The following is a 72,089-nucleotide window of genomic DNA, read 5'->3' as shown; positions in this document are numbered from 1 at the left end:
ACTTGCAGTGTGGCTGAGAGCACGGTGCCCACTCGGTGGTCGTGGGAAAGCCTTTAGCTGCTTCGGCGGGGGTTTGCCGTGCTGCTGCTCCGGTTGAACAAGAGGGACCGTGCGGTGACTGTTCTTGCTGTAAGGAAATCTCACACCGCTGCTGCTTCAAGTGATGCATGTTTTACCAATAGCAGAGATTTCTTGGCTGCTCCCAGTGTTATACACGTTTTACAAATCTCTTAATCAGATGTGAAGCGACCCTCATCGGGGTCACTATCACTAGAGGATGTTACATTTTCCTTTTTTGAGAAAAAGCACACCAGCCAGCTTCCAATACTGATGATTCATACCAGAGTTAAATTAGCTTCCATCTTTCCTTCCCAGAGCATCACTCTTCTGAACAAACTCAGTCACTGTGATTTGCAATAAATCTCCAGATAGGAAACTACAGAAAACAAGGTGTATGTAGGAGAAGATATCCACCAATCACAAGAGCTCTTAGTGCACGTCTGTTAGTGGTGCGCTGCATTTGCCACTTGAAATCACCGTGCATCCTAAGTAATGTGGAAGGAAGCATAAGGTTCGTGATTTCAAAGAACATTTATACTGTGATCTTGGGATTCTGATAGTGGAGATCGGTGCCTACTTGAAGCTTGACTACAAGAGCTAAGCATGGCATGTGTATATTGCTACACAACAGAACAATTTTATGAGGCATGGGATTAGCTTATCTAATAGCAGAAATCTCAGGCGAAAGGTTGCTACATGACTTAGGGGCTGATTACAATGGCTGGGTCTCCCCGCCATCATAACCAACTTTACCATCCACCATATTATGATGGCAGGCGGACGTTTGGCGGTTGTAAAGACCAAACCGCCACACATCCGATGGGCTCCTTGAGCCCGCCGGTGTGGCGGAGGGGCTCTTAGTCCCTACAATGCTGGAGGTACCTACCAGGCACTGCCGTAGGGATTAGGATGTCCCTTTCCGCCAGCCGTTTAAGGCGGGTTACCCGCCATGAAGAGCCTGGCGGGAAAGGACATTGGGGCCCATAGCAGGCCCCCCTTACCCCCTGGCCCTTGGTTGTGGGTGTTGGTTACATATGCCTGTACCGTGTGGCAGGCACGGCATGGGGTGCAGGGGTATGTAACACGTCCCATTTTTACATTGCGGAGGGTGCTGCAGCCAGCAGCACCCGCTGCAATGTAAAATATAAGCATTGCGACCACTGTAGTGGCGGTCGCATTGTAATGCCTACTATGGGACCGCCAACCCCATGTCGGTCAGTCCCAATCCCCAATACAGTAGCAGACGGACTAATCAGCCCCTTAGTATGTGGAATGGCAGGCGATGGGTGCAGGGCCTGCCATGCGGATAGACCCTGTGCCCAACCTCCTATTTTTTTTATTTTTGGCAGTGCTGTGGAAGGTAATGAGACAAATTATCGAGTTGTAAACATCGACTTGCACAAATATTGGGTCAAAAATATAGTGACATGGAAATATCGTCAGCAAGAATATCTTTGTCAAGAATTTCGATTTAAAGGTAAGTAATATCGATTTCTAAAATATTGAGGTTATTAATATTGATTACAATAATATAGTTGTTTATAATATCAATTTGTAGTTATTGTTATGTATTTTGGTATATATTTCAAATGTATATGATGTATTTTTTATGGTATAATTAATGTTTGTTTTTTAATGTATTTGTACATTGTCAGTAGTTATTAAATTTGATTTAATTAATTTGTTTTTTATTTTCAGTACCGTAGCGGATTGTGGGCTTATAGGGGTACAAGGTCAGTCAATCAATCAATCAATCAGGGTTGGTAAAGCACAACTACTCACCTGTGAGGGTCTCAAGGTGCAGGAGGTGAGGGGGCCAGCTCTGTTGAGGGCTCAGGTCATCAGAAGAGCCAGGTCTTGAGGTCCTTCCTGAAATGGGGCAGTGTGGAGGCTTGCCAGAGGTGGAGGGGGAGGTCGTTCCAGGCCTTGGCTCTGAGGTAGAGGAAGGGCTTACCTCCCATTCTGCTTTTGTAAATAAGTGGGACTGAGGCCGTAGCGAGGTCGGCTGATCGGAGGTGTCTTTTGGGTGGTTGGAAGGAGAGGCGGTTATTCAGGTATTTAGCTCCGGTGTTGTGAAGGGCCTTGTCTGCATGGTTGAGGAGTTTGAAGTTCATTCTTCTTTCGACTGGGAGCCAGTGTTGATCAGGGAGGTGTTGGGTAATGTGACTGTGACAGGGGACATCGCGGGTCAGTCTTGCTGTGGCGTTCTCGATGCTCTGGAGTTTGTGAAGGAGTTTCTTGTTGATTCTGGCGTAGAGGGCGTTGCCGTAGTCTTGTCTGCTGCTGATGAGAGCTTGTGTGACGGTTTTTCTGGTTTCGGATGGGATCCATCTGAGCATCTTTCGAGGCATGCGGAGGGTGTTGAAGCAGGTCGAGGATACTGCGTTGATCTAGCGGTTCATTGTGAGTCATGAGTCTAGTTTGGTGCCGAGCTTTCGTGCATTATCCGTCGGGGTGGGGCATTTCCAAGGGTGGGGGAAGGGGCATCCAGCAGTCGTCCCGTGTGGAGAATCAGGACTTCTGCTTTCTCGGAGTTGAGTTTCAGGCAGCTGTTCTTCATCCAGGTGGGGACGGCTTTCATCCCTTCTTGGGAGTTGGGAGGAGGGTGGGAAGTAATTTAATTATAATAAGTTAATGATTATTTTTGAATTATTATTATTTATTTAATTAATAATTAATTGTGTTAATAGTGTAATTGTTTTTATATTATCCCAAAAAATCATGTGTCGCTTGTGGGGTTTATAGGGGTTTAGGGTGGGAAGTATTTTATTGTAAAAAAATAATATTAATTATTTAATTGGTAATTAATTATGTTAATTGTGTAGGTATTTGTTTTAATTTTAGGTGTGGGTTGTGTGGTTTATAGGGGTACAGGGTGGGAAGTAAATTTAAATAATTAATATTTATTTATATTTTTAATAATGATTAATTAATTTATAATTAATGGTGTTAATTATGTAATCAATTTTTTATTCAGTTTTAGGGGTGTTTTGTATATTTTGTGGGGGTATATTGTGGAAAGTAAAATAAATTCATTTAAATAATAATTAATTTGTAATTATTGATAAATATTTTTTACATAAATATTTATGTTAATAGTGTAAATAATTAGTTTTTTTAAAGTTAAATTCTAGGTGCTGTTTGCAAGTTTTTTAGGGTTGTATGGTGGGAGGTAACCATAAGAAAATTCATGTTATAAACAACTTTTTTGTTAATAAATACATTTTAAATAAAAATAACTTTTTATATGACAATTATTTTTTGATTTAATTTTTAATAATGCTTGTAATAGGGACGTGGCCGAACGGCGGACCATGATGGCCACGTAGTTTCGGAGGTCCGCCGAGTCCCTGGAAACCAATGGCCACCCCGGAGTGCACACGCTGCTACACAACGCAGTGATGATGCGCCTGTGATCCGCATAGCTCCCGGTCCTAACTTTTGCAGCTGAACATACAAGATCGGACACGGCCGCTCCGGCGGGGTGCGCACTGAGGCCTGCCTGCATCAACGAGCCTCTGCCTCAATTTCAGCCCATACGCCAGCGCGAGTAGTGGGCGGGGTCTCTGGAACTTCGGCACGGCCGTGATCGGGCAGAGAAGTGCGGTAACGAAGTGTACACTGCTGATACGGTGCGCCCTACAGTTAGCGGGTATAGCGGGGACCGAGTTTTACCGCAATGCCCTGAAATTTTAGGAGATTGGCCCGTTTCTGTGTTCTGGCACCCGGACTCCAATGCTGTCTTACATCACAGCTTGACGTATTCCTGGCAGCCCAACTTGAACAGTGCCCACCCCTTAACTATTTTTGTTCCCTCCGCACCCCTCATCACTGTGGTGCCCAGCTTGCCCTCATCGTTTTGTTTGCTGTGACACAGAGACGTCTATTGTGCCCAGAGGTGCGACGGGCCACAGCATGTACGTTTCAGGCTAGTCTGGGGATGATCTTTCGCCCCATGAGGCCCAAACTGTGGTTGGATCCTGCTGAGGGGACAGTGGCGGCCAGGCGGAAACTGTTGACAATGGCCAGATAGCCACATTGAAAGACACCACGCATAAGGGAACTGAGAGATTTAACTGGTGTTTCACTACATTGAATAACATGTGACTTCTCAACGGATTGATCGCTGTTGTCCGAACCGTACAGGCCAGGCCCACTGCGTCACCTGCTTTGCTTTTACACCTTTCCCAGCATCCCCTTCCCAAGGCCATGGTTAAGGGAGATACGAAGCAATGGAAACTGCCTTTTAAAAAGGTCGGCGGTGGGACAGATACAACCACAACCACGATGGCGGAGGGGGGCGATCAGGCTACTGCTCCATGCAGACCCATGTGCAAGGCAGTGATGCACTCATGGCCGAACTTAAGGCAGGCTTTCGAGCCCTGGACACTCGCTTTGACGCCCTCGATAAATGGTTCGACAAGATCGGGGCCCATCTCGATCACCACGACAAGCGGCTTCAAACCGCGGAGGGCAGAATCTCAGCCCAGGCCACTAAACGGTTGGAGAGGATGGAAGGCCTATTGAAGAACATTGCCATAAAGAATGAAGATCTCGAAGCAAGGGGGAGACGTAATAACAGCCGCATTATGGGAGTGCCCGAGTCCACGAATACGGGTCGACCAGATGGGTTCGTTGAAGGCCTTCTTGTAGACATGTTTGGTCGGGAGTCTTTCACAGCTACCTTTGTTGTTGAGTGGGCACACAGAACCCTCGGCCCACGGCCTAACACCAGCTATTCACCCCGCCCCATTATGGCACGGCTTCTGAACTTCAAGGACAGAGACACTGCATTGCGGATGGCCCAGGAACAAGCATCATTGGACTGGCAGGTTTCCTCCATCTCCCTATATCCTGAATTCACTGCCATGGTTCAGGAGGCTCGCCCAAAGTTAGGGACAGTCAAGACTGCGCTGCGTAAGGCCGGACTCAGGTATGGAATGTTGTACCCTGCGTGACTGAAAGTGGACGCCGATGGCAGGCCGAGGATTTTTAAAACCCCAGCAGAGGCCCAGGACTTCCTCAAAAACCGGACTCACACTGGGCCGCCTAGGAAATTGCCCACTCCTGAACGTTCCCCATCGTTACCGAACACTGGCTCCAGTATGGAACTGTTTTCAGCGAGTTGAAGGCATTGGCATTGCAGCCAGTTGATAAGTATAGCGTGTTGTTGGCCTGTTTTCCCTTATTTCTTATATTCCAAGGTCGTTCAAGTGTTAGACTCCGGACTCTGGCAATATGAAGCTCACCTACAGTATAGTTTAGGTTTCCAGGAACAAGGTGAGGCGTTGCCTCTCCCCCTGTTGGTTCTCACTTTTTGCAATGTTTCTATTTGATAATTGTGATACTTGCTTTACGTTATCATGGGATGTTGGGATTTCCCCTAGACTTAGGAATAGGGGTTGGGTGGGGGAGGCGTTATTTTTTTTGGTCTATGGTATCATTTGTTCCTGACCCAACTTATTTACTATTGTGGTCCACGTGCTAGAGTTGACATTGACATGCATTTTGTAGTCCTGACTACTTGTGATGATGGCAGGTAGGTTGTCTACTGTGTCTGAAATCAACTGCATTACATGGAATGTACAGGGGTTGAACAATGCCAGGAAGGGGAAACATGTGTTGAATTATTTGCAGCGCCATAAGGCTGACATCGTTTTTTTACAGGAAACGCACTTGTCTCCAACCACACCTACGACATTTGCCACCAGCTGGGGGTACATCGCTACTTTTCGAATGATAGTACATATCCCAGGGGAACCGCAATACTTATACATACACGGCTGCCTTCCCAACTGATTCACACCCATACTGATAGAGCAGGTCGTTTTACTTTAGTGACAGGGAAACTTATGGGTTACTGCATCGCTTTCATGTGCATCTATGCGCCGCATATTGATGACCCTGATTTTTTTCCATTCACTGCATGCTTTGTTGCTTCCCTTAGGCGCGGATTACATATGCTAATGGGGAGATTTCAACCTTCTTCTGCAGCCTGAACTTGACAGTACGTCAGATTCCCCCGCCATGAAACCCCGCGCCTGTAGGGTGCTCGCTGATGTATGTGACTCCTTTGGTCTGGTGGACATATGGCGCATACGTTTTCCCGATGACTCTACTATACACACTATTCGGCTCCTTATGACACTTGGACACAACTGGATTTTTGGCTGATCTCACATGCAATGTCCCCCTGGTTTCGGTCACTGACCCATTCACCTAGGAAGTATTCCTAGGTGTCCTCCGGTCATTATGTGTAATTGTCTTCCTCGACCAGAAGGTTGTGGAAGACAGTGGAGGTTCCCTGGACAAGCTTTGAATGATGCAGTATTCTCTACTGAGATTCGGGGTTCCATTACGACTTACTTTGACTTAAATGTGGGCTCCGTCAGTACATGGGCGCCAGTATGGGCGTTCAAGGCGTGCATAAGGGGGGAATGTATAGCAAAACACTCTGGGGGCCTTAAATCATTGAGAAGCATGCTTGCTCGTATAGAGGACAGTTTAAAAGCCCTAGATGACGACAAACTCAAGCACCCAGACCCGGCTAAACAGGCCAGACGCTTGTTACTGCTGGCCGAGTTCAGGGAAGCAGCTGAAAGTGAAACAAACTTTTTAGGCAAATATGCCACCGCCAGGCGATACGGCGAAGGGGACAGGCCTGGACCAACACTCGCACAGCTATTGCGACCCTGCATGGGGAAAGCATACATTACATCCATCAGTGCCAATGACGAGCAGATACACACTGACATGACTGGGATTAGAGATGATTTCCATCGTTACTACACATATCTGTATACCACATGAGCAATGCACGATGACGAGGACTGTAAGTCCTATTTAAATGAGATTGCCATGGTTTGGTTGGAGGATTTTATGCAAAAGTTTTTAGCTGAGCCATTCTCTAGGGAAGAAATTATCAGCACCATAGATGCTTTAAATGGTAATATAGCTCCAGGGCTTGACAGCTTTACTGGCGCATTTTAAAAGCACTATAAAGATATACTTGCTCCCTATCTTCTCGAGGTCTATAATGAAGCCCTAGAAAATAAAATATTGCCTACTACACTGGCTGTAATTGTTTTGCTTCCCAAACCGGGCAAGGACCCATCTAGCTGCGGCCCCTATATGCCGCTATCTCTTTTGAACTTGGATTATAAAATCCTCGCCAAAATGATTACTTTGAGGCTGGCGTTGCTCTTAGATCATATCATTTCCCCACTGCAGTCTGGCTTAGTTCCACGTAGGTCCACTGCACTAAATTTGGGTACATTAGTTTCGGTGCTCTATAGAATCGCGCCGGAGGTACCGGCTGCTGCGGTCCTCCTTGATTCAGAAAAGGCATTTGACTCCTTAGAATGGCCTTTAATATGGGCCTTAATGAGGAAATTAGGCATCCCCAAAGGATTCATAGAACTCACGGTATTGCTTTACGCCTCCCCTACAGCACGACTCCGTCTGAATGGTACTTTTGTCCACCCCATTCATCCTCACACATGACACTAGGCAAGGCTGCCCCTTATCGCCGTAGCTTTTCATATTGGCGCTTGACCCTCTGGTATGCCACTTTCAGGAGAAACATCTCCAGAGAGGTATACAATTCAATACGGGTCCTCTGCTTATCTAGCTTTATGCAGATGACATAGTGTTATATGTCCGCCAGCCACAGAACAATTTGGATCCTCTCACTTGAAAAATTCTGGGGCAGATTTACAAGCCCCTTGCGCCACTTTTGTGTCACATTTCCCATGTTAAAAGTGACGCAAAAGTGGCGCAAGGGGCTTGTAAATCTGCCCCTCTGCGTTTTGGTGGATACTCGGGACTGGGTATTAACTGGAGTAAGTCCGAGCTTCTCCCTCTAACGACGGGCACCACTGAATGGTAATGTGAGTTCCCGCTGAAATGATGTCACGATTCAATCAGATATTTGGGTATCCAGATCCATAGAGAGGCAGACCAGATGGTGAGATTAAACTATGGTACTGTAACACACAATCTTGAGGCGCAGGTAGAACGTTGGATTAGACTCCCGCTTTCCATATCCGGCAGAATTTCACTCATAAAGATGATAGTTCTTCCGAAGTTTCTATACATGTTTCATAATATTCCTATTCTGCTCCCAGATAGTTTCTTTAAGACCCTGAAATCTCATCTTATCAGACTTGCTTGGGGTGGCAAAAGACCTCGGGTGCGATGGGAAACCATGACCCTGCCATACGAACGAGGAGGACTGGAGGCCCCAGACTTCAGAATTTATTACCTAGTAGCACAATGCAGCTTCTCCCATTCGTGGTACCATCCAGACGCTTGCATTCCCTACAGTAAACCTGAGTCAGACCTGACGCACCCGACTGCACTTCACGCCATTCTTCCCCAGGGATTTCCGCTAGACCCTAGAGACATACAGACTGTGTCCACCTCGAGCTGGGCGTGGCGCAAACTATTGCGAGTGACTGGATGCGGCTCCTTATACTCCTCCGAAATTCCCATAGCACACAACCTATGGCTCCCTATCACTCACATCCCAATCCATGATAAAGTTTAGTGACTTCTTCCCAAATGGACACATATTTGACAGTGTGGGGGAGAATCATGGAGCCGGACTGACTTTCATGGATCAGTTTATTTTCAGTAGGGTGCGTAGGGCTCTGCGTGCTACAATAGCAGAATATCCACTGGAACCTCAAGCCTTTGCACCATTATCCCTCTTAATCTCTAGTTTGGAAGGGACTCGACTGATCTCTAGGCTGTACAAGGCCAGCATGACTCTGATTCCGAGCCAGGACACTAAGACTCGTGCGGCATGTCAACGCGATCTTGGCCATCCTATTCTGGGTGACCAGTGGGGGTACTGTTGTTCGCAGATCTGAGACGTCTCTCTCAATAGTAGGCATAAATTAATTCATTTTAAATATTTCTCGAGAGCGTATATGACGCCACCTAAGCTGCATGCGATTGATTCAACCCGGCCTCCCAATTGCCGTAAGTGCGGCAGTCCCTATGCTGACTTTCCTCACTTGACATGGACTTGCCCCAAAATAGCGGAGTTCTGGACGGCCATTTTTTAACTCATATCCCGAATGACATTGTTGGTAATATACCCCTCTCCTGAGGTCGCCCTCCTAGGCTATGTTTATTATATGCCCAAGACACTACGTAAATTCATTGCGGTGGTGCTGCTTCTGGCTAAACGGGAGATAGCCTTAAAATGGGGTAGCAAACTGCTCCCGACCACCACTGCATGGCTTGCCAGTCTCACCTATTGCAACACTAACTGCGAATTATATGCCACATTGCTCCCTCCCAAGTCTCGTCCAAAAGATATATGGGTTCCGCTCAAGATATATTTACAGAGCCTGGAACATGTTGCTCCTAGCCAGACTCCCGATGGTTTAGTATCTACAGGCGTGGGTTGAAAGGTGTGGGCATTTTGACTTTATTGGGTATATGTTTCAGATACCCTCTTGAGCATTGTCTAGCCCGCTCTTTAGAGTACGGCGTCATAGGCAGAAATGAAAAGGTACTGGTCAGACATTATATAATTTCGTGTCACGTTGTAATATACTTTTCAAGAGTGTCATAGCACGTTGGTACTAACTGTGTCGAATCCTTAATGTGTTTGTGAAGGAACAAACTGTGGATATTGCATAGCTTTGTATATGGCTGAAAATGATAAATAAAGTATTCAAAAAATAAAAATTAAAAAAAATAAATAATGTTTGTCATTATTTATGAAGCTGGACTGGTAGTTGTGCAGGAGATGATGAGCATTAATGTGATTCTAGAGTTGAACATAAACTGCTTTTTCAATAATCTTGCTGATGATTGGTGGTTGAGTGAGGTGCCAGTAGTTGGCGAGGTTATCAGGTCTAGAGTAGGTTTCTATAGGAGAGGTGGTAAAGATGTACTTTCATACCACATTTCTTGTAATTCGATTTAGCCATTTTTCTGCAGAGGGAAGAAAAAAAATCCAATAGGAATTAACACAGGTAATGACACTTTTTTATTTTATTCTTCCTTTCCGCCTATGGTTACTCCCTGATGATATGTTAGTAATCCGGGAGTGGAAAAGGATTGACGGAGCCGTATCTAGAAGAGTTGCTTTGGCGCAGAGCAGAGTGCCTGATTTTTTGCTTGTGAGATTTACAAACTTCATAAACTTAGCTCAGAATGTTTCCGAGTTAATTCACGAATTTAAGAACAGAATCAGTCAAAAGCAGAGAGACAATCTATGCTCACTGTCTGCGACTTGTGTTGTCTATTCATGCATTAACTTGGGGAATTTCCAAATTAAATGTATGAATGTTATACACCTCGCGTGCATAAAATGCCAGCGCAGTTCTTCATGACTCTGCCATGCAATGAATATTCATGAGTCAAGTTTGCTCGTGTGTCCCTTACACTTACATTCTGATTTGGGGCAGCTCTTGAGGGCTTTCATTGCGGTGCTTGAGCTTAAAGAAAAACTACACAGTGGCCCACATTATAAGGGACACATTACACACAGAGACCTGTGCAAAGACCTGTTTGTGCAGCGTTTGGAATTGTAAAATAAGCAGATTTCATCATATCCTATAATTTTCAGGTGCGATTATGTCATCTCAGCAGGTCAAACCTGCTGAAATTTCCTCTCTGAAATATGCCCAGTAAATACAGCCACAAGCATTTTGATCCGGGAAGCTCCAAAATCTGCATGTTATTCCCCAGAAACTCGGAAGAGGTGCCATTTATAGCACCTGATAAACTCTAGCCCTGTGAAGGTAGAGTCCCCAAGCTTCGAGGCATTCGTAAAGAGGGCGAAGGTAGATGAGAAGGTATTGTGTCTGTCACACTTCATCAAAACCTCTCTGAAACCGAGAAAATCAATTTTGAATTTGATCCAAAAGTATATTTTTCTTAATATACATCCCCTGAGCAGGATTCATGCTTCCCCTCTTTTCAAAGGAAAGATGCTGAGCTGCACAAGAAGGAAGGAAGGATTTGGCCGGGCTCAACCTGGGATTTGCCAGCCTAAGCACACAGATGTTTCTCAGCTGGGTGCATTTCAGAACTCGGGATCTACGTGGCATCTGTCGCAGAGACCACATCGGACCTGCCCAAAACATCCTCTTCTGAAGGCTAAAGCAGGTATGTTTCCTTGAGAGTGAGAAAATGATGAAAGCAGGAGCGTCGCACTTTGGATAGCAACATACCCCTCTTACCACAATCCCTTCCTTATGTTTGTCGCATTCTTCATCAACTTTTCTTGTGTTTTTTTGTCCACTTGGCGAATTTGCCATTGAGTAATAAAGTAAAACAAAAGTTAAAAATACATATTTTATTACAGCCCTGGTTAAAAAAATTATCTCACATCACCAAAGCTGGATGAGCAGAGGTAACCAGGGGCCTAAGATGGAGCTGAGTTGGTAGTTTGGGGGAGTCAGCTGTAAGAGGACTGAGGGTAGGCAGGGCCCTCATTTAAATACAGTTTTTGGTATTGGTTCATACTATCCGTCGGTCACTTTTGTTAGGAGCATTTGCACTGTTGATCTTTTGAGGGGCCCGGTGATTGTTTTGTACCACTTACCACAGTGATTGATCTCACTTGCACATTTGCAGAGCATTCTACAGTCATATTGTGGCTGTTTAGTATATTAGATTCCTAACGAGTTGTAAGTCAGAACAGGGCAGGAGAGCTGGGTCCATCCCAGATTTTCAAAATACCCCATGAGTATGTAATTACATTTAATTTAGGGGCATATTAGCAAGGACTTGCGATAATTATCGCAAAGCGCGCCTAGCACTGTTTTTTTTATCGCTGGATTTTATCGCAGAGATAACACGTTATCATCAGTGTGTGTGTGTGTGTGTGTGTGTGTGTGTGTGCGTGTGCGCACCATCCTTCTTGGGTATGCCATAGACTTCTGGGTCAGTTTTTTGTAAAGAAGAGCTCAGTTATTTCCTCACATCGATCTTTTTTCTGGATTTGAATGCACGCAGGTTCTTTTCTCAAAATGAAAGTTTTCACTAGTATAAGGGTTTTCTTGAGGGACGTTGAGAGGCTGTATACAGAATTCTCTCTCGCACGGATTTTCAAGGACAGCCTACTTACAGGTTGTCCAGAACATGTTCTACTATTTCATCAGCCCAGAATTCCTGTTACCTGACCTACCACATCTCAGAGCTAGTTCCAGAAAAGCTGTAAGGCGGCGGCGCTGTGCCACCATCATTGTTATTGCAGCATGGTCCATCTAAGGAGGCTTGGTTAACCAGTGTAATTGTCTAAGGATTTTTTGTCCGTTTTTTGATTTTTCAAAACACCTCCAAACAACTCTTCTCTATGTTAGCAGCGTGTTCAGGCTGATCCTGAGTAGGGATAGTACAGATCCGAGTACAAATATTTGCAGATAAAGAGCCAGAGTTGGAGTTTGGTGGAGGGGTTATTCCATCAAAAACATGACAGATATCACGTCTGCCATATTACAAGTGCATTATATCGATGCAGTGCTTAATTTGTGAAACAATAAGTGCAGGTGCCCACAGGCAGCACTATCAAAGATCGGGGTGTCGAATGCCAAGATTGCATGATTGTGATTCCACCTGGGGCCTCTTTAATGCATCACCGGACACTCCCTGTCACTTTATCTCACTAGTACAGCTTCCTTTTCATCCCTGCTTTCTCTTGTTGTCATTGTTTTTAGTCTTTCTGTTGCTCTTTCTTTCCATCTTATGTGTTTCTCTCTCTCTCTTGCTCTAGTACAAAGATTGTTGAGAAAAATAAGTGCTGATCCCCCAAAAAGTGCCAGTGAGTCCCATCTGTAACCGTCAACTCAAATTAAGCACTGGTTGGATGGGATATCCATCACGTTTGTCGTGGAGTAACCTGTCCGCTGAACTTTGAATCAAACCCATAGTCTTCAAAACAACAGTTAACATGTGCATCACTGCTTCTCAATTAAATGCCATCGATATTGATAGGCACTACTCCAAACATCTACATCTGAGGTCCAGAGTACAACAAGCAGGGCAATTACTAGGTGAGACAATCTCACACTTATTAACATCAATACCACTGGGCGATTCCACATTTCCCACAAGCAAATATTCATTGGGTTTGTATCTCATGGGATCCATACTGATGGTGCAGAATTTTCACATCTGATCATTTGCATGCAGAATTACCAGGTATAAAAATTCTACCCAACGTATCACTGATATTGGGGCGATTCTGCACCTCCCACAAAGGATTAGACACTGAGGGGCATATTGATCAAATGTTCATGTAACGCAACGGAGCAAGACACCTTGCTGCCCTGCGTGGAACGGAGAGGGCGGGAATGCACCATATTTATCATTAAACTGTGCATTCCTGCTCTCTGCCTGCACTGGCGTGCAAACGGCTGCCTAGTGCCAACGCAGGCACTCTTGCACCATGGTGCAAAGGTGTCCGAGTTGTAGGTAGGATTGTTTTTGTGCAGGAAGGAGCACCTTCCTGCACAAAAACAATCCTCAGAGACATTTTCCTTTTTCTAAGTGTTCAGCAGAATACAGCACAATTAGAAAGAGGAGACAGCAAGGAGGAATAAAACTATTTTTCCTTCTTGCACCTCTGGAGGGGAGGCATACAGTGCTGCACATTTCCAGATCTACCAGCATTGGTAAATCTGAGAATGTGTCAGAATGAATAAGTAAATGCATGGGAACACACACACTCCACCCATGGCACACCTCTTTGCCACAGAGTAATGCAAAGCAGTGAGTTCAAGACTAAATGTAAATGTGGGTGTACTTGTAAAGCGCACTGCGACTTCATGGAGTATCCTGGCGCTGAAGACCGCTGCGGAACCCGTCCTGGTTTTCCCTGTGAGATGGTCCCTTTCTCGGTATCTCCAAGGTGAAACCAGGCATCCCCGGCGTCTGTGGGGGCCCGTTGTAGAGATGAGGCAAGCTTAATGCCCAGAGTTGCCGAGTGTGTTCCTGGTTAGAGTAGGTACCGAGGCGAGAATTATCGAGTCCGTTTTTGACTAACCTATTTTCAAAGTAACACCCTTTCTATCTTGGTTTCGAGACACTCCTCTGGGGGTGATTCATTTGGTAATAAATTAAAATAACATAACATTTGCACTGCCTTGTGTTACTCGAGATTTAAAAAAAAAACACACAATGTGGCCTCGCCTGGCTTTCCAAATCTCATTTAGGTTTTGCGTCAGACTTGTGTCCCCTTTCGTGGTGCAAGGAGTAGGCAAAACATTGATAAACATTGACCAGGGTTCGAACGCCACTATATCAATACTGCTGAGCGTTGAATTTTTCGCACCTGATAATTTTGTATATGTCGGTCCCTTTTGTGATAATTCTGCACCCAACAATACAGCAAATGTGTGGGAAACCATAATTCATGTATTTATTAAATGGATCTTCCACACGTTGTCTGGATGTACGGAAATTCCAATCTGATCATGGAACACAACCTCAAAGCTGCCAAACAACAGACTGTTCCTGGGCAGAATATTTCAGACCCACTAAGGGGCAGACATTCTGTAGATCTGCAGTCCAGGAGCAGTAGCAGATGGCATCTGTTGCCATTCTCCCCCTGCGGTTGCCATCTGAGACCCCTCTGCTGCAAAGTTTGGCACATTGGCCTTTGACAGGTAGAGGAAAATCCCATTGTCTTAGAGCATAGATACTCTCAAACGTTTTCCGGGGGAGCGGGGGCGAAAAGTGTGGTCTGTGATTGGCCCGAGAGCCGCATTGATGGTAGCAGGATGGGAGTGGGGATTTGTGGCTGGTTAAATGTTGCAGAATACTTCATTACAATATTTTACTTAAGTTCAGTTAGCTTGTAGATAAAAGCTGCTCTATTATTTAACGTCTTGCTGAATGTTCGTGCTCACTGAAGTAAACAGCAGCCCAGTGCCGAATGTGAAGGTCAGGAGGCCGCAGGCACCCCCCGGGCAGTACTTTGAGTATCACTGTCTTACAATGTACTGAAGGTACAAGAGAAGAGGTGGTGAAAGTGGAGCCATGACTCAAGGGACACTTTATGATCATAACCAGCTCCTATGATCATGCAGAGGTGTTGATTTATTGGGTTTATGTAACCAATCAAGTCATTTGACTCAATCAGGTTCTAAAAGTCCATGCCACTTTCCCAAAGATAAGCGGGGGAGCGCTGGCAGGTTTGAGAAAGTGAATTGGGACCCCCTAACAAAAAGCGGTTCTTGTTAAACACTCTGGATAACAGCAAGACTAGAAGAATCATTTGGAAATCATTCAAAAGAATGTATCATTTTATCTTACTGAAATGGTGAAATTGGCAAAGATGATTTAGAAGGTTATGCAGATTCAGAACTTAATTTGTGCTGGTAACAAATATTGTTGGGAACTGGGCAGTGGTTGAAGTAGGTGAGATCTGCAGGGCACGGTGTGTCCTTACTTCTTCAATTCAATAGATTCAGTTCCCCTACTTTTTTATTGTAAACATGCGTCTCAGGGCGGCAGAAATAGCCAAGGCGTACAGATAAGGCTCAGCTTTCAGTGACAGGTGGGGGGGGGCAGAAAAGGACTCTGTCTCTTCCTTCTTGCCCTGAGCAGACAAGGACAGTGTCTACTTCTGCTCTACCGCTGGCAACTGCCCCCCCCCCCCATCTTCTCTCTTTCTTCCTCTCTGTCTAGCTTCTCCTCACTTACCGAAAACCATGACTTTAAGAACCAGTTTTCACCCTCTCTTTCCTCCTTTTGTTTATTTGTTCTCTTGTGAAATGGATCCAAAAAAGGCGAACACTTTTGCTGGAAATGTTGTCTTTTTCTGACATTTTTCTATTCCAAAGTGTAGCCTCGGGAATATAAGGATCAAAATATGAAAAACAAATAACTAAATAATGCAAGACAGAGTGGTCGCAATGAGGCCAGATTGGTTTTATTCACACCCAAACACATTAGTGTCTCTTTACAAAGTTTGCCAGTGAAGTGCTACTTTTGTTTTCTTGTCTTTCGTTGAACAGCATTGTTTTCCCCAGGTGGGGAAGTGTGCCATTCCTGGAGGTACTGCAATACCTGGTTGGTGAGTGGATTGGAAAACAAAATGCATACCGCAGCTCTGTGGTCACGGATGCGGTCTTTTTTAACGTTACTGTTCACGTTTTGTAAGGATTTAAGCAATGGCCATTGAAACGTGTCCCTTATGAGCCCTGTAGGGATGTCCTTAATTTTTCAGGCAAAAGCCCTCACTGATTTCTGAATAGTGAGTGTAAAGGCTTTAAGGTAACCATGTTGTTCCTGCTTACATTTCACGGGGCACATTTACAAGCCCCTTGCGCCACTTTTGCATCACTTTTAACATGGGAAAAGTGACACAAAAGTGGTGCAAGGGGTTTGTAAATAAGCCCCCACATGTGTTAACTAATCTTGCATTTCCTATGAATGCTTTCTCCAGGATGTTGTTACTTTTTTTTTAGACAGCATATTGCTCTTGTCTAGTGCGTAATTAGAATTGAGTCACACCCAGTTGTTTATAGCCGGGCACAATTGGGTTGTAGTTGAAGGCAGTATGAGTTTCTCTCAGTGGGGCAGTATGGTGTTCAGTAGGGTAGAGGATGTGGGACTATGGTCAGAGCTGCCAAATTTGGAACTGGGGAACTATGTTCAGCCATCATGACCCGGCCCCCAGACCACTCCCCTGAAGTAGCACATTCCCATGCTAGACCTTAGAAGGCCTCGCAAGACCTTAGAAGGTCTGGTGTCTTTGCACCAGCAGGTGGACCCTAGCGGTGTCGCGTGTGGTTTTTAACCATGAAGGCCTGTCCACCACAATCAATACTGAAGTTTACCTCCAGTCTTGCGGGCAGGCCTATGAAGCAGCACACCCTAGAGCAACAGTGACTGTGTCACTGAGGTCACAAGACCCTTGAGAAGGGCCAGTTCTAGGGTGATGCACCCGGTGTGACTGCACTGGGTGCTGATGTTCGGTGGGGGCATCATATTTGCAAGTATATTATGGTTTTAAACGTGCTTGCTACCTCCTTCCTTGCCTCCAGCAATTTTCGGCAACAATAAAAATGTCATGATAACCCCGCTGATTAAGAGTTTTGTCTGGTGGAAGTTTTGACTCATGGAAAGGTAGTGCTGAGGGTTAATGTGCCTGCTGCAAAGAACATGTACCATGCAGATCACAAAGTGCACATAATGAAAATAGGTCAGTGGGTTACTGCTTTTGTCAGAGAGATCCTTTTGTTACTTGCGGTTTATAAGTCAAAATCCTAACATAGAACATTGAGCTATTAACTGTCCTCTAAGAGCTGCATACAAACTGCAAGGTATAAATTAAAGCATTATGTTTTTCCCTCAGTCTTTGATTATCCTATTGTTGCAAAAAGTGTTCATTTAGATAGAAATCAATTCTGATTATTAAAAAGAACCCCCAACCATGGTATAACATTTTAAATGCTGAGTTTGTGTTTCTCCAGACCAATCACTATTAAACTGTACTGCCTACTAGTATGGTTGTTATGTGACTCCTACACCTTGTAGTCCTTTGTCTTATGTAATATTTCCTATACGTATAATTGATTTTCTCTGTGTAACGTGTATGATGTAAAGTGCTCTGACACCCTACACTACATGGTGGGAGCATTTTTAAAGCTCCCATTGGGTATGAGCAGACTTCTGTTTCCATAAACAGGTATTGCTCCCAACTAGAGGGAGCAAGCACACAATGGCGGCTCCTCCACTATGGTGGAGAAGCGTCGCCCCACTGCTTTTGAGCAGTGCAAATGAAAGGAAATATAAAATAATATTAACTTTGTGTTATTATCATTTTATGTTTCCTGGGTGGGCGGGGCTGCTCTGCTCTCGGAGCAGGGCAGGAGATGAGTGGTTTGCCCACTCCTAAGTGAGCAATGACTGTTTGGTGAGCCCTCTTGGGCCGCCCAAAACAGTCATGCGTACTTCCTGTGTTCTCCATGCAGGCTGCATTACAGCCTGCATGGAGAACATGCCCAGGCCCCTGTTCCCTGGTTGAGCGTCGAACCAGGATGCTCAAAACCAATCACAACGCTGCATTGCAACGTTGTGATTGGTCAGGGGATCCTGGCTGTTTACTAATCACAACGCTGCATGTGCAGATCACCCAGAGACGGCGAGGTCGAGGAGGAGGGCAGCCCGGGGACGCCCCAGTCCAGGTAAGTCTTTTTTCTTTTACTTCTAATGTATTTGTAATTAATTCTTAATGGGGGGGTGGAGGCAGGGGCTGGTCAACTCTGCTTCGCTGTGGAGTGTGCAGTGATTTGCCTACTCCGCGTTCTCCGCAGAACGCGGAGTAGGCAAATCTCCGCACACTCCGCGGGCGGAGCGGAGTTCTCCGCGGACACCTACATGTCAGCTCCTGCAGCATGTGGGGAGCCAGCTGGAGCTGTAGGGTACCTGGGGCTCCTCCTGCATCACCTAACGTGCTGATTGGTGGGTGCCCTGGGTGGGCAGTGGGGCATCCACCTCTGGTCCTGGGGATGGGGTCCCTGGGCCTGAGAAAGACTTGGGGAGGGGAGCAGCATGCCCTCCTCACCCTAATAATTGTATTTGACCCCAGGGGATGGGGTCTCGGGCCCTAATGAGGCTCAGGTAGCGGGGCTGCATAGCACCTTACGCTTTTTATGTGCATTTGGCCCAGAGAGATGGGGTTCTTGTGGCCTAATAAAGCTCGAGGAGGGGGGCTGCATGCAATGTTGAGCATATCACCCCTGCCACACACAGACAAAAGCAGAGCAGGGCAGGGATTGGCTCTGAAGCATAGTAATACAATATTACTTTACGTAAAAAAACTAGAAATTCAATGAAAAAAATAAAGGTTAAAGTGGATTTATGGTTAGGTGTGCCAAAAAAGAATTGATTTTATTTGAAGAAAACCTTAAAAATTAACTGAAAAAATTAAAGGTTAAAGTGATGTTATTGCTAGGTAACTATGTTAGTGCCAACATCACATTTTTAAAAAACCCACAAAAATTCATGTTTTAGTTAACAGAGCTAAATATAAATTGCACCCCCTCCGTACACTCTTTATGACCTCACATATTACATCAGTCATGACATGTCATATGACATCATTTATGACATCACTGATGACATCTCAAGTGACATCATCGGTGACATCACTGATGACATCACTGACATTGTCCAATGGGTGTGTTAAATTTGTTTTATATTTTACATATTGGTGGGTAAGTCCAATATTTCTTCTCTACCTAATTTTATTGTCCTTTCCGTCACTCGTTGTGATGACATTGAATTGAGGCAAGAGGTAAGGAATCAGGTTGGCTATGGACCGATTGAAGACTTGCAGAACAAACAGACTGTTTTCAGTTTCATTGCCATTTTTTATACTTGAAATTTGTTCCAGCCAAGAGAATCATTTACCACTATGGATTTCTATTCTAATCTCTGAATATTTTGACCTTTGGGAATTAATAATGAGTGAACATGTATATTCAAAGGGTTCTTGTAAATAAAGCCATGATAAGGGTGGCATCTTTTTAATGGGTCAATGGGTAAATGACACTTCTTGAAAAATGCTTCAGGGGTTCATAGAATAATAGGTAACAGATAGTAACAGTTTCATATGATACTGGTATTAGTCAGGAATAATGGATGTACTGAGAAGAAACTTCGCATATAAATGGGCTTCTCAGTAACGCTTTACCTTTTATTGACCTGAATTTGATTTGATGATTTTGAAAATTAATTTTGTTCTGTGTTTTCAAACTGGCTGTTTCCCTCCCATGTTCTGTTTGCTCCTGCATTGTCCTTCTTGATGATTGGCTGGTCAGCAGTGGCGTAGTACAAAATGATGCTCCCACCTGCATAATGTGCTAAAGAACCCATGTCTCCCATATATCATGGCTATTCATTGACCTTGGACTGAATGGACCTCCTTGAAGGGTTGGGCCCAGACCTGCACCGCAGGCACTGCAGCGGCCTGTGTTATGTCCCTGCTGGCCACCCATTGACATTTAGAACATTTAAAAGAAGCTGGCTGTGGGTTGAAAGAATTGAAAACTGGAGAGAAGCTGGGGTGCTGACATAAGGCAAGCGGTCAGGGTTCTATCATGAAACCCACATGATGCTGAGATGCAGGAATTTCCACCTGTGGTATTTCCTGGGAAACCTCTACACAGTTAAGGGCTCATTACGATAGCGGGAGGACTGCCACCGTAAGCCCGTTGGTGGTAGTCCCCTGCCAATCGTAAGGACCTATTAGACGCCACATTACGATGGCGGTCGAATCTGTGGTAGTCGGAAAATCCTACTACAACGATTCCAACAGTCAGATTTAATCCGACCGCCAGTCGGACCACCCGCATAGCACAGAATGGCGGAGGTCAGATAAGGATGTTAATCCACACCAGCCTTTCCATGGAATTTCAACCGCCATGAAAAGGCTGGCGGGATGGACATTGGGGGCCCGTAGCGGGCCCCTTTTACCCACTGGAGCTTTCCTTCGGGTCTTGGGGGGCACCTATGTTGCCCCCCTACATATCCCTGTACCAAGTGACAGGCACCGCATGGTGCCTGTCACGTAGGACATGGATGTGTACAACATCCCTTTTTAACATTGCGGCAATGTTAAAGGTGGGTGATGCGACTGCCACTGTGGCGGTCGTATCATAATTCCTATTGTGGGACTGCCGCATGGTTGGCAAGTGGTCTCAGATAGGAGACAATTGCGGACGGACTGAAGTCCGTCTGTCATCGTAATGAGGCCCTTGGTGAGTAGAACACCCATACTCCCTTCCCAAATGTTCAGTACAGAGGGGAAATGGGCAGCCCCTGGCCCTTTCAATTACTGTGATGGCCCTGGGAGATGGGGTCCCCTGGCCCTTTTTAATGCTTGAGCAAGGGGACCACCCTTCCCTTTTATTTAAATTTTGCCCAAGGGAAGGGGTTCCCAGAGCCTAATTAAACTCCAGAAGGGAGTGTCTCTCACCCCCTCCCTTCATTTAAGTGGTTGGCCCCAGAGGATGGGGTTCTCTGGATCTTTTTAGCCTTGTGGAGGTAGGCCACAAGGCCCCCTCCCTTTTTAATACATTTCGGCACCGGGGGATTGGACCCCAAGGCGTAATTATGCCCTCCCTTTTACCTCAACCCCGGGGTGATGTCCCCGGAGCATCTCAGAGGCTCAGAAGGGGGGCCAAGCACCCCCTCCCCCCAAAAAATACATGCATTGCCCACCCCTCCCCTAGGCCCACAGATAACGCCAGGTTCTTTTTTTATCCAAGCACAGAGTCCCTGCTTGTTTTTTTTTTGTATATTTTTGCCACAGATTTGGGGATCCTCCGTGAATTAGTGCCAAACGTTTAACAAATATATATTCGTGTCTATGTGGGTGTCATCTGGGACCCCACCACCAAGCTTAGAAGGGAGGGTCTCCCACTATGTCCCCTTGTCATTTTTCTAGGACTCAGGACCGAGTTTTGAGTCCTAAGATGGTAGCCACCACTTGGTTGATGTGGTGGCAGACAATCAGATCACAGTATGGGCTCTGTCTACCCGTGGATTCTCTGCTGTGCAATATACACATTGTTAGCCTTAATTTCTCCAAAACTACTTAACAGATTCACAGCAAAACACAAAAAACACTATTTATGGATCAAGATCTACCTTGCTGCCAAATTTGATGTAAAACTGTATAGACATTTGGGCTGTAGCTGTGTCTAAAGTTCTTATGGAGTGCCCATGTTGTTGCCCAAAGTTGTCTAAAACAATTTTCGGTTTAACACAGCTGCTGAAGCCAAGACAGCCTGCTGCTCTCCTGGGGCGAGGTGATGAGGACTCTCAGGATGAGGAACAAAAGAACTAACTGGGGAAGAGGTGTGACCTCCTCCTGGCAGGATGGCCAGAATGGGTGTGTTCCCAAAAGGCAAGCTTTAAAAAGGAAACTGCCTTTGAAGGGCAAATGATAGCCACACTTAGAAGGTGCTGCTCTTTTGTTTTAACAGACATGCTGGCATCTCTAGATGAGAGGAAAAAGCTGTGCCCATATCGGTTTTTCAAAGGAAGCATAGCACCCAGGTAGGCACACCGTTGGGTTGGGTTATGGAGCCCCACACTCTGAGAAAAAAGACCTCATCATGCTAGAAGTGGGAAGAATAGTGTACTATGAGATTGCTAGGTGCCACACTTTGCAGGAAGTCATCACCAGGAAGTAAGGGTCCTGGTAACCCTTTGGCTAGTTAGTCACCACAGATCCCAAAGTTCGTAGCAGGTATAAAAGTGGCACCGCTGACACCCAGACCTCATATCATGTCTGTACTGGAGATGGGACCAAAGTTAAACTGCCCTGCTGCTCCTGTGGACTAACAATGAGAGGACTGTACCTGCAGTGCCCTACTCGTGGAAAAGTTGCCCACATGTGCCAGATAGAGGAAGTGACTCAGAGTCAGTTGACTGACTCCCTCTTATAGCCATAAGGACTTAAAAACTGAGAAGCCTGCATCCTTGAGAGATCAGTGCCAAGAGGCCTGACCTCTGCTGGATGCTGAGGTGCAGCCTGGGAGACTGAGATGTGATCCTCAAAAGTTGCCCCCGAGTCTGCTGGACCCGGAAGAATTATCAAAGAGTATTCTGGTCATCTTGTAAGGAAGTTACCCTAAGTTATAGGAAAACGCTTGCAGGTTTGCTGTAACCAAAGGCAGTAGACCAGTGGAAACTGGAACTGCTCTCGACTTTGCCTGGATGCTGTGGGAGATCAACCCCTGATACCGAAATTACCCCCAAAGCTTGAGGACCAAGGGATGGCCCCAAGAAGACCTACCAAACCAACTCAGCATTCCTAGCATCTTCAAGCATCTTCAGCATCCTGTAACCCTTGCATCAGGACCAGTCCATTGACTTCAATGGTAGTTTGACTTATGGATTCGAAACTGGACTGGAGGCCACTAAAATCGAGAGTTAAGAGTCTCTCTAGACCTGATTTGTCACTGTGACTTACTCCCTAACAGAGTTGGCACATCCAAGAGTGCCTATATATAGGTTTTTAAGTACCTTGTAATGGTTAACCCTAAGCCTGTATCACAGTGGATTAGAAAGAGTTATTGCATTCAGTGAAAAGCAGTGATTAATTGTTTCTTTAAGAGCTCATATCTCTGGAACCCTCCGGTGTAGTTTTGTTATTGAGGTATCCATTAAAATATAGAAATACAAGCTAAGATGTTCTTAGATATGTGATACATTGGCATCACCTATGTTTTGGTATTTAGAATTATGTTCCTGTTTCTGTTTTTTTTTACAGGCCTCCACATAGCATGATGTAAGCAAGCAGTTCCAATAAGTCATTTACCAGCATCTGGTAAATGACTTATTGGAACTGCTTGCTTACAGGAAAGATGATTTTTAGACAGGGGTCATTTAGTCCTGATGAAAGACCATCGATATAAGAATACACTGACGGGGGCAGAACCTTGTTCCTCCTATTAAAGCATTGAGGGGTCATAATAGCTACCATACACTGCTACACCCTGCTCCATCTTAGTTTTAATCTTGCATGAGACAGGACTAGCTACAATAATCCACCTGGAATTATCCTGCCTCTATACAATTTTAACTCACCTCTAATGAACTTTTACATTCCACCAAACTTTTTCCAAAAACCAAAAAAGAGATCAGGTTGGGCCTGCACTACACCACTGGTGAGAGAGCACCTCTATGAGGAAGCATGCCACAGAGTGAGGGTGAGAGCTTCCATCTCTTTTAAAAAGAAGCCACACAGCCTGGATTCTAAATTCCCAGATGGGGGGCAATTAACCATGGCATAACTTAATACACAGAACACAGAAGCACAGATTACTGAAATTGCCACAATCTCTTGTTATAGAGATCCCGCCAGACTTTAGGTATAGGCGCGCAGAGAGAAAAGCACAAGGCTGCACATTCTGAGGTCCAAGCAATGGTGAAGAGTCAGAAAGTAAACGCTAGACAGCGGTTGTTGCTGAAATGGAGCTGCCTGGGGCTGGGCCCAATCCAGAGAGCGCTAGAACCTCGAGGCTGGTGGGCAGAGTTAAAGCACTGGGCAGTTCGACAAACGCAAGTCCAGTGAGCAAGAGTGCAGGCGAGCTAGTCTGCTGCAACAGGAAGAAAGTAAGGGTGAAGGGAATGGATCGCAGCAGCCCACAAGATCATCAACCTTCCAGATACTGCTTGGGGTGACTGGGAGCTGGGGATCCCTCTCAGCTGGGTGTCTGGTCCCTAGTGGAGGTTTCCATCCGCGTTCTGAGGTCCAGGCTAGCAGAATGAAACAGGAAAGCAATTAGGGTTTCTGATGCTCCACCTGATGAAGGGTGGACTTGAAAAGCTGTATCTGCAGGGGACCAGGCTGGATGGGGAAACTGCCAGGTTCATGTAAATGTAATGTAAATGTAAATGTATGGTTTTTTATATAGCGCCGATCACCACTACGGGTATCTCAGCGCTGTATTCATACCGCTGAAGGAACCCTTCCTGGCTTTCCATGTGGGGTGTCCACTCCTGGGCACCCCCATGGTGAAGGCCAGGCATCCCAGCGCTGTTGGGGCCGTTGTGGAGATTAGGCAAGCTACTGCCCAGAGTTGCAGCGTGGGACCCATGATTAGAATAGGCACCGAGGCGAGAATATCCGGTCTGCGGAATTTATAGCCCGAGACCCTGCCGTGACGGGAATCAAACCCTGGTCCCGGACCAGTGCTCTGCATCGAGGTCTGCCGCGCTAACCATTGAGCCACACTTCTCCACTCATGGGAGATGGTATTCATGGGATCCCAGCTGAAAGGGGTCCATGCCACTGCTATCCCAGGTCCAAGCTGGGCACCCTTCCGACTCCTGGACAGGCTTCTAAGTCTGAAGAGGAAGGGCTCAGCAGCGCCCCATGCCCTCTGCCTCCACGCCCAGGCCACAGTGGATCGCTCTTGACTCCGCAACTTCATTTTCTTTACTCTGCGCAGAACGACTGTCCGCAGTGACAACTAACACCTGAATGGCGTCAGAGCTCACCCCCAGTGACTTTCTAGCCCTGGGGAGTATTCTGGATGATTCTGGTGACCTCATGGAAACACCAGACATGAGAAGAATATCAGACCTGGCTTTCCGTCTACTTCCAGGGCCACATGTCTTTGTAATGAGTCCTAGCCTGGACCTCAGCCTCTCCGAGAGCATAGATTCACAGTGGTGACCCACCTACGCTGGTGGGACACTGGGCCCACCCTCTGTGAACCGGAAGCATCCTACGGCAAAGAGTGTTGTTCTCCAGTGCATGGACTGACCATTGGGGCACACCTGGCCTTGTCTGCACTGAGGTGAAGTGATGATGAACCAATTGCAGCATCAGCCCCGATCGCGAGACACCTGCTCAGGGTAACTGAGTGGTGAACACTGTTTCTCCTAATTCTGGGTGGGAACAATGAAGCTGCGAGACAGGTGGATGGAGCAGCGGGGGGAGGTGAGATGCTCCCGCGGAACCCCAGTGCCCATCCTAATCAGTGCTTGAAATGGAAAAATAGAAGTGCAGGCACTCTGTACCAGGGTACCTGCTTGTTCCTGAGAAGTGCCGGTACTCTCCAATTAAAAGTATTACGTCTCTCTTTAGAAGTGCAGGTATTCTCCCTCTCAAAATAAAAAAAGTGCTGGTACATTTGAAGCACTGATCCTAATGGTGCACTTTCCTGGATTTCCATTTAACAGAGGTCTCTAGCTCCTCCCTGTCAGGGGTGAGCAGCACACCCAGCCTAGCTGTGCCTTGTTATCCTTGCGTTCTGCATCTTGTGGCTTTGTGTGTTCCCTTGTAGATGCAGGACGAACGGCAAACTGTGAGTGGACGAGCCAATCCTCATACCGGGAAGGCGAAGCTTGAGGGCTTTGCATTGATGCACCTAATTCATTTTTGGGATTAGTAGACTTTTTCATTTCGATTACACCAGCTGGATGAAATACCAGAGTGCGATGGATTTGGGAAAGATAAGGCATGCAGACATGGCTGCATCTGGTAACCCTGTCCACAGGCCCTTCCTGCGGTCTGCAGCCTCTGAAAGAAAGGATGGGGTCTTGATTTAAAGTGCGAGGGCATTTAAAGCGACGACGAATCACAAGATGGTCATGTTAATGGATTCCACCACAGCCAGGTGGATAGAAATAAGCCCAGCTATTCGTGCACACATGGGGGGAGGGTGGATCTCCTGCAGTTATCATGTGACTCTCTTCCTGTCCTGTCCACAACTCTTGCCTTTGATGTGGGGCGGAGCAGGTGACGCCCCATGGAGTCAACAGGATGAGTAGCAGATGGAGGACGGATGTCAGGCCACCAACGAAGGAAGACCCCATGTCAAGTGCATGACTCACTCTGCTCTTCGGGTGCCTCCTCTCCTCCAGCAGCAGCAGCAGCTCTCCTGGCAGTGATGTACGAGCAGCAGCTAGTGCGATTTATGTCTGCTGAAGGCCTGGCCCCCTCCTTACCCTCCCACAGCTCCCCAGAAACCCTATAATGAACTGTAAGATGTGTGCTATCAGCCCGAACTGTCACAGCGCATCCTGCCGGGGATCAGCGGGCCATGTGTAGGACTCCCCCATGTTTCTAAAAGCTTTCTGGATGGCCAGGCTGTCTTTGCTTCCAGCTGACCTCAGGACATGTGTGCTCGGCGCACCGCATTGTGTTTTGGGCTGAACTGTCCTCGCCTGGTGATTTGTGGCAAAGGCAACAAAAACTGCTGAGGTTACCAGCAGAACAGTCAGCAACCATCAAGCTCTCCTAGGGATGGAAGTAGATAGCAGATGAGGGGGAGGGGGTGGGGGATGTATTGCATGGAGCGTGCACATTATGTACAGTATTTATGAAAGCACTTTTAAATGTCGCGACAGTTCACGTTTTAACATCTTATAACAACTTTTTCAAGGAAAATATTTGTCCATAAACCTGTGTTGACGAAATGTGTGAGCGGGTGTTTGCTTACTATTTAGGGGGGGGGGGGCGGAGGGGGCACAACTCCTTCATTTTCTTTCCTCCCCCTGTCCTTCCTACTAGAAATGGGCTGTCCTCATAAATCTGTTACCTGCACCGCTCCCCTTGTTACCAAGACTTATGTTTTCTTTCCTTGTGGCATTAAATGTTCTCCGTTTCCCCAGTGCCTTCTCTTTTCGGCTCCCCGCCTGCTCATCACCGGTCCACCCGTACCCGCTCCACCTCCCATTTAGGGCCGCCTTCCAGCTGCATCTCTCTCCGTAGTAAACATAGAAAAATGTTATCACAAAATAGTTTACTACTTGAAAGCTCTTTAATTATGGCTACACATCAACTTTTCTCTTTGTTAAATTGGTTAACGGCTTGTTTGGGTTCATGAGGATTGTCTCATCAATTACATTCCCGCCTAATTGCCACAATTCCATTATCGGAAATGGTTTGTGTTTCTTTGACTGTCCACTGATAACAGCAACATGTTTTCAATGTTTGTTTTGCGTGTGCAGAAAAATGCCACATTGTTCCCTGCTTTTTTAGTTGTAACTTTTGCCGCTCTGCAGTTTCAAAAGTAATTTTCTTATATCCTAATTGTTATATTTTTGAAGGAATAGCATGCCCTTCATGTTCAAACTAGCCTTCAGCTCGTGAAACAGTAGGGGGTAGATGTACAAACATTTTGCGCTGGGTGTTGCTTCACAAAAGTGACGCATGCCTGCTCAAAATATTTTTCTTGTTGTTTACTTTCCAGCGCAAAACTTGTCCTGCATTGAAAGTAGCCTAAAAGTAACGCAGAGGAGAGCAACGCATTGGTTTGCATTAATTATAATCAAGAGGGCCTTACATGCGTGGCACATGGGTGTTCCTGTGCCACTACTCATGCTTTTTGATGCAGAACCCTATCTACTAACAATAGTAGACAGGGTTTTGCGCCAAAAATTAACGTCATTTGAAAGGAGGCATTCAAAATACAAATGTTTTCATTTGTCCTTTCTTTTCCAACTTTGCATATGTGCTGCTCTGACAGCAAACATGCTCAGTAGGAAGAGATTTAAAGCTCGTCTAGGCATTGGATTTTATACTGGAAGGAAATCCTTCCAGTATAAATCCTATTCTAGACTCACACACACACACCGGTGCCCTATGGCGCAAAGGTGTGTGCATGCCGCTCTGCAGCAAAATTCTACGCCGGCGCCAGAGAGAGGGGAGGAAAGTGCCAAATCTCTGAAGATATGGCCCTCTCCTGCTCTCTCCATGTCACGCCACGCACTGCAGCATTTTTGCATGCGACGCTGCATGACACTTTGTGAATCTGGCCCTATGTTTCTAATATTCCTGATGCTGATGAAGGGTCTTCACTTTTTGGAAGGCTTGTGAGAAGGATCGGGCTTTGCCTTGCAGGCTCAGTATGTTCACTGCACAGCTGAAGAACAGCGGGCAGTGCTTAATGTGTAAAAGAAATAAGTGCCAGGCCACTGTCAGGAGACCACTGAGGCTTGCACCACCCACAGCCCCTTCTAGCGCTGCCAATCACATTGCCAACACAACTACTAAGCATCACACTCCCATAAGTGTGGAAATTCAGACTATTGCAGGCCACCCAAAGCTATAACAATGGCTTGGGTGGCATGTATTAGTCATTTTTAAAGTAAGTTGAAATATTCAACAACTGCTGTTATGCTCCTTTGAAAACTAGACAGAGAGCACCACAATGTGGCTGACTGTCATAATTGCAGGTGTTGATATTTAAATGTCTATTCCGAGCACCGGAAACCACCGGCTCAAATTAAGCACTGAGGGTCTCGCTCAATTGAGACACCCAAAATAGCCTAGTGACATAATAAAATTCCCCAAACTTACTAGGTTGTATGTTCAGTCCAAAATGGATGCTTTTCAACCAGCCTTACATATTGTGAATGAGATGTTTAGAGGTACCAGTGAGGGGCCAATGTTTATTTTCAAGGTAAATGGCGGGAGGAGCAGCAGAACTGATGTCCTGGCAAATGCAGCTTTAGAGCCACATTTTCAACTTCAGAGATGATAAGAAGGTAACTAAACACTCACAGTGAAGCAGATGCCCTGGTCCAACAAGGGACAGAGCAAAGAAAAGTTAATGTAGCTCAGCCCCACTTGGGATCACCAGACTAACCGCTTAATGGTCAGTCCACCTCTGACCTAATCGCAAAAGAAGGGAGGGAGGGAGCACACTGCCTGGCATACAGGCACACAATTTGCCCAAATGGATTGTGGGAAATGTTGTGTATAAAAACAATCACTTTAGTGGAAAGTCATTAGTATTCACCATTTTTGGTGCAGTCAGTGCTGAGTATCTCTAGACACGTGTTTCATGATATTTGTCCTTCTTCAGAAGTTACCACCTTAAGTTTGAGGGTGCTGGAAATGCTGACCTTTGACTTCTCTGGTTTCTCTACCACTCCCGGAGTGTGGGTGCATCGCAAAGAGCTCTTCAGCTCAATAATTCTGAGCACTGAGGCTGTGCAATTAAGCCAGTGAATCATAGCTAATTTGCTGACCTCTGAAGGATGGAAGGCTGGTTAGACTATGACAGATGTTTCCGGCAAGTGTTAACGTGCTGTACAACCTTCTCAGCATATTACCTAAACTGCCTCTCTTTGCAGTAGTCAAAGAAGATGACACTGTCAGCCGAGATTGCATAGGCATGTTTCTTCTGCTATAGTTTGAATACCTGCTTGTCTGCTGTGTCTTCCCCTTGTTGGCCCTAATGGCTGGTACCATATTCTTAGGTAGTTGGTGTCTTGCCGAACTCATGGCCTGGTACAATAAATAGTAAAACAACTGCGGTTTCATCTGGAAAACAACAGGAGTTGAAACATTCCACATATATGTCTATCTGATTTGGGGTTTTGTGTGCCTATATTGCCTGCATCTCCTTGGTTTTGCAGCAGAACTTCCCAACTAAAGCTGACTAAGCTAGACAGTCAAGCTAACATTAGGAAACCATAAAATACACAGCCTATGAAAGTAAACAAAACACTTCTGTTCAGATGGCTTGATGGGGCTCCTTACTGACCTGAGAGTGGAGATGGGGGCTGGTAAGGCTCTGTGCTTGGAATAACAGGGAAAGGGTGCACGTGGTTGCATAAGCCCATGTATAGTGTTTTTAGTTGGAGAGTTCACAAATACCATCCGAGGAAAGACAACTGCTGCTCCACCATTTGCTTCCGTAGCTCTCTGCAAAACTAGAACGGGTCAGCAGAAAGAGACTTATTATGCCAGGATTAAGCAGACTAACAAGTGTCCCCATCCCAGGAACATACCACATTCTACATTTTTGGTATGTCCTTGTTACCATGTTGGAGGTAGCTTAATATAGGAATTATGACTTCACACACATTATTTGAGATTAATGTGAGCGCTTGCAGGCGAGGAGTTTCTGAGGCAGTCCTGCAGCAAACAGACCACCTCTTACTAGTGCTTATATAAAGCACAAAATAGATGGCACTATCTTACATGCTAATGATGTTATTTGTTCCACCACTTTGCATGGTCAGATTGCATCTTATCTAAAAAACTCCTCTATATTCCTAAAACCCTGCATCAAGATGGACCTTGGTTAACAAAGTCCGACTGTTGCCTCTCTTTGTTTTCTTTTGAATGATCCCTGCATATTCTCTGTTCTCTGCATGCCTCCTCTCTCGGAGTGCAGCCTACTCTAAGTCACATGCATGTTTGCTTCAGTCTCCATTATTGAATTTCTGCAAAATGCCCACATGTCTTTTCATAGATCCTAACTTCTACTTTGAAACCATATCCCTGCATTCTAACAAAGCCTAGGCTCCTCTAGGATGAACTGACACATCCCCCCAACGCTCACACCCATTCACTACTAATGTGAAAAACTGGAGCAAATGCATGGAATGGTTTCCTTGAGAGCACAAGGGGTGTCCCGATAATCAACAACAAACAACACCCACTGGATGAACAACTCTCCTTAGGTTCCAGAGCAGTGCCTGGCGTAAAGCGCTTCAATGCCTCGTCAAGGGCAGCAAGTGCTACATAAATACAATTACAATACAACACACACACTGTCATCAGCTTTCAAGGTTCTAATGTGAAACTAACATAATCAAGGATTTAGTCCTTGACCCTGTTAAATTAATTATGATAGCCACACCAAGAAAAATCCTAAAATAAATGTAAACACCTGATTCGTAATCACATCAGCCAAGTACTTCACTAAAAGCCACTCAGCCCGTGTTCATTCTCCCTTTGACAGAGCTGATGCGTGCTTCAGGTCTCTGCTAAGCTTACCTACGCTCCTACAATACAATTAACAGACTCTCTAAGCACTCACGTGGTAGATAAGTGCACAAAACGTCACCATATGCACATACATTTCCCACCCTGACATTGATTCTCAGAAACAGTGGAATCTTGCACTTGCAAATGTTGGAATTTTGCCACCATGTGGAATTTTGCTTCCACATAAGACTAGGGGCGAGATTGTGGGTGTTACTGTGTGCGGCACCATGCGCAAATTGTTTACCACCATAAACTAGTATGTTTGCTGGTTTCCACATATCTCTCTCTCGTAGTGTTCCAACTCATGATTTTGGGGAACTTCTCCATGTGGAAAATATTCCCTCTTAGGAGAACAAGACAAACAGGTGGGGTGCTCAACTAGTGATATTTGGCATACATACCTTTAATCATTTTAATACTTTAGGAAATCAACAACTCCCGTACTTTTTCTAAAGTCTCCACGGGATCATTCTAAAACTAAAAATCATCAACCTCTAAACTTAGGAGAAACCCTTTGGGAGCAGATTTTTCGTTCTTTTTAATTTGGACTTTCCAACTTAAGCCCTAACACCCACATCCACATAAATTACTTAATTTAATTTTACTTAATTTAATTTGTTCAATTCACTCATTCATCTCATGCTGTGAACAGTTTTGGTTCGTTTCCAAAGGTGAATACATTTTTTTGAAGTAAGCATATTATATTTTATTAAAAATAAAATATAAAGTGCCTTGCTATTACTTTTTAACTTCTAACAGGTTAATCGGAGAAAAGTCTTTCCATCTATCATATTTTTAACGTTATACTAATTATTCCAGCACAGTCTGTTCTCTAGTTTGTCACCTGCCTTCATATTCTTCCTGTTAACAGCACATGTAATGGTGCTAGTAAAAGCTTGCATTTTGTTTCACTTAGAAGCTTTGCAGCTGTAATGGATCTTCAGACTGAATGCCCTGTGCTCTTCTGATGTAACTTCTTGTTTCATTGGTTGAAATCAGTTCACAAAATAAAAAGAAGTAAAAAAAGAAACCTTCCAAAACGTTAAAGAAAAAGAACGAATAAAAGAGCCCTTATTTGGGGAATTAAACAAGAAAGTGATTAAAATATGATTCATTGAAGTCTATTGTTTGGTTGCTGGTAGTCATGGTCCAATTCATGAAGATATGTGTAGATCTGAACGCACTGGTTCACACTCTCACAAGGATGCAGCTGTACGAAAAACTGGAATTCTCAAACCTTTCCAAGGGTATTCCTAGAAACCTCCAGAAACTAAGGGGCATATTTACAAGAAAATGGCGGAACGCTGACAATTATTTACAAAAATAGAAAGGCAAGTAGCCAAGGTTTTCAACAGTAAGTACAATCAATATCAATATCGAGGAACAAAGAAGTACAATGCGAGAGGCCTTTTGTAAAATATTTTGCTTCTTTTATTCATTCTGTGCCAGTATACACAGTTCGGCACAGCCAACACGTTTCACCCACAATACGGGCTTCTTCAGGGCATAATTAAACTGGATAATCTCCTCACGTGGCAGGTATCTTCTCCCGGTACAAAATCCCACTCGGTTCAGGTTAAGGTCTTAATAAGTCGTGCATAATATTCATACCTGTTCAAGCCAGCTGCTCAACTTTTAAATGAGCATAAGTAACACCTCGCATCTGAGGCCGTGTACGGCCATAGCAAACACGACCAAATGAAGTGTGTCTCGAAACAAGGCCTCTCGCATTGTACTTCTTTGTTCCTTGATATTGATATTGATTGTACTTATTGTTGAAAACCTTGGCTACTTGCCTCTCTATTTTTGTAAATAGTTTGATCAATCGAAGGTCAAATGATGGTGGCTGGCCTTTAGAGGTGAGCAAGAATCAAGGATACTAAAAAGGGATTTAAAACTTTAATGTATATAACACACGTAGTGGTATGGCATAGACTTCCCTTGCTGCAATTGTCTATCCAGAACGCAGCAAATTCCAGAGCACCGCCTCCCCCATTTCCAAAACACAGGGATCCACTGTATTTACAATATGGCGCACACCTGTGTTTTCTCTAGCGCTGGTGCTAAAAATAGCTGCCTAGCACCAACACGGACACTCTTGCACCATAGTGCAAGGGTGCCTGCATTGCAGGGAATGTGTCCCTTCCAGCACATAAACAATCAATAACGGCGATTAGTGACTGGTATGTGTGCTGCATTCTGCAGCCCAAATAGAAGTAGCAAATCATCATTATTTAATGATTGTTTATGTGGAGGAAGGGACACCTTCCTGCACATACACAATCATTAATGGTGATTTGCTCTTTCTATGTGTGCTGCAGAATGCAGCACACATTGAAAAATAAAAAAATGAGGAGAAATGAAGGTATTTCTCCTTGTTGCGCCATTCTAATTCCTGCTATTGCAAGGCATTCGTTTTTGGTGCTGCCTCTGGTTTACAGATCCTTGTAAATCTGGGGCAGCATCAAAAAGCAATGGGTGTTGCAGTGGATTTCCCACAGCAACACCCATTGCACGCCCCTTTCTCGCAAGCCGTCAGCCCCAAAATGTGGCAGCGGAAACAACCTTTGTCACAAGAAAGTGCTTCTGACTTCAAGTTTGTTTCTTGGAGGTGACTCTTTTTCATCCAAAATGGCACCTGCTGACATAGCAGGGGCAGCTTCAGAGGAAGGTACTCAGTGGTGGCAGGTCCTACAGGCAACTTTGAAACTGCTGTGACCTTGTGAGACAGTGGAAATCCTACTCTGTGGGAAAGAGTAGACAAGCTAAGTAGCCATGTTTTGCCCCAGTTCCCAACAGAGAGGAAGACTGGAGTTGTCCTAATGGAGAAGGTATTCCAGAGCTCCTCTGGTGAAGAATCTTATCCAACGTCGATAGCAATAGCGAAGACAGAGGACCAACACCAATATTTAATTGGCCGACCACATACTTCTTAAACGGTTGGTAACGACAAATTTGAGATAGGAAGTTACTTGCACGTGTAGCAGAATACCCATTTTAATAAGCCAAAGTACTTTCAAATAGGTTCTCATACACATAGGAAACCACCCGATCCTATGGAGACGGGATGACACAGAGGTCCATTGAGGCAAGTAAAAATGAAAAAAACAGTGGCATAACACAGGCCCCCATGGTGCGGGGGCCCCAAGCTCCAGGGCCCCCCCTCAGCACAGTACTCTGGCCGGAGAGCTCCTGGATGAGTCTAGATGGGGCCCCTCCACGTACCTTGCAGGGGGACCTCCTCAAGTTTCGTTACAGCAGTGGAAACAACCACTGGCGACCTTTCTACAAAAACTATAATGTAGCGGACGTAACATCAGAAAACACTTTGGACCCCAATCACACCACGGGAAGTGACATCACATGAAATTTGCACCCAAACACATCAGAAGAAGTAATATCAATTAGGGCCTTTGTGAAAAAACAGGAAGTGGATAAGAAGTGCAACAACAAGCTTAAAATCTCAATGAGATAAATAAAAGAGAGTAACCCAAGTCATGCGTAGAGCACATGGGACCCAGACACAACCTCTGACCCCTGCATGATATTGAAAAAAGCCTAGCCTCTAATTCTTTCCTGGTTCACGTGGGAGCTTTTTTGGTGCCCCAAGTCTCCATTACACAGCTGCCATGGGTGCTAGAGGTCTTGAGTGCATAGGCAATGCTAAAGAAACCATAGGTGGTAGTTGTGACTCTTAATGATGTCCATACAAAAACATGCGGCATGGTAAATGTTTGTAAGGTCAAAAATCTGGAAATCGAATGGCCAGAGTTGGGACGGTTCATCTGAGTATTCAAAACTTTGTTGAAAAGTATAGTTTGCAGTCGCTGAAGGCCTACGAAACGGCGTCAGCATTACTGGAAAATATTGCCTTCCACTCGTATTCGGTTTCATTTCACAATGCAGCAAACAAAGAATTTGCTGAGAATGCATTAACACCCCTTGTATAACCCAGGATTTTCCAATGAGCATCGATTTTTAATGTCTCCGCCCCCCTTCCATTAACCCCCCAAAAAGAAATATGTGATCGCCAACCACAGTAATTATGAGGGAAATTTTGGTCGGATGTGTGGAAGCCAAGCAAAAATGTTTTTCTTTATTTTGAGTATGTGTGGGGGTGGAGAAACCCACACCATTAAAAACAAAAACTAATCATCTTGACACTTCACCCCACATCACTGAGGAACAAGAGCCCTGTTTCTGAGCTGGCGGGGACAGCTGGGCTACATTAGCAGCGCGGGCTTGAGCGCGTCATTTGGGAGGAAAGCATGGCTGAGCCGTAAACTCTAATGAATACATTAATGGCTGGCTTGTGCCCCTGAAAGGGGGGGAAATGGCTTAAATAAAGTTATTAACACAGCCCACCTGTGTATGGCCCTTGGACTTGCGCGGCCCAAACTGCCTAATAAGCCCTTAGAGGAACCGCTCTTGAAAGTGAGCGTCCTTTCTGCACTGGAATGTTAACTAGAGCCATATAGTGCAATTAGATGAAGTCTTTCCACTGTGGCTTTCATCTCTCCTAATCAAATCGATTGATTTCCAAGCACAGGGTGCTCCTGGTGACCCTGCTGCAACCGCGGCCATTTTGTTTCTTGTTTTCCCGCTCTTGCGTGGTCATCCAAGGTGGTTCATCCGCCATGCTTTGCGTGTCCTTCCGTTGGCCCGGGAAGGGTGCAGACCCACCATGGTGCCTTTTAGCTGTACGTCCAGTTCATGAAGGGTTAAACCAATGGCAGGGAGATCGGGACTTTTATAGTTTGAGTTACGGCTTCTTCCTTTTTGTGTCACTGAGAAATGATAGAGGCCCTTTTATCACGCTGCAACTTGTTAATGTCTTACCCCAGGACCACTTCGTTTGTAATAAACATCTTAACAAAATATACCCCCCTAGGGAGGAACTCCTAATTTCCTCACGGCCTCACACATGTTACAGATTTTACTGCTTGCAGGTGCCGTGCAAAATTGCATTGACTTGCAATAAACGTCCACTGACGAGCAGGTACCACCTTTCAAGGGGTGTGTGTTTGTGCACCTGTCTATACAATGACCAACACACCCTAAAAGGGGGATTCTTCCGGACTTAAGTCACTTATTTAATTAAATTTAACCTTAGAAGTCAGTTTGTGTAACGGATTAAAATTAAGCTGACGTATTTCTACCCACTAAATGACACAACGCCAAACGACACCCCTGAAAGCATTTCTAAATAGTACAGTCCAAATGTACTGCGCAGGTCCTGAGGGAAGCGCTTTTACTGGGTAAACATATATATATATTTTTACATAGATGTTTATAACATTTAAGATGGAAGCGCGTCTTCACACCCTGCTGCCCTTGGAAAGGTTGTCCGGACATTACTCATGTCCGTTTCAGGTTACTTGTGATTTCAACCTTTAAAACGCACCCTCGCCCCGGCTCTGGACTCCAAGGAGAAGCTGAGGACATGGGGGCGATCGGATTGGTCATTTTGTATATGTGATGTCACCAGTTATGTCAGTTACCTGCATGAAGCAATGGTGGCTAAAATAAACACTTTTGTGATGTAACCTAATAACATATTTTATTTATATGTCTTGGAAATGGCAAATGTTGTCTTTAACCCTGTTCTTATTTCGCAATTAAGATGTAAAATAAATAGGCAAAGAGAACCCTCGCCTCATATGCAAAAAGCTGGCAGCGCAGTGCACAGCTGCTCTCACGGGACGCACGGTAATTAATGTCGCTGAATTTACAAGGAACCTCGTAGGTCCTTCAAAGTATCATGCTCGCCAACAGACCAGTTTCAAAAACAGAAATGTAATTTTCCTTTCCACATGTTTTAAATACGTGTGGAGCTGAGTCCGTGCCATGTGCCCGAAACAGTCACTGTGTTGTAACGGTGGGGGTGGACATCTGAGCGTGCACGTGGTCTAAGTAACTTTCTGCCCTTGAACGAGGAAGACCAGAGTTCTGATGCCCTGGCGCGGGTAATGGAGCAAAATATCGTGGGACTGATTTACAACAAAATGACGCAGGGTGCGCCGCAAGTCTTTTTGCTGCATCGAGCTGCGTCATTTTAAAGCACAGGGATGCGCCATATTTACTAACCCTGGGCGTTATACTACGCTTGTCCACGTAGTGTACGTAGTGCTGCCTGCTTCGCAGTTTTCGAAGTAGGCGAAGCAGGCAGCGCTACGCACACGCCAGGGCGAAGCGTAGCTGCCTGCCACCCGCCTCCGGCCCGCCCTCCTTTTAAAATAATATCATGCATGATAAAATAATTAAATGTAAAGACTTACCTGTGGTGCAGTTCAGAACACAAAAACTCCTCCTGCTTCCACGGACGGAAATGATTCCACAGTCACACGCACATACATACATCATACGCTGGTGGGGCCCATAACACCAACATTCATTCTCATCAATCTATCCGTGCCTACAGAGGAGAGATCTTCAATTTATTTCCGAACTACAGTTCTATTTTCTTTGGATGGAGGGTAACCACATCTGCTTAATTTACCCTAACAATTCCTCCATCCGGAGTACGATCGGATCATTTAGTTGAACTAGTGATTTGATGACAAACACTTCAATTCTTGTACTAATAAAATAAACATTTCAAGAAATAACCACCCGACACAGTTCTTCAAACAATAATTTTTCTTTATCTAATTAAATTGCAGGTTAATATCCTAACAAATGCAATAGTATCTTGTGTCATAATTACCTATTCTGGCTAATTGTCGTTCTCTAAGTCAGAATCGGGTCCTCAGAAATTCATCAAAGAGTCTACAGTCCCGTCCTCTGCTGTCAGCGTAGTGAATAGCATCGATCAGGGTGCGTCTCAAGCTCGTTGGGTGGTAACCTAATTTTCCTCTCTGGACTACTAATATTTATACTAAAATTTACATATAATAGAAACATTTCATATTTTCTAGGCTTTTCATTGGCTGAATTCAGCCCCGTCCAAAGATTTTAAGAAACAATTTAAAGTTCTCATACGGATGGTGTATTAAACTAGGCGTATGGGAAAATCGTTCCCAGGTCAGGAAAGTATCGGTCTATTGTGAAAAGGTGGCTCTTGGTTCCTAGTTTGCAACATTTTCTTCCGTGTTCAGGGACATTGGCATCTCGCCCAGAGTAGTCTTCATGGACCTGGTTCAGGGGTTCAAGGAGAGGTTGCTACATAGTCAGTGCAGACGCCTTCCTCTGCTGTCAATTGCATGAAGTCATGTACTTTAGTGTGGATTCAGTTGGCGGCCATCTTTTAGCAGGCCGAAATAGTCAACTTAAGGTAAAAGAAACGCAAACCGTAATTAATATCTAAAAATGAATAAAACAATGTTATTCCCTCATTAATACCCTTATGTGTATGCATTTATCGAGCCATATGCGACATTAAAAGCCGTTAATGCTGGTTTATTTAAGCGCAAAATACATTAACATTGCTTAAACTAAACATATAACTTAATATGCGTACAAACTTAGTTCACTTTATTATTTTAGCCATGCAAATGCATTCCCACGTATATTCTCTTGGTTAATAAGGTTGATTAATTAAATTACCACACATTATTATTCATTAGAATTAGTTCCTTAGTCGGTTTAATAAACTTATGAAAATGGATTGGGTATACCAAATATTTTATTTTACCCGCTCCAGCAATCCCCCCTTTGGTGATTTTATCACCACCAAACCAAATCAAAAATTTCAATTTTCTTTCCCCTTTTGCAGAAATTTGAAATGTCTTTTTGCTTAATTAAAATTCTGTTTCCCTTTCATCTTCTCTCTGGGTTCTATCATACATACTTTCCTTCCACTCTTCCATTTCTATTTCATTGAGATCTTTTTCTGGTTTCTTTTCTCTCTTTTTGTAAATTTCTCTTTTAACCTTCTTTTTATTTCTTCTATATCTACAACACATACATCCTAATCTAAGTAATAATAATACGAAAATCACACAAGTTAAAGGAAATAATATTTTCCCTATTATAGTACTACCTAACTTACCTAAGAAAGCTTTTATAGCAGCCATCTTATTACTAATTCTAGTCCAGATACTTTCAACCTCCAGTGGTTTTATTTCGTCATGCAATTCTGTAATATTTTTGATATAGACTTTTAGATCTCTGCTTTCGTCAGGAATGTAAGTGCAACAATGTTGAACTTTCAGCATTCCACAGACGCCACCCTCTTTTGCCAATAGAATATCAAGGGCAAGTCGATTTTGCATAATCATAGCACGCATGGCAACCAATTCAGGTGCCAATTCCGATCCGGTAAAAACCGGGTACGAACCGTCGGACGGAGCCTTTTCTCCGTCCGACTCGTACCCGGTGCGAAATCCATCCGAAAATGCAAGTACGATTCATACGGAAACACCATTTCCGTACGAATCGAACAAAACACCGACCGAACAGAAACTAAACACAATTCCGATCCTGAAAGGCGCCGACGTGACGTCGGTACGCATCCAGCCTACGTTTCACGAACCAGGAAGTACGAATCGAACCAACGTCATCCCGCACGGTAAATATTTACCGGCTGCCAAAAACTGCCGGGAAATCAGGACGAGACACGCAAGGAGCAGCTGGACGCGACGAACAGACATGGACCCGAACCTACGTGCCATCCCTGCCCTCCTAGCAGTCCACCTGGCGTACAGGAACCGACGCAGACGCCGCAGAAGGTCAGCACAACAACCAGGGGCAAAGGGGGGGGCAGGGGCAGGACACACAACACCAACACATGGTACCAAATCACACATGGCCTGGACATACCTGACCATCAGGGCCTGGACACTGCCAGGGTGTGGGGGCGAGGCCAGCAACGCAAGCGTCTGCCACAACGGAAGTGGATGGTCACGCGAACCGGTACGTACCCTACCCAGGCCGCAAGAGCGTGGGTACGGAACGTACCACGCGTCCCCCTACGTCACTCCAACAATGGCGGTACGGCCCGTACCCACGTCAGAAAGGCCTTGGTACAGCTCGTACCAGCATTGCTGGGGTCATGTAGGGGTACGCGTGGTATGACCCGTAGCCACGCCCCCAAGGCCTGTGTACGGTGCGGACCCCACGGCACCGCAACAATGGGGGGACGCACCGTACCCACCCACCAAAGGCATGGGTACGGCCCGTACCCAGGCACGCAGAGCATGGGCAGGGGTATGTACGGACCGTACCCCCACCCGTAGAAGTACGGCCCGTACCCCCACCCATGCATGTACGCCCCGAACCCCCACCCGTGTATGTACGCACCCAAGCACCACCCGTGTATATACGCCCCGAACCCCCAGCCGTGTATGTACGCCCCGAACCCCCACCCGTGTATGTACGCACCGAAACTTCACCCGTGTATGTACGCACCCAAGCGCCACCCGGCCACCCGTGTATGTACGCAACGAAACCTCACCCGTGTATGTACGCACCCAAGCGCCACCCGGCCACCCGTGTATGTACGCAACGAAACCTCACCCGTGTATGTACGCACCGAACCCCCACCCGTGTATGTACGCACCAAACCCCCACCCGTGTATGTACGCACCGAAACCTCACCCGTGTATGTACGCACCGAACCCCCACCCGTGTATGTACGCCCCGAACCCCCACCCGTGTATGTACGCACCGAACCCCCACCCGTTTATGTACGCACCAAACCCCCAGCCGTGTATGTACGCACCGAACCCCCAGCCGTGTATGTACGCCCCGAACCCCCACCCGTGTATGTACGCACCGAAACCTCACCCGTGTATGTACGCACCGAACCCCCACCCGTGTATGTACGCCCCGAACCCCCACCCGTGTATGTACGCACCAAACCCCCAGCCGTGTATGTACGCACCGAACCCCCAGCCGTGTATGTACGCCCCGAACCCCCACCCGTGTATGTACGCACCGAAACTTCACCCGTGTATGTACGCACCCAAGCGCCACCCGGCCACCCGTGTATGTACGCAACGAAACCTCACCCGTGTATGTACGCACCCAAGCGCCACCCGGCCACCCGTGTATGTACGCAACGAAACCTCACCCGTGTATGTACGCACCGAACCCCCACCCATGTATGTACGCACCAAACCCCCACCCGTGTATGTACGCACCGAAACCTCACCCGTGTATGTACGCACCGAACCCCCACCCGTGTATGTACGCACCCAAGCGCCACCCGTGTATGTACGCACCGAAACCTCACCCGTGTATGTACGCACCGAAACCTCACCCGTGTATGTACGCCCCGAACCCCCACCCGTGTATGTACGCACCGAAACCTCACCCGTGTATGTACGCACCGAACCCCCACCCGTGTATGTACGCCCCGAACCCCCACCCGTGTATGTACGCACCAAAACCTCACCCGTGTATGTACGCACCGAACCCCCACCCGTGTATGTACGCCCCGAGCCCCCACCCGTGTATGTACGCACCGAACCCCCACCCGTGTATGTACGCACCAAACCCCCAGCCGTGTATGTACGCACCGAACCCCCAGCCGTGTATGTACGCCCCGAACCCCCACCCGTGTATGTACGCACCAAAACCTCACCCGTGTATGTACGCACCGAACCCCCACCCGTGTATGTACGCCCCGAACCCCCACCCGTGTATGTACGCACCAAACCCCCAGCCGTGTATGTACGCACCGAACCCCCAGCCGTGTATGTACGCCCCGAACCCCCACCCGTGTATGTACGCACCGAAACTTCACCCGTGTATGTACGCACCCAAGCGCCACCCGGCCACCCGTGTATGTACGCAACGAAACCTCACCCGTGTATGTACGCACCCAAGCGCCACCCGGCCACCCGTGTATGTACGCAACGAAACCTCACCCGTGTATGTACGCACCGAACCCCCACCCGTGTATGTACGCACCAAACCCCCACCCGTGTATGTACGCACCGAAACCTCACCCGTGTATGTACGCACCGAACCCCCACCCGTGTATGTACGCACCCAAGCGCCACCCGTGTATGTACGCACCGAAACCTCACCCGTGTATGTACGCACCGAAACCTCACCCGTGTATGTACGCCCCGAACCCCCACCCGTGTATGTACGCACCGAAACCTCACCCGTGTATGTACGCACCGAACCCCCACCCGTGTATGTACGCCCCGAACCCCCACCCGTGTATGTACGCACCAAAACCTCACCCGTGTATGTACGCACCGAACCCCCACCCGTGTATGTACGCCCCGAACCCCCACCCGTGTATGTACGCACCGAACCCCCACCCGTGTATGTACGCACCGAACCTGCAATAAGAATGGGGTGTGCCAAACACCCCCAGCAGTGCCCAGACACAGGAGGGGTGGGTGCAGGGTCCTCCCAGCAGTGCCCAGACACAGGAGGGGTGGGTGCAGAGTCCTCCCAGCAGTGCCCAGACACAGGAGGGGTGGGTGCAGAGTCCTCCAGCAGTGCCCAGACACAGGAGGGGTGGGTGCAGGGTCCTCCCAGCAGTGCCCAGACACAGGAGGGGTGTGTGCAGAGTCCTCCCAGCAGTGCCCAGACATAGGACAATATACCCCATCAACAAGTTCAGTGACCTACAAGGGTGATACCCCAGATGCAGGCGGAGCCATCGCTGAGCCAGCATGGCTATATTGAACGGCAACCCTCACACATCCAGGAAATGTAGACACAGCACAGCACAGCATTTGGGAGACACCCTGCAGGGAAAATGGCCTGCTCCACAGAGGATGGAACACACCTTGGGACAATGTCACCATACAGTGAGAGCAAACATGACCAAATACCATTGGCAGAGACCTTTGTGATGGCACGCAGATGGCAGGGTACACCCCATGAGCAGCACACTCCAACATTTCACAGACCCCTAACACATTATCACCACCCCAACGCAGGGAGCACCAGCACCAACAGCAAGTCCAGGAAAGCATCAGTGTGCAAAACCAAAATAAAAGGCTTTATTCAGCAGGAAAATATATCTGAGAAAATGTCCACTATGTACAAGGGCCATGGGCCAGCCCAGCAGCAAAGTCCGGGGGGGGGGGGTACACATCGGGACGTGTGTCCCCTAGCTTGCCTGCACAGTTCACAAGTCCATTTCATCCACAGAAGAGGGGGCATCAGGGGGGAGGGTGGAAACAGGCACCGCAGGGACAGGAGGGGAAAGGGTAGGTGTTGTGGGTGCAGGGAGGGATGATTCTGCCACAGGGGGGGTGCCAGCGCCAAAGGTGGAGGACAGAATGGCGCTGCACACGTCGGCAAGTTCCCCCAGCGACTCCCCCGCACCCAATCCAACCACAGGCCCCAAGGAGGGGGGGGGGGCAAAGGGATGGGTCGCAGCGCCACTGGGGGAGGGTGTGGACAGGGTGGGGGACTCAACTCCCCTGGCCGGGTCCCGCCTCCACCGCTTGCGGGGTGGTGTCATCCTGGGGCTGGGGGGCACACTCGCAGTGGATGATGCTGTCACTGACTGTTGGCCAGGAGAGCTAAGGGGAGTGGATTTGGAGGGAGTGGGTTGTGTGGAATGCGGACTCCCACTGTGGCTGCGTGTTCTACGTTTCCCCCCCGACCCAGTGGGTGTGCCTTCCTCACCCTGTGTGTGCGTGACAGGAGGTGTGCGCTTCGACTTCCCTGGTGGTGTGGTGCCTGTGTCTGTTGGGGTGCGTGCACGCTGACGTCTGGATGTGCGTGGGACAGGCACGGGAGTGGGAATTGTGGATGGGGCAGGGGTAGGGGGTGTTACGCAGCGCTGCAGGAGATCCAGTGCTGCAGTCAGTGTGGAGTCTATGGACCTCAGCAACTGCCGTTGGTCAGACTGCGCAGCCGACATGCCCTCCATGTATGCCTCCATCTGGGTCAGCACCTGGGTGTGGGCATGGAGGACATTTAGCATCGCAGTCTGACCAACCTGCAACTGCCTCAGGATGTCCACAGACTCCGCACTCACCGCAGCAGTGGTGACAGGGGCAGGGGGTGCGGTGCCTGGCAGGAAGGAGACATGTGGGGACCGAGCACGGAGGGAAGGGCCACGAGCATGTGGGAGGCCGGTGATGGAAACTGAGGTGGCGGGGGGATGTGGAGGGCTGCCATCAGCTGGGGGGGCAGACTCCGCCACCTCTGGGAGCTCAGCCTCGGACCCGTCTGCGTCATAGTCTGTGTTGGCAGTCAACAGGTCCTCTGCCTCACTCCCTTCGGCCTCCGTGCCACTCCATGTGCCAGACAGGACAGCACTGCTGGCACTGGTGCTCAATCCCTCCTCCCGGTCCGTGCTAGTGTCTCCTTCCGTGTCCCCCGGCGATGCTGTGGGCAAGGTGAAGAGACAGGAGAAAATCAGACACCTGTACACATATGTCACATGAGTCAAATATACATAGGTCACATTGCATAGCCTGAAAAGCAACAGGAGTAACACCTACAAAACAATGTACACATGTAGGCCATGGAACACACAGTTTTTCGACCCACCATGCCACTGAGACACAATGGAGATCATGACACAACAGCAAATCACTGCACCTGAAATTTTAGAGAGGAGCCAGCCTCTGGGGACAAATGTGCACAGCACCTGCACCACACTGCGTCGTCAAAAAGGGATGATCATGAATCATATCCATTTACTCTTGTCGCATGCTGCAAAGGCAATACATGAAACCAGGCCACACATGACAGGGTCACTGCACCTTGAGCGTATGTCCAGTCAAACATCACACACAGGCTAAACCCAGCAAGGAGGATGAAGCTTCTGACATGTAGGCCTTGTACGCACAAACAACCCACACCTGAGACAATCTCATTGAGACGGAGAAAGTATGTACACCTCTTACTCTGGGATGGAAACACATGGCCTCCACTAATTCATGACTGTACACACACAGCCCCTGGTGGCCATGTCCACACATCATTGACAGGCAAACATCATCAGATTGTCTCAACAACACACACAGGTAATGCCCACTGTGAGTATGCACAAGCAAAATGGGTCCCCCTGTACAGTGGACACATGTAGCAACCTGTAGGTCCTAACAGTTGAGCCCAGGGTACAATGCCACCCTACCCAACCCATGGTGAAGACACAGTGAATGGCCATATTGTTGGATGACGCACATGATACCTAGGAAGAGGTGCCCCAGGGCACAGTAGTGCCCACACTCCTCCATGGTCCTGGATGGACATGACTGCAAATTAAGCAACCGTCCCTGCACTTAGCAGGCCTCCCACTCAGGCACATCATGTCAGAGGGCACACAATTGGACATGCATGCTGGAAGGCTGTACATTTTGGAGACACACCCCTATGTCGTGATTCACAATCAGTGCCAAGTGACATGGACACCACAATGACTGAAATTGGCCATGGCACACGCAAGGTCCCCATACCTGTGGCACATCACCCCCACATATGATGCTGATAGCATAGGGCACCTGCATGAACTGCCTGCCTAAATAACCTTGTGCAAGAGTGGCTACAGACAGACCAGGGAACACATTGCAAGGAGGGGAAGGGAGGGAGTGAGAACAGCACTGTGCTACTTTGTGGAGAAGTTGACGCACTGCACAATCAAACCCTGGCAGTGTATCCATGCAACTGCACACTTACATTGGCTGGGGACACACAACTGACACACATGTACCTACCCTTTCCTGCTGCTGCCTCTCCTGTAGGCGCCTGTCCATATCGGGGAAGACCACCGCCAGCACACGCTTCTGGATGTGGGTCAGACGACGGCGCCCACGGTTCTTACGGCTCACAGGTGAGTCCCCCAGCAGGAGCCGTGCAATCCTCCTCGTCCAGCACCGGATGTCCTGCCAGCGTTTCCTCACCTGAGACAGGCTCCGCCTCCGACCCTCTGTACCCCTCACGGCACTGACGGCTTCCCTCCAGATCTCCCCCTTGGCAATGGCGCCTACCTGTGAGGATGCAAAAGAGAGAATACATTAATCCACATGAGCAAAGACACAGAGACACACATATAGAACATTCCTCATTATGAACAGGCCATGGTATGCATGCAACTAATTGCACCTTTGTCATAGGGACATTATCCACTGTGGAAGGCCAAATGCACTACGTGCCAGTGAAAGCACACGGGTGGCATGAGGGGTACCACACACTCAATGACCAGGGATCACACTGTGCCTCACAGGCTACACCAGGATTATGTACAGCACCTCACAGCAGTCACCTGCCCCAGCACACTGATGCTACCTCAGCAGAGTACACAGACACACACAGGTACAGGACAATCACATGGCATTGCCAACTGCGGGTACACACCTCACTCTGCCCATGTGCCAGTAGACGGGGGTGTCACAGGTGTGGGGCTGGCTCAGCACGGCATGCACACAGCACTGCTCCCTGCTCACATCGGATGGCCAGGCCATATCCATCCCTCATGCTGCTTGTGTGCAACACTCCCCATATGCACTCACCCACATGACAGGGGACTAACACACACCAATGTGCAGGGGACGAACACGGCCTTTGGACACTCACAGCACAGGTACACTGAACAAACACACATCCATGGGTACTGACACCTGTCACACTGGGGGGAACACAGGATCACATCAGGACTGTGGAAACAACATCCCCAGGAGGAGTATGCAGGCAGAATGTGGCATGCACCTTGCATTCATTGTCACAGTAGGCACTATGCAAGTGAGGAGTGCACACAGGAAACACAGCATGCTCTGCATGGGTGACATGAGGCCTTCCACACCCTGGGACCCACTCCAAACAACAGTGCATGTCTGTCACACATGGACACAATGCCAGAAGTCACTGTCACACAAAAGGGGCACAGTCTAAGCTAGTGGAGTCTGCACTCACCTGAACCCCTGGTCGACCATACAGGCTCTGGAACTGTGGGAGGATCACATCTATCAGGGCAAGGTTCTCCTCCTGGGTGAATGGCTGTGACCTCTCCACAGTCCTGGACATGGTGCCAGAGGAATCACTATCAGCAGCAGTGGTCATGGATGAATGGATGTGCAGGCAAGTGCTCTCTCATGGGACCTGGCTGCCTTATATATGCCTGGCTGGCCTGTTCATGTATAGGAGTACAGATTGATTGGTCAGTCACATTAGCATCCTACGTTTCATCCAATCCCTTCAAACCTACCCCAGTGTGTGGCTTTGCATGGTTTCAGTTTTGATAATGATGTCAAGTCAACATCCACATTGCAACAATGTAGATTCTTTCAAACTGACTTCTGCTGTGCACCTGGTGCTCAAATTCAAAAATTTAACTCCATGGCAACCATCATGCATTTAGGCCCTTATACTTGTCTCTCATGTGTCCCCTATGTGTTTTCATACATTTACACACAGGTACGGTGCGTTCCACGCCCTAGGGCACCCCACAAGCAGTGATACCGACCGTACAAGCGCTTGTACGGTCCGGATCACAAAATGGGCGCTGGCGTATGCGTACGCCACAGTAGTACGGACTGTACAAGCGCTTGTACGGTCCGGATCACAATATGGGCGCTGGCGTATGCGTACGCCACAGTAGTACGGACTGTACAAGCGCTTGTACGGTCCGGATCACAATATGGGCGCTGGCGTATGCGTACGCCACAGTAGTACGGACTGTACAAGCGCTTGTACGGTCCGGATCACAAAATGGGCGCTGGCGTATGCGTACGCCACAGTAGTACGGACTGTACAAGCGCTTGTACGGTCCGGATCACAATATGGGCGCTGGCGTATGCGTACGCCACAGTAGTACGGACCGTACAAGCGCGTGTACAGTCCGTACTACTGTGGCGTACGCATACGCCAGCGCCCATATTGTGATCCGGACCGTACAAGCGCTTGTACGGTCCGTACTACTGTGGCGTACGCATACGCCAGCGCCCATATTGTGATCCGGACCGTACAAGCGCTTGTACGGTCCGTACTACTGTGGCGTACGCATACGCCAGCGCCCATATTGTGATCCGGACCGCACAAGCGCTTGTACGGGCCGTACTACTGTGGCGTACGCATACGCCAGCGGCAATATTGGCCCAGGGACCCTATACACGCACTCCGAGCGTATGTACGGTGCGTTTCACAACTGTCAGTGGTGACAGGCGGCACACAGACAGGAATGGAGCGGACAGGTATTGCCAAGGGTGGACACCAATGCATTGTCTGTGCAATACCACATGTGTGTGACACAGGTGTGTCAGGATGTGATGTGGCACTTTACCCCTGAGGTGTGGGCAAAGCACATGTACGATGAGCTGTGTACACATGTCGGGTGTGATGGTGCGCATTGTACAACACATCCCCTGCACTCCTTTGACATGTGTGCATGTCGTACACACTAGTGGAGCCATGAGTCACTTGCATGTCCCAGTCACGGACACCCGCACCTGTCCCCTGATGCCAGGTACACGGAATATTACACATGACATGTGTATGGCTGCGTTGCACGCTGCAACCATGTCATGTGTGTGGCATGTCTTTCCATGATTTTGCTGTAGGTGTGTGGTTCAATGCATCAGCAGTTGCTGCTGCCAACATGTGTCTGTGTGTCGATGGGCATGGCACACTGTTCCGCACACCAGCCCACATATGTGATTTGCCATGAGGTGTGTATGTATGCAACTACACGGAGTATCAACACAAGTACATATCCACATGCTCCCTATGTATGTTCTGTCTCGACATGTACTCCTCAAAGGCAATGTGTGTGGCCTGTCCTATTCCTATGACATGTGACCAGTGCATATCGCATCCAACTACCTGTCTGTACCATACGCATACTACTTCTGCACATGTGTGGATGTCTGTGAATCCTGTGATGCGTGTGCATGTTCACTCACACTGGCCCACAGCTAGTCTCATGCCATGTCATCGTGATCTTGCCCCCCTCCGTTAGTGGCTGTCCCTTGGTAGGAGTGTCACCTGACTGGCGTACGTGTCCAGGAAATGTGGCACAGACCTGACTCACAACGTGGCATATGTGTATTGGCTGTGTAACATGTGCTCAGTGCATTGACGATGTCGTTGTACAGTGCTCACTCTTCGGTGTTCCTTCCATTTCACTGCAGGGCTCCGCCTCTCCCTCGACGTATGCCAGACATGGCTGCCCTGCATGAACGGGACTGTATACGCCGCTACAGATTCAGCCAACGGTTGATTGATGAGTTGACTGGCCGGCTGGAAGCACAACTCCTCCCGCGCCACAGGTATCCCAGTGCACTGACACCCAAGTTGAAGGTGATGGCAGCCCTACATTTCCTTGCCACGGGTACGTTCCAACATACCATTGCTGATGTCGGGGGCATGTCCCAGACGATGTTCAGCCGTGTTCTGCATGATTTCTTAGAGGCCATGTTGGTTCACCTGGATGAGTACATAAAATTCCCAATTCGTGAGCAGTTGACAGATGTCAAGCGTGAGTTCTATGCCCTGGGAGGGATGCCCCATGTCATTGGGTCCATAGATGGGACACATGTTGCGTTGGTACCACCACAGGCACAGGAGGTGGTGTATAGGAATCGCAAACATTATCACTCCATTAATGCCCTTGTGGTGTGTCTGTCCAACATGGTGATTTCACATGTCTGTGTTCGCTTTCCAGGATCAGCACACGATGCCTTCATCATGAGGCGTAGCAGGCTGCCTGAAATGATGCTGCAGCTGCGGAACGAGCGAGCATGTATTGTTGGTGGGTAGACTCTGGCAGTTCAGTGTTTGGCGTCATCTTCCAATCTCACTGCCTGTGCTGACACACTTCTGTCCATGATGTTTCCTTGTAGGGGACGCTGGCTATCCCAACATGCCATGGCTGATGACGCCTGTCCGCAACCCCAGCACGGCTGCCGAGCACCGCTACAACAACGCACATGGGCGGACCAGGAGAGTCATTGAGAGGACGTTTGGCCTTCTGAAGAGCCGATTCCGGTGCCTCCACAAGACCGGCGGAGCACTCCCATATGCCCCGGTGAAGGTGTGCAAGATCATCATCGTCTGCTGCATGCTGCACAACATGGCAGTGGAGGAAGCTGTTCCACTCATACTGGATCAAGATGACCAGGACCATCCACCCGTGGAGGATGAAGGCCTTGGTGACGGGGCAAGTGATGTGGAGGAGGAGGAGGCTGTGGAGGACATGCGGAGTCGGCTCATACGCAACTTCTTTGCTTAGTGGTGAGTTCCAGTGTCTGAGTGTGCACGCATTGGGCCGTGTGTGGCATGTGTTGCAATGTGTGTGTCCATCTGCATGTCTGCCAAGTGAGTCAGTGGTGTGTATTGAAGTGTCACTCAAGTGATGGCGCAATGGAAGGATGTTGTCTGAGGGTCATCATTGTCACCTGTCATGTTGACAACATGATACGTGTTGAGTACATGCTTGCGGATGTGCTCCTTTGTGCTGACTCCTTGTGTGTCTCTCTTCCACAGGTCCATGTGCATGCTGTCTGCTGGTGGCATTGTTGTGCTCCTGCTACTCCTCATGAACACAGCAACATGTGCTGATTCTGCGTCACATGCACGGGCAAGTGTTGAAATCTCCTTAGGGTAAGGGATGCCTCACGTCGGTTTTTGGTGTGTGAATTGTTTGTAGTCTGTGTGCACTTCTCCGGTTCATGTGTGTTCCATTTGCATACATGGTGATCCTACATGGGGAACATGACATGGGGCAGGCTTCACCTGGAGCCATGGTCAGACTTGGTGACTGTCATGTGGCAGGGGATTGGGGATTGTGATGAGGCCATCATTGTGTGTAACACTGGCCTCGGAAACATACAGGTTGCACCGGGTTGACATGGTGTGTGATTGCCCCATCAGGGCCTCAATGGTGTATAGCGGCCTCTCCGTGGCAGCAGGGGGTGTTTAGCTGTTATCCGTCACTTGTGTGCCAGGTCAATGGGATACCAGCATCTGTGTTGCAATGGGGGGTGCCAGTGTTGCTCCCACATGTTCATCCACATGACCTGTGTATGTGTTGACAGAGTATCATTGTCATTCCAACACACATGACTAATAAATTTGTCCCTCTGTCTCCAAGGTGCCTCTTCCCTGTCAATGGTGGCCTGTTGCCACTGTGCGTGCGGCATGTCTGGCATAGTTTTCATAGGTGGTGCATATGTGTCTATGTGTAGAGTGACAAGATGCTAGGGGTTTGTCAGGGAGTGGGAACTGTATTATGCACAAGATGCACAGTTCCATCCACCTCAAGGCAAGAGAGACCATCCCCCAGGGCAACTACAACATCCGTGTCGAATCCTACCCTGCAGTCTACGGACATGTGCCTTACGACTCCCATGGTACTTGTCCATATCCGGAGTGCATCTGCACAGCTCTGCTACTGCGTCGGGCAACCAGGCCACATCAACGTCCAAACGGGATGGGGGGAATGTTTCACAGCCAGCTGCAGGATGACCTTCTCGATCCACGCCCACACTCATGATGCAGCCCACAACCCCAACACAACCATGTGGCACTGTGATCCTAAACTGCATTCTGGCATCTCCATGCATCCAACCTTGGCCTAGCCACCATTCTCAACATCCGCCTGACGCAAGCATGCTGCACATTGTAGGGACACATGTCTAGACATACCTGGGAGCGGCAAGCCAGGTCACTCCACATGATCCCTGACCTCTGCGCATGACTGTTGCTCCCCTGAATGTGTCTGTAGCCACAGTTGTGCGGGAACCACTCAGCTGGTTGGGCCCAGCACAGGTGAGTATGGTACTCCATGTCTGTATCAGATGATACATTGGGACCCATGTGTGTCCTGGGCAAGACTGCGACCCCACGGTTTGGATGGTTGGAGTTAATTCTGAGATCAGGCATGCTTTGACTTCACGACACACACATGTATTGTAATAATGCAGAATCACGGCATCATCTTGTAAGTGTGATTAATTTATTTGTGGTGGGGTACGGGTTTGTGGGGATGACAAGAGGTGCACAGCGGGAGTGTAGAATCCAAAGTTCACTGGGGGAGTTGGTATCCTTGCCGTAGCAAAATGTCAGAGTCCATGCCACAGTCTTCGTCAACATAGGTCAGACAGTGACCAGCAAGTCCATGTGGCAGAGAATGTCATGTGCTGCTATTGGGCCAGAGGGCCAGGTGCCAGGCCAGGTGACCTGGGAGATGGTGATGTTCTGCTGACTCTCACAGTCTTTTTCGTGGACGACCCACCTTCCTGCGGGGACCCTCGGAAGCAGTCCGTGACGATGTCTGTGACGCTCCGTCGGATGAATCCTCCTCCTCCTGATCCCTCCCTGTGTCTGGTAATGGCCTTCGCCTGGTGCCACAGGGAGGGTTGCCCATGTTGTCGGCAATCCGACGGAGTACACCGGTCATTTGGGTTTGCACCGCCACGAGCTCAGCCTGTCTATCCTCCATCCTTCCTTGGTGTTGCAGTTGACAGGCATGTTGCTGGGACTGCAGGGTCTTCATCTCCTGGAGGGTCCCCTTGATGTCATTGAGGGTGGACGCAATCTGGTCCATGCCCCTGGTGTCACGCCGGTATGTATCCAGGATGTTGCTGACCTGGGACACTACCGGGTCCTGAGCTGCCTGGTCAGGTTCGCGCCTCCGCCGTCCTCCACTCCCGCCACCCCTGCCCACGTGCACCTGGCCTGCCGTTGTGGGTGCATCGGGTCTCCGGGACCCCTGAGGGATGGCATCTGCGTTGCCGCCTGCCTCCTCCTGGGTGCCCGGAGGACCGTGTCCCTCCTCGGCAGACTGGCTGGGTGGTCGTGTGCGGGCAGGGCTCCTGGACGTCTCCTGGGATGTGGCAGGAATGGGGGTGGTGGTTGGCACAGTTGTACCTGACGCAGGTGCTGCAGGTGGTTGGACACCAGAGGGGCCAGGTTGGTCTGGGTCATCCACGGAGTGGTGAGAGTCATCACTGGCGGTGGGGTCCTCATCCCGCGGAGCCTGGTCCTGTGAGACTTCCCCCCCAGTGTTGGGGGGTGTTCGTCGACGTTGACCTGTGTGTGAGAGAGACAATGTTAACAGTGTCAGATGTGGCATCCATGTTGCATGCATTTCTGATTTGGCACTCTTCCTCTGGGTAGTTGGATCTGTCCTGCATTCCTCTCACAGTGCACTTGTGCATGGCTATGTCCCTTGGCCACAGCTGTCAGGGCTTTACGCATGTGTGAGACACAATCTTAGTTGATGCATCTATTTGGGTACACAGTCAGCAGTGTGGTGTGCGGGCGTAGCGAGCCATGCAGAGGTGCCTTACGTGTTGCACTGTACGTGGCCAAATGGTGTTTTGCCAAGGCAATTTGATGTTGCAGGTAGGGGACTGAAGCATTTGTGACAGGGTTCTTACCGACACAGTGGGTGGGTATACTGGGTGTGTGGTTAGGTCTGTGCCTGAAGCACGGATGGACTCGTGCACAGATTGACACATGGACCGGTCTTCATCTACGGAAGGGGGGGTTGAGGCACTGCCAGACCTGGTCTGCATGCACACAGTCCACCGGCTGACGAGTGGACATGGCCACACCACCCAAGGGTGATTTAGTCTCCCTGTGTCTCCCTTCCTCCCTCCCTCTGTCACCCTCCTCCCTCCCTCTGTCGGTCTCCCTCTGTCACCCTACTCCCTCCCTCTGTCTGTCTCCCTGTCTCCCCCTCTGTCTCCTTCCCTCTCATTCCCCCTCTCCCTCCCTCTCTTTGTCACTCTCTGTCACCTCAGGCCAGCTTCCTGGGCACACACAGTTAGCCGGTCTTTGAATGGCCATTGGCTTGTTCATGTGAGTTAGTCCCTGTTCTCCGGGCACCCATTGGGCAGTGTGTCTGAGTGTAGGCTGCTGCTGTGGCGGTGTGTGCTGAGACTCTATCAGAGCGATGCATCTTCATTGTCTGCTGTTATGTGCAAATTGTGCCTTCAGACCCATGTCATCCTGCATGGCAGCCACCATTTGCAGGCAAGACAGTACTGTGTGGGTACACACAGTTTGTATGGCTGTGCCCTGGGCCATATGGGCTGAGGGCATTGTTGTGTGCTTGTGAGTTGCTCTATGTTAGTTTTGATGCCCCCACTCCCAGCATCGACCACATCCTGTGTTGTGTTGGTGTTTTGTGTGGCCTGTGACTTGGCATGGCCCTGATTGATGCATGGGGCATGGAGGCGCTAGTGGCATGTGTGTGTTTGTGGAGTGTTGTTGTGTCCGGTGGTGGCTTGGGGGGGGGTGGCATGCATGATTGATTGTGTATGGCATCCCCCCCATGTGCGGTGAGTTGTTTGTGTACTCACCAGGGTCTGGGAGTCCTGGCAGTCCGTGTAGTCCCTCCACCGCCAGCGTGGACATCACCTTCTCCTCCCAGGGATGGTATTGTACCGGTCTGGGGGGGCGGCCCTCCTCCAGTGATGTTCCCCTGGTTGTGATTGTCAGTCATCTTCCTCTTGACCGTCCTCCGCAGATCGTACCACCTGGATTGGCACTCGTGCCTGGTCCTTCTGGTGGTCCCAACAGCATTCACAGAATCGACGATCCTCTGCCACATGGCCGTTTTTTCGGATATGCTGGTCTGTCTGACCAATGTCCCAAAGAGCTGTGGCTCGACTCTGAGGATTTCGTCGACAAGGATCTCCAGCTCCTCCTTTGTGAACTTTGGATTCTTGGTGGTGGACATGGCGTGGGGTGTGGGTGTGGATGGTTGTGGGGGTGTGGGTGTGGATGGTTGTGGGGGTGTGGGTGTGGATGGTTGTGGGTGTGTGGGTGTGGTAGTGGAGGTGTGTGTGTGAATGTGATGAGGGGGTGTTTGTGTAGGTGGTTGTGTGAAGGTATGCAAGTGTGAGGTTCAAGTATGGTGGTGTGGGTCGTCTGTGGGCTCTGGCAGCAGTGGGTCTGTTGCAAAGGCTCATGGTTTGTGTGTGTGGTCCATTTTTATTGGTCCATTTGTGGGTGTGGCTGTGTTTGAAATTTGTGTGGGTGTGTTATGAGGAGTGATTGAGTTTTGGGCCTCTGTTTGGCAGTTTGGCAGTTGCAGGTGAGTGTATGTGATGTTTGTGGGGTTGTTGGGCATGTTTGGTGGTGTGGGGAAACTCTACTTGACTCTCCTTGTGTAAGTATGGTTTGTCCTGGTTCAGTACGTGTTTTTTTGGCGTCAGTACGGTCCGTACATGCACTGGTGGGGGTGCGGTGCGTACATACACGGCTGGGGTGGGGGTTCGGGGGCGTACATACACGGGTGGTGGTTCGGTGCGTACATACACGGCTGGGGGGGGGTTCGTGGGCGTTCGGGGGCGTACATACACGGGTGGTGGTTCGGTGCGTACATACACGGCTGGGGGGGGGTTCGGGGGCGTACATACATGGGTGGGGGTTCGGTGCGTACATACACGGCTGGGGGGGTTCGGTGCGTACATACACGGCTGGGGTGGGGGTTTGGTGCGTACATACACGGGTGGTGGTTCGGTGCGTACATACACGGCTGGGGGGGTTTGGTGCGTACATACACGGCTGGGGGTGGTTTGGTGCGTACATACACGGGTGGGGGTTCGGGGGCGTACATACACGGGTGGTGGTTCGGTGCGTACATACACGGCTGGGGGGGGGTTCGGGGGCGTTCGGGGGCGTACATACACGGGTGGTGGTTCGGTGCGTACATACACGGCTGGGGGGGGTTCGGTCCGTTCATACACGGGTGGGGGTTTGGTGCGTACATACACGGGTGGGGGTTCGGGGGCGTACATGCACGGGTGGGGGTTTGGTGCGTACATACACGGCTGGGGGGGGTTTGGTGCGTACATACACGGCTGGGGGGGGGTTTGGTGCGTACATACACGGGTGGGGGTTCGGGGGCGTACATACACGGGTGGGGGTTCGGTGCGTACATACACGGCTGGGGGGGGTTTGGTGCGTACATACACGGGTGGTGGTTCGGTGCGTACATACACGGCTGGGGGGGGTTCGGGGGCGTACATACACGGGTGGGGGTTCGGTGCGTACATACACGGCTGGGGGGGTTCGGGGGCGTACATACACGGGTGGGGGTTCGGGGGCGTACATACACGGGTGGTGGTTCGGTGCGTACATACACGGCTGGGGGGGGGTTCGGGGGCGTTCGGGGGCGTACATACACGGGTGGTGGTTCGGTGCGTACATACACGGCTGGGGGGGGTTCGGTCCGTTCATACACGGGTGGGGGTTTGGTGCGTACATACACGGGTGGGGGTTCGGGGGCGTACATGCACGGGTGGGGGTTTGGTGCGTACATACACGGCTGGGGGGGGTTTGGTGCGTACATACACGGCTGGGGGGGGTTTGGTGCGTACATACACGGGTGGGGGTTCGGGGGCGTACATACACGGGTGGGGGTTCGGTGCGTACATACACGGCTGGGGGGGGTTTGGTGCGTACATACACGGGTGGTGGTTCGGTGCGTACATACACGGCTGGGGGGGGTTCGGGGGCGTACATACACGGGTGGGGGTTCGGTGCGTACATACACGGCTGGGGGGGGTTTGGTGCGTACATACACGGCTGGGGGGGGGTTCGGGGGCGTTCGGGGGCGTACATACACGGGTGGTGGTTCGGTGCGTACATACACGGCTGGGGGGGGTTCGGTCCGTTCATACACGGGTGGGGGTTTGGTGCGTACATACACGGGTGGGGGTTCGGGGGCGTACATGCACGGGTGGGGGTTTGGTGCGTACATACACGGCTGGGGGGGGGTTCGGGGGCGTACATACATGGGTGGGGGTTCGGTGCGTACATACACGGCTGGGGGGGGTTCGGTGCGTACATACACGGCTGGGGTGGGGGTTTGGTGCGTACATACACGGGTGGTGGTTCGGTGCGTACATACACGGCTGGGGGGGTTTGGTGCGTACATACACGGCTGGGGGGGTTTGGTGCGTACATACACGGCTGGGGGGGGGTTCGGGGGCGTTCGGGGGCGTACATACACGGGTGGTGGTTCGGTGCGTACATACACGGCTGGGGGGGGTTCGGTCCGTTCATACACGGGTGGGGGTTTGGTGCGTACATACACGGGTGGGGGTTCGGGGGCGTACATGCACGGGTGGGGGTTTGGTGCGTCAATACACGGCTGGGGGGGGGTTTGGTGCGTACATTCACGGCTGGGGGGGGGTTTGGTGCGTACATACACGGGTGGGGGTTCGGGGGCGTACATACACGGGTGGGGGTTCGGTGCGTACATACACGGCTGGGGGGGGTTTGGTGCGTACATACACGGGTGGTGGTTCGGTGCGTACATACACGGCTGGGGGGGTTCGGGGGCGTACATACACGGGTGGGGGTTCGGTGCGTACATACACGGCTGGGGGGGGTTTGGTGCGTACATACACGGCTGGGGGGGGGTTCGGGGGCGTTCGGGGGCGTACATACACGGGTGGTGGTTCGGTGCGTACATACACGGCTGGGGGGGGTTCGGTCCGTTCATACACGGGTGGGGGTTTGGTGCGTACATACACGGGTGGGGGTTCGGGGGCGTACATGCACGGGTGGGGGTTTGGTGCGTACATACACGGCTGGGGGGGGGTTTGGTGCGTACATACACGGCTGGGGGGGGTTTGGTGCGTACATACACGGGTGGGGGTTCGGGGGCGTACATACACGGGTGGGGGTTCGGTGCGTACATACACGGCTGGGGGGGGTTTGGTGCGTACATACACGGGTGGTGGTTCGGTGCGTACATACACGGCTGGGGGGGGTTCGGGGGCGTACATACACGGGTGGGGGTTCGGTGCGTACATACACGGCTGGGGGGGGTTTGGTGCGTACATACACGGGTGGGGGTTCGGGGGCGTACATACACGGGTGGTGGTTCGGTGCGTACATACACGGCTGGGGGGGGGTTTGGGGGCGTACATACACAGGTGGGGGTTCGGTGCGTACATACACGGGTGGGGGTTCGGGGGCGTACATACACGGGTGGGGGTTCGGTGCGTACATACACGGGCGGGGGGGGTGGTGGGGTGTTCGGCGCGTATGCGGGCACATGTCTCCATGGTTGCTATGGGAGTTCGGTTCGGACGGTGGTTTTTGCGTACGGTTGTGAAATGGGGAGGACGGGAGGGATCGTACTTGCGCAGTCGGACTTTATTTTTCCGCACGGTGGGTTTTTCGACCGGGGACGTGTCGGTGACTTTTCCCGACCCGAGGACGTGTGGGGAAATCTTCCCAATGCGATTCGTATGGACTTTTTTCCGTTCGAATCGTACTTGGCAGTTTGTACGCTACTTTGACGATTCGGACGGAAAAAAATCCGGATACGAGTCGGACGGGGAATTTTTTTACCGGATCGGAATTGGCACCTCAGTGTTTACCAATAGAAATCCTCCAGCGGTGCTTGTTGACAAACGATCCACTATGGTGGACAGTTTCCGAATATTATTTGCATTCAAAGATATTCCCACAGCTGGTATCAAGGCTCCAAAAATATCACCTACAATTTCTAACCAAGTTTCTCTTCTGCTACGCATTAGTAGGTTATTGGGTCCACTATTCTCTACTCTATCCATGTGAAAGATCTTTGGAAAGACCAGGCCTACATAACATGTGCCATACCAATGGTCCGGCAGCCTGTAATAAGCCTTGTTCCCACAAATATAATACAATCCAGGGAAAACTGGGTCTTCTCCACCTCTAAATCCCCATCCGGATGCAATGAAGTATGTATCATGACACTCACTTGTCCCTATGTATATGTAATCATACTGGGATCTTTTTCTCATGATGCATAATTTGCCTTTCTGTGGTGAATCTATAGCTATTGTTGGTCTAACATCACCTTGCGTTTCCTTGTTCCCATCTATTGCCCAAATGTTTTCCCCTTCTTTATGTCCTTCTGCATTCTTGTGTATCTTCAATCTTCTCTCCTCAACCATATCCAAGAATGTTTTCTCTTCTGGTTTCAAACTACAAGTTAAATTGTTCTTAAAAATATACTCTAAGGTTAGTCCTTTAATCTCTATAAAAATTTCTCCTAATGTATTAGCTTCTTTTGCTGGATTTAATTCGTTATTCATGGGCAATCGTCCAAGAATATTATCTATGTTAGACAAATTATACTCTAATTTTCCTACTTGATAAAATATACTAGTTAAGACGCTACATGTTATTCCATAAGTTGCTGGGAGGTGATGATAAGTCACCCCTTCTGAAACAGATGCAGGTAATTGCATGCAGGCGTAGCAATCCCTTACTTCCATTGTTTTAACATATTCATACAACAATTTTGAAAACACATTACTAGAGAAATCATTTATTGACCTATCTTGATGCGCATGCTCTGTGCTTGTTCTAACCAGTATTACTTTTTGTGAGTTCTTCACTATATTAGTCATATTCTCAGTATGTCCTGCTAATGTAGCCAAAGTTACTTTGAAAGAGATCAAAAGAGCGAGTACGCTCCAAAGAAGCATTAGTAGTCCTGTACAACAGCAACATGTCTTGCACGATTGTATGACATAATTTCGAAAGACAAAAATTCGACCTACAAAAATATCGCAACAAAAATATCGTGGTCAAGAATATCGACATCCTATCTACAACATGGTAAGTACAAAAATATCGATAATTTAATATCGATGTCAAAAATATCGTAATTCAAAAATATCGGTTTTTTTTTAGTTTAAAAATATATGTAAAATAAACCAAATAATACTTATAAATCAAAGAAACATAATTAAATATATTGTATAATATGTAAAATGTATAATAAATATATATAATTAAATGAAACTTTAATGAAACATATATATATAATATATAATATATACACTTACTTAATAATTACTTTTAATAATAATTTCTGTAACATATAAATTATTAAATATTTATTTAAATTACCAATACATCTATACACATAAAACAATAACATTAATAAATATTAAATAATTACATATAGCAAATAATAATCAATAATTTTAATGTGAATAATTTTTATTATTAATTATATATTACAATAGCTAAAATATTACAAAACATATTTAATATCAGACACAATAAAACTACTAGTCCAACTTCAACAAAAACAACAGTAAGGAAAATGTTGGATAGCGTAGGGGTAAAAATAACTATTCCAACTCCCGAGAGTGCAACAGTAGGGAAAACATTGGATAGCGTAGGGGTAAAAATTACTATTCCAACTCCAAAGAGTGCAACAGTAGGGAAAGCGTTGGATAGCGTAGGGGTAAAAATTACTATTCCAACTCCAGAGAGTGCAATAGTAGGGAAAGTGTTGGATAGCGTAATGGTAAAAATTACTATTCCCACTCCAGAGAGTGCAATAGTAGGGAAAGTGTTGGATAGCGTAAGGGTAAAAATTACTATTCCCACTCCAGACAGTGCAACAGTAGGGAAAACGTTGGATAGCGTAGGGGTACAAATAACTATTCCAACTCCAAAGAGTGCAACAGTAGGGAAAACGTTGGATAGCGTAGGGGTAAAAATTACTATTCCAACTCCAGAGAGTGCAATAGTAGGGAAAGTGTTGGATAGCGTAAGGGTAAAATTTACTATTCCCACTCCAGAGAGTGCAATAGTAGGGAAAGTGTTGGATAGCGTAAGGGTAAAATTTACTATTCCCACTCCAGAGAGTGCAACAGTATAGAAAACGTTGGATAGCGTAGGGGTAAAAATAACTATTCCAACTCCAAAGAGTGCAACAGTAGGGAAAACGTTGGATAGCGTAGGGGTAAAAATTACTATTCCAACTCCAGAGAGTGCAATAGTAGGGAAAGTGTTGGATAGCGTAAGGGTAAAATTTACTATTCCCACTCCAGAGAATGCAATAGTAGGGAAAGTGTTGGATAGCGTAAGGGTAAAAATTACTATTCCAACTCCAGAGAGTGCAATAGTAGGGAAAGTGTTGGATAGCGTAAGGGTAAAATTCACTATTCCCACTCCAGACAGTGCAACAGTAGAGAAAAGGTTGGATAGCGTAGGGGTAAAAATTACTATTCGAACTCCAAAGAGTGCAACAGTAGGGAAAGCGCTGGATAGCGTAGGGGTAAAAATTACTATTCCAACTCCAGAGAGTGCAACAGTAGGGAAAGCGCTGGATAGCGTAGGTGTAAAAATTACTATTCCCACTCCAGATAGTAAAACAGTTGGGAAAGCACTAGATAGCATAGTGATTCTATGAACATTATAACCAATTCAATAATTTGTTATAAAAAAATTGCATGTTAACAATGTTTTAAAAAAAAAATTATTATTAAATACCAATTATGTAAAATAAATATTTAAATAAATAAATTTAAATTACATCCCACACTATTTCCCCTTTAACACACAACACACTACACATACAAAATACACAATAGATTTAAATATCAATGTATCTCTTATTTACAATTAATAATACATTCTTTATAATTAATATAGTTATTAATTCACTAATTAATACATATTAACTACGAAATTACAAATATTCACCTATTAATTATTAATTAACAATACATTAATTAGCAATAACAACAAATAAAATACAATAATCAATTATTTATATTTACTATATTTAACTAACTAATAACAATTAATTAATAATAATTACAAATAAATAAAATATATCATTATTTATTTTATTTTAATTACATCCAACCCTATTCCCCTATAAACCCACAACCCACTACACATAAAAATTCACATAATTAATTTAATTATCAATTAATCACTTAATAAAATTAAATCACCAATTAATTACTAATTAACAATTAATTAACTATAACAATAAAGAAATATTATTAATAAACTAATTATAATTTATATAATTAACCAAATAATAAATTAATTTTACAATTGATAATTAATTAAAAATTAATTAATCTATTAATCAAATTAATTACCAATTATTAATTGATTACCAATTAATTAATCATAAATACCAATTAAACAATACATATGAATTCATTCATTATAATTACATTACTTCCCACCCTATTCCCCTATAAACCCACAACCCACTACACATAAAAATTCACATAATTAATTTAATTATCAATTGATCACTTAATAAAATTAAATCACCAATTAATTACTAATTAACAATTAATTAATTAACAATAACAATAAATAAATATTAATAATAAACTAATTATAATGTATATAATTAACCAATTAATAAAATAATTACAATTAATAATTAATTAACAATTAATTAATCAATTAATTAACAATTATTAATTAATTACCAATTAATTAATCATAAATACCAATTAAACAATACATATTAATTCATTAATTATAATTAAATTACTTCCCACCCTATTCCCCTATAAACCCACAACCCGCTCTGATACTAAAACGCTAAATTAAATGTAAAATAATTATAAATCTCTAAACATTTATTTTTAAATGTATTAAAATACATTACAATAATCTTTAACATACAAATAAAATACATATTAAATGACATTACACTAAATAAATATCGATATTATTGACATCGAAATTTTTACTTACGATATTACTTACATCGATATTAATTACTTCGATATTATTAACTTCGATATTACTTACCTTGGGATCGATATTCTGTCCATCGATATTCTTGACTTCGATATTCTGTACCTACGATATTAAAAACACGATATTATTGTAGGTCGAAATTTAAAACTCGATATTTTGGCTAAACACCGTCTTGCACCATCTTCTCTTGAAGGTACATCTACTCTTATTATCATCTATGTTAGCCATCTTGTTAGATCTAACCGTGTCTTTTCACTTAGCCTCTCCTACTCCGCCTCTTATAGCTTTAAAAGCTAAAACTTATCAGGTTGTCCGAATATTGCAATTTTTCTTATTCAATCCTGTGTATTCCTACAAGGATCGCCTGAAATTATTCAGCTAGGCCTTTCGTCGTTTTTCACTTCTTTCTCATCATCCACATGCAGGATTTCCTGATCTTCCGCTTCTTCTCCAATGTCGGATAAGATAACTCTCAGGATTTCCCCAGTTTGTTCTTATTTTATCAGTTTCAGCCAAGTCTCCTCTGGATTTCCTTGACTATCTGCTTCTTCTCTTTGTTCAGGCAGTGCCACGTACGTCCATTCAGGTGACTTATATTTCTGATTTGGCTTTCTTGCTCGTTTGTTTGCTTCCGACACTTCTGTTTCTCCCTCTTTCTCTGGATGCTGACTAGTTACTTCATTCACTTGTTCAGCCTCTGAGGGTTTAGCTCGTGTCAATCTGTATCTTAGTTTCTTAATTTTATTTGGCCAAATGTCTCCTTTGGCGTTCCTTCTTGTTTTGCCGTCTTTGCCGTTTCTTACCTCGATCCAAGTTCTCTTCCTCAGAACTCGACCTTCTGGTATCTCTGTTTCACTGTCTTCAGATTCTGTTTCATTTGATTTTTCCTTTTCAGAAGTCTCCTTTTCCACCTCTTGGGTTGGCCCTACTTCTGTCCCTCCTCAGGTCTCCGGCACGCAATCTTCTTGCTGACTAATTGTCCCTTCACCTATCTGGGTGTTGCAGTTCCCTACACCTCCTCGGGGATTTTCCGCAATCTGTCCCTCTCTTTCTGCAACTGTCCCTTCTTCCTCTTCCAATATTTTCTCAGGTGGAATTTCTTCTACTCTCTCATCTGGTGTAAATGTTACTTCTGACTAGATGTTCTTTTCTTTTCTTTTCTTTTCTTCTTTCTGTGTTCAACACTTGCGGTTTGCTCTTCTCCAGAATCTGAAGTATCTGAAATCTGCAATCTTTTCCTCAGTATTTCCTCTCTGGGGGTCTGAACTAGTCTTGGCTCATTCTCCCCCCTTTCAGGGTTTTCTTTTGTTTTTGTGTTCTCACTGCTTGACTCATCACTTGATTCTGATTCGTCAAAGTATTATTTTCCAATGCCGTCTGCTGGATTTGGAACTCTCAGAGTGTGACTAGCATGTATCCAGTTTTTCAGTCCTGCACACTTCACAGCAGTTGTTGTGGTCAAGATGACCTGTCTTGGCCTTCCCCACCTTGGAACCAGGCAGTTTCTTCTTCTGTGGACTTTTATCCTTACCCAGTCCCCTGGGCTCAAATCATGGGCTGGTTTCTTTTCAAGTGTGGTGGCATCCGCTCCAACCTGGTGAAACACAGAATGAACTGCGTCAGCCAGGCCTTTACAGTAATCCAAAATCATGTCATCAGTTATAGTCATCAGCTTGTTGACCTGGTTCAGGGGTTCAAGGAGAGGTTGCTACGTAGTCAGTGCAGACGCCTTCCTCTGCTGTCAATTGCATGAAGTCATGTACTTTAGTGTGGATTCAGTTGGCGGCCATCTTTTAGCAGGCCGAAATAGTCAACTTAAGGTAAAAGAAACACAAACCGTAATTAATACCTAAAAATTAATAAAACAATGTTATTCCCTCATTAATACCCTTATGTGTATGCATTTATCTAGCCATATGCGACATTAAAAGCCGTTAATGCTGGTTTATTTAAGCGCAAAATAATTAACATTGCTTAAACTAAACATATAATTTAATATGCGTACAAACTTAGTTCACTTTATTATTTTAGCCATGCAAATGCATTCCCACGTATATTCTCTTGGTTAATAAGGTTGATTAATTCAATTACCACACATTATTATTCATTAGAATTAGTTCCTTAGTCGGTTTAATAAACTTATGAAAATGGATTGGGTATACCAAAATATTTTATTTTACCCGCTCCAGCACCTGCAGCGCAGCGTCTCCGGTGCTCCCTCTTCCTCATTTCCAACTTCTTGTGACAAATGCGCATGCGCAGACGCCCGCAAGAAATGCGCATGCGCGGTCATCCACGCATGCGCATTTGTCACAAGAAGATGGAAACGAGGAACAGGGAGCCCCGGAGACGCCGCGCTGCAGGTAAGTCTTTACATTTAATTATTTTATCATGCATGATATTATTTTAAAAGGAGGGTGGGTGGGAGGCGGGCGGCGCGTAGTGGGGCTACGCGGAGCGCGCGAGTGTGCGTAGATTTGGGCACACTACGCGCTGCTCCACGTAGCCCCACTACGCCCAGGCTTAATATTTACCAGAACATGGCGCATCCCTGTGCTGGCGCACAATTGGCTGCCATGCGCCAATGCAGGCACCCTTGCACCATGGTGCAAGGGTACCGGCATTGTGGGGATGATTGTTTTTGTGCAGGAAGGAACATCGTACTGCACAAAAAACAATAATTAATGGTATTTTCCTCTTTCTATGTGTGCTGCAGAATGCTGCATGCATAGAAAGAAGAGAAAACGAGGAGAAATAAAAGTATTTCTCCAAGTTGCACCTCCTTATGCCTCCTCTCGAGAGGTGTAGGATTCTGACGCATTCTCAGGTTTACGAAATGTTGAAAATCAGGGAATGCCCAGAATCCATGGGTGTTGGTTGGGAACACCAACATCAACCCCCATGGCACGCCATTTTCACGCAAAGTGATGCTTGAAAAGGGGCCGTATTTACAAGGCCATGAAAAGCCACGGAGGGTGACTTTGCATGGGTGAGTAAATATAGGCAGGCACACTGCACCACCAGTGCGGCAAAAAAGTGATGCACCAGCAGAACAAGCGGCTTGTAAATAATGAGCTCCTGTGTGGGTTTGGGGGCAAATCTCTCCCTCTATCTGCATGGAGATGTGGGCAAAATGCAAATAAAGCCAGAAAGGCTTGCAGGTGAATGTTCGGTCAACAAAAAGTGTTCTTGCAGAAGACTTTTTCTGCAAACATCTCTTCTGCAGGAGAATTCTCCCTTTAAAATTGTTTTTTGGGGGATGTTTACCATCATTTGTTGCATAGGAGAGTTTTGCAGCTCATTGCTCCCCGATTAAGTTATCAACAGATGGAGTGTAAATATGCGGCAGTTTGCAGGCTACTAATATCCCGGACACAACCCATTCTCATCTTGGTTTTTTAAATCTTGTTTATCTCGACGCTCACATCATAATGTTATACAGAGATATTTAGTTCATTGAAAAAAACAAAGGTTAAAGTGATGTTATAATTATGTGAAAATGTCAGTCATAACGTCACGTTTTAAAGGCAAAAAAACACTAAAATTAAGCAGTACACTGAGCTGACTATAACCTGCGCCTCTGCCATGCAGTGCTTATGACCTCACATATTACATCACTCATGACATGTTATTAATACTATACCTAACCATAATGTCAATTTAACCTTTGTTTTTTACATTGAATTTAATTTATTTTAAATGTAAATTAAGATCTTATTACCAAATCTAACCTTTGTGGGCTGTGGCGTTATAGTTGAGAATGGTAATAATATCTTACAGTCCATTAACAAAAACCATAGAAATTCACTGAAAAAGACCAAAGGTTAAAGGGATGTTATAGTTAGGTGAAAATGTCAGTTAAAATATACAGTTTTAAATAAATAAAAACACTGAAATTCACCAGTTATAGTTATTTCAATGTCTCATGCCATAAGATAACTATAACTCCCGCCCCTGCCCTGCACAGTTTTGTCACCAATGATGTCATTGTGAATGGTGCAGTAATATTATCACTGATGCCATGGACCATGTCATAAGTGGTGTAATATGTGAGGTAACTAGCAGTGCATGGTGAGGGCATGAGTTATAGTCACCTTAGTGCGCAAGTTATTTGAGATAACTGCAACTGGTGAATTTCTATGATTTTGTTAGTTTAAAACGTTCTTTTTAAGGAAAATTGCACAATGTAATGTTTAATATTAATAATTATATAAATATTTAATAAAGTTTAATGCAAAAAGAAATGTCTGTGAGTCTTTTAACATTGTTTCTATGATTGCATTTGGTGGGCTGAAAAACTTTAAAAGAAAAACTCAGGCATGCTGTTTAAAAAAAAAAAATCAACATGTCTCAGAGTCTTTCTTTTAACAGTTTTTAGACTACAGCATGCCCTTGGAGAAACTCAAACAAAGAAAATTGCAGAAAGTTCAGTCTAGTCCTTTCTCTGCCCAAGACAGAAGCAGGCACTGCAGGCCAACACAGCACAGCACACATCAAAGTGGTAGTTCCTCCTCACAGCTTCTCGAGCTCTTCTTCTTGGCAGGTCTCTGAGTCCAAAAGAGTTCTAAAATTCCTGGGTCTGGGCCCTAATATTTATACCACAGTTTCCGTTGTTCTCTTATAGCAAGAGTCTCTCAGCTTAGTCCAACCAGTTCGCTCTGGTTCAGCTTCCTGGCAGGAGGGGGAGACAGGGCCTATTCAGGTGCAAGGAAAACTCCTCCCGCAACTCTAAATGCAGCCCATGTCTATCCAGCCCAGCCCTGACTCATTAAGGAGAGGCAGGACACACCTCACCCCCCCCCCCAGTGGCTGTCTACAGTGAATGCACATCACCATCCCCTGTCAATCCAAAGCCAGACATTCAATCCACAAACCACCATAGGCACACAGGATGGTTAAGCAAGAAAATGCCCACTTTCTAAAAGTGGTATTTTCAAACACACTATATAAAAATCATCTTTACTAAAAGATGCATTTTATAGTCTGAGTTGAGGCACACTAAACTCCATTCCTCTATCTTGTCCCAATGGTAACTTATACTTGTAAGATGTTACAAAGTATCTCCTATTCTATCCTATGGGACAGATAGCCTTTCAATAGTGACAAACAAAAACACTGTATTTGCCTATCAGGACATGTCACACACACCAGTGCATGTCCTACCTTTCACATACACTGCACCCTGCCCATATGGGTACCTTGGGCCTACCTTAGGGGTATAAAAGGGATGGGTAGGGCTTGGTAAGTGGGTGCACTTGCCAAGTCAACATGGCAGAAAAAACTGTGAACAGACACTGCAGCGGCAGGTCTGTAATACCTTTACAGGGCTACTTCTGTGGGTGGCAAAATCAGTGCTACAGGCCCACTAGTAGCATTTGATTTTCAGGCCCTGGCACTTACCAGTAAATCAAACATGTCAATCATGGAAACACCAATCCATAAACACAATTTACATGGAGAGCATCTGCACTTTCCCACTGAATAGAAGTGTCCTACAACCAATGAAAACAGGGTCAGAAAATAGGAGGCAAAAGGCAAAAGGCAAAAAGTTTGGGGATGAACATGTCAAAATGGCCAGGTCTAACAATATTCATATATATTACCTACTGGCGGTCACCAGTACCAACTTATGGTTAGGATCATGTTTCCATAGGGAAAGCGTTTTTTGATTTGCCTATATCTTTGGCGTCGTTTGACGAATCTTCATTACATTTTCCCCAAAAAGTGCCCTAGTGAATCTTGTTGCGCATGGAGAGTTTCAGGGCGATTCATCAAGCGGAGGCTGAGAAAAAGGGGGTGCTAAAAAAGTGCATTTCCCATGTTAATTCCCATAGGAACTTTAGACATAAATGCAGCCCTATCAGCTGGACAGAATTACACCGAATTTGGCAGAAAAGTAGACTTTGGTTCGCAGATCACGCTTTTAGTCATCTTGTGTAAATCAGTTCAGTAGATGTTGAGAAATGTAATAAAAAATCTAAATTTGTTTATCTGTGATAAAGGCTAATTCGCAAATAATAACAAGTCCATGTAGGGAAATGCAGAGCTATTATTGGCTGCCAACATTTTAAACTGGAAGTGTTTGCAGCCATTTTGGGACTCCGCTTCAGCCAAGTCCCAAGTCCCACAAGAAAACGGGGAAAAAAGAAAAGGGGGCAGAGCAGGAATACTCTGATCAACATGCCTTGGTGTTGAATTCCAAGAGGGACCCAGGAAGAGCAAAAAAGAATTTTGTTTTTAAATTTTTGGTGCAAATTGACGAATCTGCTGCTGCAAAAATAAAAAAGCACAGGTTCAGGCGCTTGTTTTGAATAGAGCCCCCCGGTGCGCCAGGTCGACAGGGGGCATTTTTTTTTTAAGAAGGGGGAGCAAGGGACCCCCTCCTTATGTATTTGGAGCCATGGGGACCACCAGCCCTAGGGCTTTAGTTGTAAAAAAGTAGGGGGTGCACGGGCCCCCCTCCTGAGGCTTTTTAAGCCCTGGAAAAAAAACACCTTAATAAACGTTGATGGGGGCCGCACGGATCCCCAAGCCCCAGGGACCACCACCTCCCCGGGGCTAAATATGTTTTTTAAAATGGGAGAGAGGCCGTATGGTTCCCTTTTGCAGACCACATAGAGCCCCGGGGACCACCACCTCTCCGGGCCGGCCATGTGGCCCCCCTCCTGGAGCCATACATGTCACTGGGGACCATGACTACCCCCCCCCCCCCAGGGCCGGCTCCTGCTATGTATCGGATGCTATGTCTCGGTATGCACCCCAGGCTTTGCCGGCTCCCACCAGGCAAAAGCAACACTGGTTCCAGTGAGCAGGAGCTGTAAAAGTGCTTCTGCCCACTGGAAGTGGAGGTTTTATCTCTTTTTCTGCCTGCGGGCAGGGAAAGAGATTACATGATTGCTCCTGCACAGAGGGAGCTGCCTTTCAAGCAAGAGGCGGGGAAGAAGCTGGGTAAATAGGGACCTTGTGGCTCCCCCTGCAGATCCCATGCTGCAGACATGGTACCCAGTGTACCCAGGAGAAGTGGCCAGGCCCCCAGGGAAGGCGACCCCGGCGCCAAAATCAACCTGGGGAGGGGGCCTCATTGCCCCCTTATCCATCTGTTTTTGGCTGGGGAAAGTAGGTCCCCAGGACTGAAATTGGCCAGGGGAGGGGAGCCGCACAGCTCCCATCCCTATTAAAACTATATACATTTTAAGGCCAATCCCTGGGTCATTGGGGCTCAAATCGGCTCAGGAGGGGGACCAGATGGCCCTTCTTCCCCACTGTATTATGGCTGGGCTCTGGTGGTTTGGGTCCCTGGGGCCAAAATCTGCCTGGGGAGAGATGCTGCATGGTGCTCCCCCCCACTGTATTGCGGCTGGGCTCGGGAGATGCATCCAATTGCAGACCCACTGAGAGATTCATGCACACATCCACTCACAGACCCACTCAGAATGTCATGAACTCACTCACAGACCCACTGAGACACTCATACACCCACTCACAGACCCACTCAGAGACTCATACACCCACTCACAGACCCACTCAGAGACTTGCACCCACTCACATTCCTACCTAGACACTCGCACACACACTTACAGACCCACTCAGAGACACATTCAGATATTTGTGCACCCACTCAGAGACTAAAACACCCACTCGCAGATCCACTTAGACACTCATGGACTCACTCTCAGACAGACTCACACACTCATGGAGCCACTCCAAACCCACTCAGACACTTTCACACCTACTCACAGACCCACTCAGACACTCATGCACCCACTCAGCCAGTCCCAGACCCATACAGACACTCCCACACCGACTCACACACCCATTGAGATACTCACACACACCCACTGAGAAACTCATGCACTCACTCTCAAAGGTTACAGTTAGGAAATACAATTTAAAAAAACCTTAGAAATTCACTTTAAAAATCAAAGGTTACAGAGACGTTATAGTTAGGAAAAAGCACTAAACAACCTTATAAATTCACTGAAAAAAACAAATGTTACAGGGACATTACAGTTAGGCTCAGAGTTTACTCATACAAAACCATAGAATTTCACCGGTTATATTTACCTGAGCTAACTATAACTTACGCCCGGGCATATATTATCTATTGGCGGTTGCCAGAGGATAGTTATAGTTAGGACCGTGTTTCCATAGGAAATCGGAAAATTCTATTTTGAATAACTTTGGCGCCGGTTGACGAATCTTCGTGAAATTTTCAAAACTAATGGGGCGCTCCGCTCAGCTCCTACCCTGAAAGTCTCGGGGGGATTTGTCAAGCGGGGGCCGAGAAAAAAGGGGGGTCCCAAAACGCGTTTTCCCCATGCATTTTCCCATAGGACCTTTAGTCGAAGGTACAGCCCGAACGGCTGAACAGAATTACTTGAAATTTGGCAGAGAAGTAGTCCTCAGGTCAGGGAAGTGCCTTTCCATATATGTAGTCAATCTGTTCTGTAGTTCCTGAGAAAATTGCAGTTAAAAGCACATACATATCTATAGCCGCACACCGTGCGCGAGCGTAATTCTGATTGGTTGTTACATGTCAGTCAACGTTCGAATCAGACGAAATCAGGAAGTGTCGGCCACCATTTTGTTTGTTTTCAGTGCGAGAGTGGAAAAGGAAGGTGGCGAACATGAAAAGGGGGCAGGGTAGAGAGTTCCTGACACCCTAGCCTTTGTCAGGGGGTCCCTGAAGGACCCCGAAGGCAGAAAAAAACATTTAATTTTTTTTTTTTTTAAATCGCGGGGGTGCGCGCACCGAGCGCGCACGGTGAAAAACCATAAAAAAATAAAAAAAATATTTTTTAATACGTAGTTAATTGTAAAATAGATATATAAAAAAATAAATAATACATACATAACTTAGCATTTAAAAAACCGTACAAATTCACTGAAAAAACCATAGGTTTCACACACGTTATAGTTAGGAATTAGCATTTAAAAAACCTTGCAAATTCACTTAAAAAACCATAGGTTTCACACATGTTATAGTTAGCTGGACATTTCACTCGCAAAAAACCAATGAAATTCCCCCGTTATAGTTAGTTCAGGTAACTATAACTCGCGCGACCGCCACTCTATCACAAGGATGATGTCATCAGTGATGTTAAGAGTGATGCCACTGACCATGTCATGCGTGATGTAATATGTGACGTCATCAGCAGTGGATTGAGGGCGTGCGAGTTATAGTTACCTGAACTAACTATAACGGTGGAATTTCATTGGTTTTTTACGAGTGAAATGTCCAGCTAACTATAACATGTGTGAAACCTATGGTTTTTTAAGTGAATTATATATATATATATATATATATATATATATATATATATATATATATATATATATTACCTACTGGCGGTCGCCAGTAGGTAGTTACAGATAGGACCTATTTTCCATAGGAAATCCGCAACATTCTATTCCCAATAAGTCTGGCGCCGGTTGACGAATC

The sequence above is a fragment of the Triturus cristatus genome, chromosome 1_2, assembly GCF_964204655.1.
Source record: "Triturus cristatus chromosome 1_2, aTriCri1.1, whole genome shotgun sequence".
In the NCBI taxonomy this organism is placed as follows: Eukaryota; Metazoa; Chordata; class Amphibia; order Caudata; family Salamandridae; genus Triturus; species Triturus cristatus.
Note: the sequence above shows the minus strand (reverse complement) of the source record.